This window comes from Callospermophilus lateralis, chromosome 5, assembly GCF_048772815.1.
Source record: "Callospermophilus lateralis isolate mCalLat2 chromosome 5, mCalLat2.hap1, whole genome shotgun sequence".
Lineage (NCBI taxonomy): Eukaryota > Metazoa > Chordata > Mammalia > Rodentia > Sciuridae > Callospermophilus > Callospermophilus lateralis.
This window is the reverse complement of record NC_135309.1, coordinates 73,811,420-73,883,345: the sequence shown is the minus strand read 5'-3', so window position 1 is coordinate 73,883,345 and position 71,926 is coordinate 73,811,420. Positions and strand designations below refer to the sequence as shown.

The following is a 71,926-nucleotide window of genomic DNA, read 5'->3' as shown; positions in this document are numbered from 1 at the left end:
AATTGTGGGCTAATTTTTCAAAGTTGTGGTAGGCACTGAGTCAGCACAGGAAGTGAAAGGCAGGACTTGCTCCTGGCACAATAGGTGAGCTGAAGCTTAGGAGCTTCTCTTTGCTCCCCTTGGGCATAGCTCCCCTAAGTCCCTAAGCTCTAGATCTCCTTCTGCCTCCCACCAGTCCTCTTTTGGGGAACAGAACCTGATGCTCTGTGGGCAGAGCATGAAGCCTCCATCACTCCTCCCTCTAGTGACTCATTCCCAAGACTCGGGGTGGCAGGAAGTGCCATGGCCCCAGAGCTGCAACTCCATCCGGATTCTGGCAACTTAGAGACATCCTATACTCTTCCCTCCTCCCTCCACCCCCGCCACCTCCCTTACTTCCAGCTCTGACTCTTGACATTTCTGCATAAGAGACACCCACCTCCACCAAAACTCTTCTTGTCTTTCTATTGCATCCTCCAGTCCCTCAATTCCAGCCCCCAGGGGCTGCTGGATGACACAGCCTGATCCCAAGAGAATCAGGTACAACTCAGACCTTGGAGGTCCTCTCCTGGGGAGGCTGATCAGTCAAGGTCTGTCTCTCCATTGCCAAGTCTCAGGCAAGTCTCATGATCTAGAAAGAACTCTGATTGACCCTTAAACAACAACAGAATTGCTTTACTACATGCAAAGCTCTTCATAGGCTGTATTTCCTTACAAAAATTCTATGAATCAGACACTATTATCAGTGGCATTTTGCAAATGAAAAAAGAGGGAACTGATTGGAAAGTAGCAGAGCTGGGACTCAAACCCGAGACTTACATCCTGAAACTTTGGGCACTAGGCACTCCAGCTTGTCTTGGGAACTTGTTGCTGTGCAGGTGTCTTTGAGCACACTCATGGGTATTCAGCACAGCTGCCCTGGAGACTATCCTGGTGTGCACAGGAGCTATCTAAAAGAAGGAAAAGAAGGAGCATTGCAGCCAAAAGGAAGCTACAGTCACCCAAGAGTGGGGATGACCCAGGTTTGCAGACAGAACTGACATCTATCAAATCAAAGAGGCACAGAGAAGGCCCACATGACAGAAGAAATAATAATACCCTTGAATTATGTAGCACTTTATAATTTCTCAAACACTGTACAAATATTTGATCCTCCAGATGACCTCCTGGAACCCAAGGAGACAGAAAGCATCTTTTATAAGCTGTCACGACCTGTCAAGCTCTCCCCCGAAACAGGGGAGGCAGGAGTAAGGCAAGGCAGTGAGTGGGTTAACGAAACTGAAGCCCCTGTGGGTAATTGATAGTTTTAATGGTGACTTTATCCTCAGACTCCATAGACATCATATTTCCATTGGATTACCACATTTACATAACAGTGCAGGGTGAGAGACCCTGATAAATCTTCTTGCATGGGGATGAATACAGTAGAAATGTACTTTTGTTGACAGCGATTTGTTTTACTACACTACTGCCCTTCAATTTAGGGAGGAAAGAGCAAAGTTATTGCTTTATGAGGGGAGGGAGGGAGGGGAGGGAAAGAAAGGGAGGAACAAAGATCAGAGAGCTGGAAAGAGAGGAATGAATTGAGGGGAAGAGACAGAAGGACAAGGAGAGCTATAGGCAAGGTAGGCAAAAGGAAGGGGTAGAAAGCAAGAAGAGAACTGTCTCCACAGCCAAGGTTTAGTGGTGGAAGGAACAGGATGGTCTGCAGATGTGTGACTGGCTGGTGAGAACGTCCCACTGTAGCAAGGATAAGAAAGATTCAGAGGTCTTTAGGGGGTGTGCCAAATTCTCAATTTTGTCATTGGTCAGGAAAGGTTGAGAGAATAAGGGCAGAGGGTCAAGGGCACAGGGCTCTTTTTAAGCCCACTGTTTTGAATTGAACGTGGGAGTGCTTTAACCACTGAGCTACAGCCACAGTCCTTTTTTCTATTTTTTTTTTTTTTTTTAATAGGATCTGACTAACTTGCCCAGGCTGGCTTCAATCTTGTGATCCTCCTGCCTCAGCCTCTAGAGTAGCTGAGATTATAGGCCTAGTTTAAGCCCACTTCTGAGATGGTATCAAAGGCCTCTTGGGATCTTGTCCCACCACATCCCTCCACTCCCTGCCAGCCTTTATCCAGAGAACAAGTGGACTCTAGGGGCATGAGGACTGAACTCTAAGAATCCCCAGACCTAAAGTTCTTCTGATAACAGAGGCTTGGGCTCTGCCACTAATTTAACTAAATGGTTTTCATCCTCTGAATTCTCAGCATTGATTCTCTATTGATGAAATGGGAATTTATTTTATTCATCCAACAAATATTTACAGATTATGCACCATATATTGCGCTATGGGGCTATCTGTACAACAGAAAACAAGATAGAACTTTCCTTGAAAGAGTATACAATCCAATGAAGGTAGCAAACTTCCTCAGAGAATCAGGCCCTTCCCACGCTAGGACAATAATGAGAGCTCACTCTGTGCCAGGCAGGCATCATGCTCTTGCTTATACATATTAACTCCTGGAGTTCTCCAGCACCCAGTGAGGGATGTCCCATCACCATGCCCACTGCACAGATAAGAACAATCTAGTGGGGACAGCCTCCTTGACACACCCCAAAGCTTAACTGTTTTCTTTTCTTCATTGCATGTACTCCTATCTAAAGTGGACTATTAACTTACACATTTGTTGTCTGTTCACAGCTTTATCTTCAGCACCTTGAACAGTCTCTGATCCCAAATAGTTCTTAAATACTTGTTGAGGGAAGGAAGGAAGGAAGGGATGAGAAGCTGGTAGAAAGTGAGGACCACCCTGCCACCATCACCCTGTGATGGTGAAGCAGGTGCTGCAGATGTTGCATCATGCCTTAGAAACTGAGGACAATTATTTCGGAAAAAGCGCATCTTCCCTCTTTTCAGCTGTTATTTATTTATTGATTGATTAGTTTACTTACTTGTTTTGTTGTTGTTGTTGTTTTAATACTGATGATTGAACCAGGGGAACTTAACCACTGAGCCACATCCCCAGCCCTTTTTTATATTTTGTTGTGGGACAGGGCCTTGCTAAATTGCTTGGGCCCTTGATAAGTTTTTGAGGAGGGCTTTGAAGTCCTCCTGCCTCAGCCTCCTGAGCTAGTGGGATTACAGGCATGCACCACTCTGTGTAGCCAGCTATTTTTTTTTTTTAAATTCCTCTCAGACAGTCTTCCCATTTCACTCCCCTGATTAATTCTATAGCCTCTATTTGTCCTCAATTTCTGTCTTACTCTCACTCTTATCCTTTTGGCTTCCCTGCTTCTTGGTTTCTCTTCATGAACCAGTCTTCTCCCTGCAGAGGATACTTTTCTCCCTCTGTAAAATGGGTCTATTTTCACGGGGTTTTTTGAATCAGTGCTAGTGAGCCTGATAGGGAGGAATCTCAGGTTCACAGCAATGACCTTCCACATCTTCACTCAAAGAAGTCTCACCAAAGCCTCAGCCACAGGAGCCCTAGGCCCCAACAGAGACCTATTTCCTCTACTTCCATATGGGCTCTTATAAATCAAAGGATTAAAAGCGTAATTTTCCCTCTGTCTTCAGAGTTTTGAGAGTTTCTCAATCCATTGCATAACAGGGCCCTGTTGTGGATTTAACTGTCAAGACCATGTCACTACAAGGCCAGTGGTATTCAGGAGTGATTGAAATGGGGGGGCCTCAAGATTCAGACAGCTGAGCCGGGGTTGTGGCTCAGTGGTAGAGCACTTGCTTAGCAGTATAAGGCACTGGGTTTGATCCTCAACACCTCTTAAAAATAAATCAAATAGGGCTGGGGATATATCTCAGTTGGTAGAGTACTTGCCTTGCATGCACAAGACCCTAGGTTTGATCCCCAGCACCACAAAAAAATAATAATAATAAATGAAATAAAGATATTGTGTCCATCTACAACTAAAAAAATATATTAAAAAAATAAAAAAGATTCAGACAGCTCTGAGTTTGAAACCTGGCTCTGCCACCTCATAGAAGAATAATTACTGGGGTTTTACTTTTTTCTTCTTCTTCTTCCTTCTTCTTTTTTCTTAGAGTGCTGAGGATCAAACCCAAGGCCTCACACATGCTAGGCAACTGCTCTACACTGAGCTACATATGCATACTTATGGTTGCTATTAAAATAGGCACAGAAACACACTGCCCTCTGTGGGGCCTCTGGGCTTTTGCGTATGCAGTTCTTTCTGCCTGAAAGTCTCTCTCTTTCTTTTCCATCTAGCTAATGTGAAAAGTGTCCTCTTTGGCACTTTTCCCAAAGTGCCAGAACCCTCAGAGTCCCATGCCAAACCAATTTTACTACTTTGCCAATCATGTTGGGATTGTTTCTTGCAGGAATGTTCAACCCACTGGACTTAGCTCCTCAAAGTCAAAAACCAAAAATTTTCTTCCTCTTATCTCCAGAGCCAAGCCACTTACTGAGCTTGTCCAGTGCGCTCATCTTACTCCTCTAAACTCTATTGCTCCTTAAGGCTTCGTTATATTGAGCAATTACTATGTACTAGGCACCCTAAATGTGTTATTTTACTTTTTTGCGGCACTGGGGATTGAACCCAGAAGTATTCTATCACTGAGCTATACCCCCAGCCCTTTTTGTTTTTTTATTTTGAGACAGAGTCTTGCTAAGTTCCTTAGGGCTTTGCTGAGGCTGAGCTTGGTCTCAAACTTTCAATTTTACCTCAGCATCTCAAGTTGCTGGGATTATGTCCTCATAATGGCCATAGATTAAATGAGACAGTAAGCATTACCTCTTCTCTAGATATAGGAAGAGCCACCTTCTGGAAGAAAACTGAATTCTTCCTCATCTGACACCCAACTTTCACCCTTGCCACCATACAACCACCAGGATGATCCTTTTTTTCCCCTCCTGATGTTGGGAGGAAAAGGGCCTCACCCGTGCTACACATAGATTCTACCACAAAGCTATATCCCCAGGGATAGACTGATCTCTTTAAAATTATGCCACTTCTCTGCTCACAATACTTTAATGATTCCCCGTTTCATTCAGCATTAGATAAAAAGTTCTTACCATGCCCTACAAGGCCTTACAGGTCTTCCTAGCCCTCAACCCACAAACTTCACTACCTCATGCCCTACCACTTTTTCTCACAAACCATACCAGCTTCCTGACTATCCCTCAATTATTGCTACTCACAGTTCTGCCCTAGGTCCTTTGCACTCCCTGTCCCCTTTGCCAACAAATCTTTACCTATGATATCCTGGAATTGTTCTTTTGCTTACTTCAAGTGTTTGTTCAAATGTCACTTCATTAAGGTGGCCAATGTGGTGATTTTAAAATATTCCCATGGGGCTGGGTCTGTGGCTGAGTGGTAGAGCACTTGCCTGGCATGTGTGAGGCACTGGATTCAATTCTCAGCACCACATATAAATAAATAAAAAATAAAGGTCATCGGCAACTAAAAATATATTTTTTAAAAATAAATAAATAAAAATATTCCCACAAATTAGTAAATATTCCTGTCTTCAAGAGCTAGAACTAATTCCCCTTTCCTTGACTATTGTCTAGACTTAGTATCTCCTCTCTCTCTCTCTCTCTCTCTCTCTCTCTCTCTCCCCCTCCTCTCCTCTCCCCTCTCCTTCTCTCTCTCTTTCTCTATACTGGTGATTGCATGCAGGGATGCTTTACCACTGAGGTACACCCCCAGCCCTTTTTATTTATTTTTTATTATTTTAATATTTATTTGTTAGTTATCGGCGGACACAACATCTTTCTTTGTACGTGGTACTGAGGATCGAACCCAGGCCGCACGCATGCCAGGCGAGCGCGCTACCGCTTGAGCCACATCCCCAGCCCCCTTTTTATTTTTATTTTTTTAATATTTATTTTTTAGTTGTCATTGGGCACAATACCTTTGTTTCACTTATTTTTATGTGGTGCTGAGGATTGAACCCAGGGTCTTGCACATGCAAGGCAAGCACTCTTCTGCTGAGCCACAACCCCAACCCCTTTTTTATTTTTTATTTTCAGAAAGGGTCTTACTAAGTTGCTGAGGTTGACCTCAAACTTGGAATCCTCGTGCCTCAGCCTTGCAAGTTTCCGGGATTACAGGTATGTGCCACTGTGCCTGGCTTAGTGACTCCTTTGTGAAGAACAGAATATAGTAGAGGTAACATGTCACTCCTAAGATGAAGTCATCAAAAGCATTATGATTACCCTAGGGTGATCGTGAGAAAACATCAGACTAACACAGACTAAGGAACATTCTTCAAAATAGATCAATAGTCTTCAAAATTGTCAAGGTCATGAAAAACAAAGACAGATTGGAAACTGCCATAGATTGAAGGAGACTAAGGAAACATAATGACTAAATAAAATGTGATATCCTGGATTGGATACTGGAACAGAAAAATGGTATTAGCAGAAGATGAAACCTATAAAAAGTCTGTAGTTACTAGTAGTACACCAGTGTTAATTCCTTAGTTTTAACAAATATACTATGATTATGTAAGATATTAACATTAGAGGCAGTTGGTGATTATATATCATTATATATACATGGACCTAGGGGAACTCTATACAAGTTTTCTACAAATCTAAAATTACCCCCAAACAGAAAGTTATAAAAAGTTCTGCAGCTCCCTACATGTTCTTTCTTTGGCCACATGCTGCTGTGTTGTGAGGACACTCAAACAGTTCTATCAGGAGGGCCACATGGTAGCAACTGAGGCTTCCAACCAACAGCCATGTGAGTGAATCATCTTGGAAATATCTGTCAGCCCTAAAGATCAAGAGAGACCCTGAGGTGAGGGCGTGGTGGCACACACGCCTGGAATCCCAGCAGCTCAGGAGCCTGAGAGAGGAGCATCTCCAGTTCAAAGCCAGTCTCAGAAACTTAGTGAGGCACTAAGTAATTCAGTCAGACCCTATCTCTATATAAAATACAAAATACAAAATAGGGTTGTGGCTCAGTGGCAGAGCGCTTGCCTGGCATGTATGAAGCACTGGATTCGATTCTCAGCACCATGTATCAATAAATACAATAAAGGTCCATTGACAACTGAAAATAAATAAATAAATAAATAGATAAATTCAGAATAGAGCTGGGGATGTGGCTCAGTGGTTGAGTGCCCCTGAGTTCAGTACCCGATACCAAAAAAAAAAAAAAAAAGAGAGAGAGACAGAGGGAGACTTTGAATCAGAACAACAAAGCTAAGCCACTCGGGGCTGGGGATGTGGCTCAAGTGGTAGCGCGCTCGCCTGGCATGCGTGTGGCCCGGGTTCGATCCTCAGCACCACGTACAAACAAAAGATGTTGTGTCCGCCGATAACTAAAAAATAAATATCAAAAATTTCTCTCTCTCTCTCTCTCCTCTCTCACTCTCTCTTTAAAAAAAAAAAAAAAAGCTAAGCCACTCCTGAATTTCTGATGCTCAGAAACTGTGAGTTAATAAATATTTATTTATTTATTTTTTAAAGAGAGAGTGAGAGAGAGACAGAGAGGGAGAGAGAGAATTTTAATATTTATTTGTTTTTTTAGTTCTCGGCGGACACAACATCTTTGTTTGTATGTGGTGCTGAGGATCGAACCCGGGCCGCACGCATGCCAGGCGAGCACACTACCGCTTGAGCCACATCCCCAGCCCAATAAATATTTATATTTTAGGTTTTAGAGTGATTTATTGTGCAGTGACAGGGAGAAAAGAGGAGATGAGGTAGATGTCCAGGGTTATGCTAGGGTTCCATTAAGACTTTTCCCTTTTTTCTTCTATAATCTTAGTCTCACTGACAAAAGAAGTAGCCCCATCAATCAGCCTGCCCCTCTGTCTCACCAAACCACTCTGTCAAATGTTGTTTATTTGAGCCATATTGGCTGTCTTCTGAACCTCTTTCTCCTTAGTTCCTTCCTAACACCTGCTCGAGGTCTCTGGAGACTTTCTCATATTTGGTATGAAGACAGGTTTGAGGGGCCACTTTCTCTCTAAAAGAACACTTTGGGCAATTTTTTTTCCCTTGGTACTGAGAATTGAACCCATGGTTGCTTTACCACTAAACTACAATTAATTGTAGTTTAATTAATTAATTTATTTATTATTTTTAGTACCAGGGATTGAACTTAGGGGTGTTTAACCACTGAGCCATATCCCTAGCGCCCCCCCCCCCTTTTTTTGAGACACGGTCTTGCTAAGTCATTTAGAGCTTCACTAAATTGCCAAGGCTGGCTTTCAACTCCTCCTGCCTCAGCCTCCTGCGCCACTGGGATTATAGATGTGTGCTGTGCCTGGCTTATTTTTTACTTTGAGACAGGATCTTTCAATTTGCTAAGGCTGGCCTCAAATTTGACATCCTTCTCCCTTACCTTCCTGCTGGAATTACAGGAATGTGCCACTTTGCCCAACTTTAAAGGCTTGGAATCTTGGTATGTTGAAGAACCTGATATGTTTTTGGAATCATAATGGTTGTATCATGTTTAGTCTGTAAATTGAGATTGAGAGCCATGGGAAATGAGGCAGGGCAGTAGGCAGGAACCAATCCTGGTTGATGCCTTAGTCTATTTTGTTGCTATAACAGAGAATCTCAGACTGGGTAATATATAAGGATTTATTTTTCATAGTTCTGGAGGCTGAGAAGTCCAAAGTCAAGGGGTGGCATCTGATAAGGGTCTTCTTAATAGGTCATGCCATGGCAGAAGATAGAAAGACAAAATAACATGGGTGATGGGTTGGGGCTGTAGCTCAATGATAGAGCACCTGCCTTGCACGTGTGAGGCCCTGGGTTCAATCCTCAGCACCACATAAAAATGAATAAATAAAGATATTGTGTCCATCTACAACTAAATAATATTTTTAAAAAATAACATGGGAGGGTAAGAGAACAAGAGGGGGTCAAATTTGCTTTTCCAACAAACCTTCTCCTACAGTAGACATTAATCCATTCATAAAAGGAAGAGTCCCCAAAACCTAATTGTGAAGTCCCACCTTGCCCGGTTCAGAGGCACACGCCTGTAATCCCAGCGGCTAGGGAGGTTGAGGAAGGAGGATTATGAGTTCGAAGCCAGCCTCAGCAATGCAGCAAGACCCTAAGCAACTCAATGAGACCCTGTCTCTAAATAAAATACAAAAAGGGCTGGGGATGTGGCTAAGGGGTTGAGTGCCCCTGGTTCAATCCCCAATACCAAAAAAGAGGTCCCACTTTAGTAGGCCCCACCTTCCAACACTTATTGCTTTGGAGATTAAGTCTCTAGCAAATGAACTTTGGGAATACACTCAAACCATAGTAGAGGATTTTGTAAGACTGGAAAACGCCGCACCACACAACACAGATTACCAAAGAGGTTTCCGCTTTATTACAAAAGGCTGTGTGTTTATATAGGTCTAAGAGAGGTAGCAGGGGCTGAGGTAGATAACAGGTCGCCCGTTTATTGGCAAGCTCTTCCATATGTCAGTTCCAAAGCCCAAGAAGTTAATTCTAATTGGGGCTAAGGCTTCCCACCAGCAGGGTTTGAACACTGGCACCAGTGGGAACGTTTCGCACCAGTGAAAGAAACAAAGAGGGGAAAGAGGGTCGTTAGACGCCATGTTGGGGTTTTTTTTCTGGGGTGCTGCGCCGTTATATGTTTTCCCAACAGATTTTGCCTCACAGACTATGGAAACCACTAAAGAATTCCCATACATTGAAACATTTCCCTTCCACTCAGCCCTCCTTTCTTACATCCCTTGCTATCTTTTCTGTCCTGCATCCCCTTCCTCATTTGTCTCATACCAATATCCTAGGAACACCAAAGATTTATTGAGATTTTTTACTATCTACATTTTCTGTCCATGTTACCTCATTTAAAGCTTTCAACATCATCAAGGGGAAAAAAATAGCTTCATTAAGTTATTTGCCCTAAGTCAGAAATCAAGGAAGAAGCAGAGTCCAATTTCTTAACCATTACTTTAACTGATTCACATTCTCTACCCTATTCTAAATCTTTCATTTGGAGAAAAAATTAAAGATATCTGCATGACACCTTTGATGTTTGTAGGCAAAAGAGATCAGAATGAGTACAGAGGCTAGACAATTCTAGAACAGGATTTCCAGATTCTGATGGGGCTGATCTCACCTAGCCTTGCTCCCTTCTGTGTGCTTGGCAAAGTCTCTTCCTGTTCTCCCTACTCCCTTTTTGTTTCTGGATCAGGAAAATTCATAATTATCCTCCATCTCAACTCTATATAACCTATCCCACTGACATCATCATTCACTCAGTCCATCTGTCTTGGCTTGACTTCTCTCTGAATGTCTCCAAGATGCCTCTCTGACCTCACCCCATCCATTTTCCATTAACCTTCCAGAGTAATCTTTCCAAAATGTAAACTTGATCTTATCACTGCCCTACTTGAAATCCTTAAAATCTTTCCATGTCCTAAAGGTAAATTCACATTCCTTAACATATTTTTAGGCTATTCTATACCACTCCCACTCAATTTTCTTCCTTTCTGCCTTCTGGTCCCACCTGTCATTCTACTGGTATTCTAGCCAGAATTTCTGACAAATTTGCTCAGTTCCTTGTAACTTGAGTGCTCTCCTTTGACAATATGATACCCCTTTGATCTGGAATTTTCTTTCCCCAACTATCTTCTACTGACCCTTCAGACCAGTCTTGGCCTAAACTCTCTTCACCAGAAAGCCTTTCAAAGACCTTAGACTAGGCATACTACCTCTGCTTTCTGCTCCCATTGCCCAGTATTTACCCCAACACAGCACTGATTTTGTTACTGCTGGTTTATTCCCTCTTATGTCTCTCACACCCAACCGAGAGCTTGCTGAGGGCAAAGGACATGTCTTATTCCCTTCTCTAACCCAGAAGCTAATGACTCCCCCTGAATAATTTTTAAATGAGTGAGTGAACAATGTCCTCTTTGTCTTCAAAGTACAGACTCAGGTGCCACTGCAGCTTCTACCACTATCTGCCTGTTACTGTTCCAGATAATAGGTGATTTGCTGGGTTTTCCTCTTTATGGATTTCAATTGCACTTGTACCCCTAATGCCTAATACCAAGTTCTGCATTCATCCTTCCACTGGCCCACGCATTTTTAAATAATTATTGAAAGTCTATTATGTGCTAGATACTGTGGATGCAGCTGTGAACAAGTAGACAGGACCCTGCCCTCCAACTCATTCCCATGGCATAAAATGGGTGCTCAGCAAGCAAGCATGAAGTTGAAGGGATCTCAGTCCTACTGGGAAGCCCCCAGGGTCTTTCCTATCTAGAAATACAAAACAGCAAAGCAGAGAGTACCAGAAGAGGGGGAGGAAAGTAGATTTTTTTTTTTTTTTTTTTTTTGGATACCAGGAATTGAACCCAGGGGCATTTAACCTCTGAATCACATTCCCATCCCTTTTTACATTTTATTTAGAGACAAGGTCTCTCTCTAAGTTGCTTAGGGCCTCCAGAAATTGCTGAAGATTAAAGTAGATTTCTTTTTTCTTTTTTTTTTTTTTTTAAGTTTATTTGAGCAGTCACCATTCATGAATCTGGTAGCACCAAATCATAGGCAGTCTAGACTCCACAAAGGCAGTGTAAGGGGAATCTTTTTATTTTTTAGTTATCATCGGACACAACATCTTTGTGGTGCTGAGGATCCAACCGGGCCGCACGCATGCCAGGCGAGCCCGCTACCTCTTGAGCCACATCCCCAGCCCCCTAAAGTAGATTTCTTTTGATGACTTCTGAACCTCCCTTTGTCCAGGCCCCCTTGAGACTAACAGCAGCAGGAAGGGAGAGTATGAGGCAGGGAGGAAAGGAGGGCTGAGTGAAGAGGGTCCCTAAAGACAAGCAATAGTGTTGTGACTCAGTGCCGGTGGCCACTTTGCTAGAGCAGTTTGGTAACCAACTTTATTTCCTGCACTGGAGTAGAAAAAAGAAATGGATCCACAGTGGGAAAGATTAAGAGATAGAGATATCAGAGGAAAAGTGAAGGAGAGAAAAAAGGACCATGGCGGGGGAAGGAGGAAAAGGACGGAAGAATCAAAAACCTAAGGAGAGGGGCTGGGGATGTGGCTCAAGCGGTAACGCACTCGCTTGGCATGCGCGGGGCGCGGGGTTTGATCCTCAGCACCACATAAAATAAAATAAAGATGTTGTGTCCACCAAAAACTGAAAAATAAATATTAAAAAATATTCATTTTCTCTCTCTCTCTCTCTTAAAAAAAAAAAAAAAAAAAAACTAAGGAGAGGGAGGGAGACTGAGGCACAGACAGAAGGCCTGCAGGACTGAGTCCTGTGTTCATTACTGGCAGGCAGCTCTAGGGTGTAACTCCTCCTTTGAGTCACTGTGGGGGAAAAAAAAAATTCAGTTTTGAACCAGTGGAATTCCCTAGATGCTTTCCAGGACCCACTGATTGCTCAAATCATTTCTGGTCCCATCTGGCCTTCTCAGGAGGCTTATTCCAGGGACTGCCAGCCCCTAAACCTGAATATACTCCCTGCAGACCCCTCATAACCAGCAAAGGAAATACACTCTGTCTTGAAACAGCAGCCATTGATTTTCATCTTTCTTAGAAAAGATCATAGAAAAGACACTGTTCACTCTGTGTTTCACTGGGGGTCTCAGGCCCTGCTTTCTGAGATACAGGCCTGAAAATATCTTAATTTGCAGTGCAGAGAAAAAATTTAATTGAGCTGAGATGTGGAAAGGCAGGGGGCCCTGCCCCAGGATCCCCAGAGGCCAAGCCAGAAGCCTGAGTTCCTTACAATGCTGTTGCTCTTGCCAGCAATCTCAGCAGCTCGCTCCTGAGGCTGTGATGCCATCTGCTGCTCATTTTAGGAAACTGGTCTGATCTGGTTGCAGAGCTGAGGTCCAGCCCTGGGAGGGAGTGGGGGTTGAGCAGGAAGCCCTCTGAGCCTCAGGAAGGCCTGTCTAATACTAGCCCTCAGGGATGAAGCAAAATCTCTGATCCCTGCCCTTAATCATTCTTCTTAGATTAGGCAGGATGCCTCTCTTTCACCAGAAGGTACTAGGGATTCTGGAGGGATAGGTGGGTCTGCTCTAGCCTTCATAAAAGTCTAGTGTCATCTCAAGGTTAAATTACCTAGAGGAGCCCAAACTGCCTTTGAAGTTCTATAGCTTTCCTCAAAGTGATTTTTTTTTTCTTTGCAGGTTTAACTAAGATTATTCCAAATTGACTTAATTTGGATGAATGAAATAATGAGGCCAGGCCTAGAGGAAGCAGAACTTTGAAGAAATAAGCATACTCATGCACAACTGACATAAGACCTGTAGATTCTCAGCAGCTTTCTGAAGGTACCCCTCTTGGTATTGTTTATCAAGAAGAAAGAAGCAGGTAAACCAAATCAGCAGTTTATTAATATTATGATTCTATCATGGCACCAAGCATGGTAGCACAGGCTTGTAATCCCAGCATCTTGAGAGGCTAAAACAGGAGGATTGTGAATTCAAAGCCAGCCTCAGCAACTTAGCAAGGCCTTAAGCAAGCCAGCGAGAACTGTCTCTAAATAGAATACAAAAAAGGAGGGGGGCTGGGGATGTGACTCAATAGTCAAGTACCCCTGGGTTCAATCCCCGTTACAAAAATAAAAAATAAAAATGATTGTTTTATCTCATGTCCTCTGCATTATTTCACTTGGTTTTCTTATAAATCTGGCATCTTGAGTTCACCCCTTCATTCTCTCTAACCTTATCTTTTATCCTGTCTCCTCAGTTCATCCTCACCCTTGGCTTAGTCCTGCCTTAGGCACTTTGCATTTGCTTTTTTTCTCCACTGGAACCCCCTTCCATCCGCAAACACAATCCTCCTGCCTCAGTCTGAGAATCTCTGTAGGTCATTCCCTTGTCTCCTTCAGGTCTTTATTCAAATGTCACCTTTTCAGTATAGCCTTTCTTAATCTCCTCTCTCTTAAATTGCCATATCTTCCTATTCTTTTCCCTACAGTATTTTTATTCTTATATTTTGTAATTATGTAACATATATAATAAAACATATTTTACATAGTTATCTTGTGATTTTTCTCTCCCCCCCTCCACTAGAATGTAAGAGCTCCATGAAGGCAAGAATTGGTGATTTTTGCCAATGTTGCTAACCATTCTTTCCCAAGCACCTGGAATAGAAATAAGTATATAGTGGATATGCAATATATATTTAGTTGAGTGGGAAAAATGAAGGTCAAAATTCATTTTAAATTTGTAATTGTAGTATGTCTTTTAGTTCCCATATTATATCTCATGTGCTATATTACATTAGGTCACATATATGTTATACTTTTTTGTGTGTGGAGGGGGGTTCTGGAAATGGAACCCAGGGACATTTAACCACTTAGCCACATCCCCAGCCCTTTTTATATTTTATTGAGAGACAGAGCCTTGCTAAGTTACTTAGGACCTTGCTAAGTTGCTGAGACTGGCTTTGAACTTGCAATCCTCCTGCTTAAACCTTCTGAGCTGCTGGGATTACAGGCATGCCACCATGCCCAGCTTATATATGTGTCATATTTAAATGCAGTTCAAGGCAGCACACAGACTAGCATCACAAATAAGAAAACCAAGCTTATTACTTGCTAGCTAACTATGTGACTATGACCAGGTCTCAGTTTTACTCATCTGTAAAGTGAGACTAATACAATTTCCCTGTCCTGTCATTGGGTATCATAGCAAATTGTAGGGATCAAAAGAGATAATGAGTGTTACAGCATTTAAGAAAAATTTAATACATGACATAAGTATTTTTGAAATGTGTTCCAAAGACCACTTGTCATAGGCTAAGCTATGTGAAGAAAAAAAAAGGTCAGAGAGGTTTGGGCAATGTGGATTCTAATATCCTAGCCCCTTGTGGATATTTACAACTCATATTAGCCTATGAAAGTTTCTAAAAACCCTGTGCCTAAAGGTCTTCCTCCAATGTACCTGACTATATGTTGAGAAATCTTGTTTTCTACAAATACAGAGTACTACTTGCATGATCAGAGTAGTGTTGTTATTTTAGATCAAGAAGGAATGCTTTAAGTTCTTGGAACAGATATCTTGCTGGGGTGAGTGAGAAGATCCAACAGCTGAAAGGGAAATTGGGAGGAGAGAGGAGGAGGAAACAGAAAAGGAGAAGGTATAAGAGAAGAGGGAAGGAAAACAAGAATGAGGAAAAGCAGAAGGAAGAAGAAAGAAAAATGATGGTGAGGGGAGAAAAGGATGACTAAATTAATCACCTTTGCAAATAACTTAATAGAACAAAAGCAACTTGAAATTTCCTATGGATGGGGGCAGAGACGGGAGAGGGAATCCTGGAATTCTAGTGCTGCCTGCTGAGCCCTGCTTATTCCTTTGAGAACTGCCTCTGCCTATTTCCGCAGTTGGAGCTCAGGCTTCCTTTTCAGCTTCAAGGAACCTCTGATTGAAGAGATTTCTTCTTTATCAAGGAGAAAGAAGCAGGTAAACCAAATCAGCAGTTTCTTAATTTAGTGTTCTTATTAAGTATCTGCAATGGCAGCTGCCATTTTTCCTTTTCTTGGAGCAATAAGCTTTATGGCAGCATTCAGCTCCCCAGGGCACACCTGGCTTAGAAAAGGCAGAGGAAGAGTAATACCTCCCACAAGGATACTCTTAGGCTAAACAGGTTAATTGTCAATTGTCAATCTCCAGGTAAGGCTGCTCTGGCCCTGTCCAACAGATGCTCTTAGGAAAGCAGTTCCATAGCTCTCTCAGGCATCTACTCACCCAGGCCTCAAAATGAGGAAGTTATTCTTCATTATATCTTTTTTTGTTTGTTTGTTTGTTTGTTACCAAGAATTGAAACCACTGAGCCACATCCACAGCCCTTTTTATATTTTATTTTGAGACAGGTTCTCACTATGTTGCTTAGGGCCTCACTAAATTGCTGAGGCTGGCTTTGAACTCACAACCTTCCTGCCTCAGCCTCTGAATCTGCTGAGATTACAGGCATGTGCCACCATGACCAGCTCTTCATTATATCTTGTTTCAGTCTTTTTCTCATAATTTCATTTTTTTAAATGCCTTTCTCTTTCCTCAAAACAAGGGACTGACCTGGCTATCATAATTAGCATGCAATTATAATAACCAATCAAGTAGCAACATCTCCCTCTCTCCTCTCTTCTCTCTCTCTTTTCTTTTTTCTCAACTGGGAATTAAACCCAGGATGCTCTAACCCTGAGCTAGATCCCCAGACCTTTTATTTTTTATTTTGAGGCAGGGTCTTGATAAATTGTTGGAGTCCTTGCTAAATTGCCAATGCTAGCCTTGAATTTGACATCCTCTACCTCAGCCTCCTGAGTTTCTGGAATTACAGGTTGTAGGCTAGCAACCTATCTCTTTGATCATGATTAGTGTAATACTATTTGAGAATCCTCATTTCCAGTTGGGAGACAAGGCTTTATTTATTTTAAAGCTAGCCAAATTTATCAGTGGGATCATTTATTTATTTTTAATTGTGGGATTCAAGGGTAAAAGAGGAGCCCAGTGCACACACCTGTGATCCCAGAAATTCTGGAGGCTGAGGCAGGAAGTTTGCAAGTTCAAGGCCAGCCTGGAAAACATGGAGAGATCCTGTCTCAAAATGAAATTAAAAAGAGCAGGGGCAGCGGGGACAGCTTAGTGTTAAAGTGTCCCTGGGTTAAATCCCCAGTACCATAAAAAAAAAAAAAGAAAAGAAAAGAAAAAGAAAAAAGGATAAGACAGGGAAATAATGGAAAGTTAGTGAGATACATTGGGTATCTCATTATATATGAGATATACCTGGCTCATTATATATGATGTTACATTTAATCCTCACAATAGCATTAAAAGGTGGAGATTTCTCTATTTTTAAATTTTAAAAAAATTTAAAAGATGGGGTCTTGCTATATTGCCCAGGTGATTGGCTTCTAAGTCCTGGGTTCAAGTGATCCTCCTGCCTCAGGCTTCTGAGTAGGGACTACAGGAACATATCATTGCATCTGGCTACTATTCCTATTTTATAGGCAAGGGAACTGAAATCCAGAAGTCACTTACCTACAAATCAAATAGCTTATGTGTATGGGACAGATAAATTGTTGGAGTCAGAATCATATATGACTCCCAAATCCATGTTTTCTCTACCTGGGGGCTTGCATACTTCACACAGAAACCTAGGTCTTTAGTTTTCTGACATCCCTTGTGAAATATTGGGTCTCTTCCCTAATAAACATGTTAATGTGTTCTTACATCCCCATTTACTGCATGATAAACTTAATATCAGAAAGATGTAAGATCCCCAGCCTTTAGTCTTCCTGGTTTTCCTGTGACCAAATCTGAATTCACTATACTTGAGGTCCACCTCCTCCATCACACTGTAATCTCCATAATGATAAGAATTAAGTCTGTTTTGTTCTTCACCAAGTCCCAGCATAGGGCCTAGTGCAGGGTAAATACTCAACATATGTTAAATGAATAAGTGAATGATGAAGTCAGAAACAGACTATAAAAAGCAAGATAAGATAAGAGATAAGAGGTCAGATGAAGTGCATGCACCTTTTAATCCTAGCAACTTGGGAGGCTGAGGTTGGAAGATTTCAAGTTCAAGGCCAACCTGGACAACTTAGTGAGATCCTGTTTGAAAATAAAAATTTAAATGGGCTGGGGATTAGCTTAGTGATAGAGTTCCCTAGGTTCTATCCCCAAATTGCCCCCCCTAAAATAGCAAGATAAGAGAAAACTGGGACAAAGAATTAAAAGGCCAATTTTTTAGTTTAAAGAAGAAGCAAGGATAAAGAGAGGTAGCCAGGAAGAGAAGAAGAGACAGCAAGATAAGAAAACTCAGCACAAACAAGCAAGATAAAAATAGCCTATCCCCACTGTCCTTTTAAAATTACTTTCTATATTTGAGCCTAAGTGACAAGTGAAATCTCCTCTGTAATTTCCCATGTGTTCAGTTTAATGAATTTCCGGCAAATGGTTTCAGTACTGGAGGGCCAATTTGGACATCGTGGGGGTAGGGTTGGTGAGAAAATGAGGGGTATGAAAATAGACTATCAAATTGAGTCTAGCAACCAAATGAAGGGGTGATTGGAGGCATGTGAGGAGGGAGTCAAGTCCTGGAATTTGTTCAACTCCAAGAAGGAGTGGAAATTGAACTTGCTGTAGCTGATGTAATCATGTTTTCCTACATGCGCCATATAGGGAGCCCAGAAGACCAGGGTTTCTTATGACTCTTCTTTGTATAAAGCTGCCAATTGTCTAAAGAATTGCATTTGTTTTTACAGAGAGAACTATAGTAGTAATTTAATTTTAAACATCAGAGAGAATAAAGAGACTGTGAATTTTTCAGGTCCCACATGCCTTCTACATGGTAGGTATGCCATAAGTATTGCACTTAGTCATTATGAGGGAAGTGAATTAGGGAGGGTAAGACTGAGAGTGCATGATGGACCCTTTTTTGCTTGTGCTGCTGGCCCAAATTTATAGACTGAGGAAGGAGTTCTCAGAGGCCACACTGTTCTCTGAGTGACCACACAGCTCACAATTTCAAGCAAAATCAGCCTGAGCAACTTAGTGACACCCTGACTCAAGAATAAAAAATTAAAAGGGTTGGGGAGGTAGTTTATTGGTAGAGTACCCCAGTACAACAAAACAAGAAAAAAAAAAGATAAAAAAAGAAACTCTAAACCCTTTAGCTATCACCTTGACCACTCTTAGCCCTAAGCAACCCTTAATCTACTTTCTGTCTCTATAGATTTTCCCATTTTGAACTTTCATGTTGTCTTAGTCCATTTTTTGTTGCTATAACAAAATACCTGAGAGGCTGGGGCTGTGACTCAGTGGTAGAATGCTCACTTAGCACATGTGAGGTATTGGGTTCAAGCCTCAGCACCACATAATTTTTTTTTTTTTAAAGTAAAGGTATTGTGTAATCTACAACTAAAATTTTTTAAAAATATTTATTTATTTATTTTAATTGTAATTGGACACAATACCTTTATTTATTTATTTTTATGTGGTGCTGAGGATCAAACCAAGGGCCCACATATACTAGGCAAGAATTCTATCGCTGAGCCACAACCCCAGCCCCTGACTAAAATTTTTTTTAAAAAATCCCTGGTGCTGGGAATTTTATAAAGAAAATAATATTATTTAGATCACATGACCCCCTTGAGGAGGGTAAATGACATCATAGAGTTTGTGTGTGAGAAGATGAGATCACATGTGAGAAAGGAAGCTAGAGATCAGAGAAGGGACAGTCTTGCTCTTTTTATAACAACCCACCATCACAAGAACTAATGGGGGTCCCTAATCCATTCTTAGGGAATTGCCCTCAGTAACCTAACCACTTTTCGCTAAGCTTCACCTTTTTCTTTTTTTTTCTCCCCAGTACTAGGGATTGAACCCAGGGGCACCTGACCACTGAGCCATATCCCCAGCCCTATTTTGTATTTTATTTTATTTTCACAGTATTTTTATTTCACATTTATGTGGTGCTGAGAATCACAGTATCTTTATTTCACATTTATGTGGTGCTGAGAATCAAACCCAGTGCCTCACACACGCTAGGTGAGCGCACTACCACTTCAGCCACATCCCCAGCCCTATTTTGTATTTTATTTAGAGACAGGGTCTCACTGAGTTGCTTAGCACCTCGCTTTTGCTAAAGCTGGCTTTGAACTCCAGATCCTCCTGCCTCAGCCGCCCAAACCGATGGGATTAGAGGCCTGTGCCACCACACTTGGCCTGCTCACTCTTCCTTCCTTCTTTCCTTCCTTTCTACCTGCCTTCCTTCCTTCCCTTCCCTCCCCTCCCTCCCTCCCTTCCTTCCTCCTTCCCTCCTTTCCTTTTCCTTCCTTCCTTCCTTTTTTTAAGTTTTGAGACAGGGTCTTGCTAAATTGCCGAGGCTACCCTCAAACTTGCAATCCTCCTGCCTCAGCCTCCCAAGTGACTGGGATTACAGGCACAGAGCACCAGGACTAGCCAAGGCCCCATTTCTTAAAGTTTCCACCACTTGAGTGCTGCCACATGGACCAAGCACATGAACCTTTGGGAGATAAACCATATCTAAACCATAGCACATATAAATAGAATCAAACAATACATCACTTTTTTTAAACTGGGTTCTTTAACTTAATGTAATGTTTTAAGATTTGTCCATGAACTTTTTTTTTCTTAAAGAGAGAGTGAGAGGGAGAGAGAGAGAGAGAGAGAATTTTAATATTTATTTATTTATTAGTATTTGGCGGTCACAACATCTTTGTATGTATGTGTTGCTGAGGATCGAACCCGGGCCGCACACATGCCAGGCGAGCGCGCTACCGCTTGAGCCACATCCCCAGCCCTGTTCATGAACTTTATAGCATGAATTAGTACTTCTTTTCTTTTTATGGTCAAATAATATTCTATTATATAGATATACTAAATTTTATTTATCTACTCATCAGTTAATGGATACTGGTTTTGTTGTTGCTGTTGTTGTTTGTACCAGAGATTGAACCCAGGGGCACTTAACCACTAAGCCAGGTCTCCAGACCATTTTTTTTAATTATTAATTTTTTTTTTGAACTTGCATTCTTCCTGCTTCAGACTCCCAAGCCACTGGGATTACAGATGTGTTCTACCGTGCCCAGCTGACATTGGATTTTTAAAAAACTTTTTGGGTATTATGAATACTGCTGCTGTGAAATTCATGTAGAGATTTTTTTTTAAGAGAGAGAGAGAGAATTTTTTTAATATTTATTTTTTAGTTTTCGGCGGACACAACATCTTTGTTTGTATGTGGTGCTGAGGATCGACCCTGGGCCGCACGCATGCCAGGCGAGCCCGCTACCTCTTGAGCCACATCCCCAGCCTTCATGTAGCGATTTTTATGTGGACTTATTTTCTTTTCCTTTGAGTATATACCTAGGAATCGTATCATTGGGTCAAAAAGTAACTCTATGGTTAATTATTTGAGGAACTGTTATCTTCCTTCCTTCCTTCCTTCCTTACTCCCTTCCTTCCTTGCTTGGGTCAAAAAGTAACTCTATGGTTAATTATTTGAGGAACTGTTATCTTCCTTCCTTCCTTCCTTCCTTCCTCCCTTCCTTCCTTCCTCCCTCCCAGAGCAGCAGTACTACTTTACATTCTTATCAGTAGCATATGAAGACTCTTATTTCTCCATATCCTTGCCAATCTAACGATGTTCTCTCCCACCCCTTGTATTGGGGATTGAACCCTAGAGTGCTCTACCATCTTATCCCCTGCTCTTTTTATTTTTTATTTTGATACAGGGTCTTGCTAAATTGCCCAGGCTGGCATTGAACTTGCATTCAACCAGACTCAGCCTCCTGAGTATCTGGGATTATAGTCCTATCCAGCCCAGCTCAAACGAAGCTTTTGAGAAATAACAAGAGCAACTGCAGAACCCTATCTAACTTGGATTGCTATTACATGTCAATAAAAAGAGCACAGGGATAAAGGAGTAGTACCCCTTTATTCTAAGCCATTATGATCAGTGATCTCTAGAATTTTCCCTGACCCCAGACCAAGTAAGCTGCCCCTGGTACATGCCCAAGGATGCCCATAGTCTTTGTCATTCTTCCCCACTAGACTATAAGCTTTAGGTGAAAAGGAATCCCTATTGCTCTGACTTTATCTGAAACATCTGAACAAGATCTGACACATGCCAGCTGCTCAGTAAATGCTGACTGACTGATGGAACACATTATTAAATAGTTCTCTACTGGTGTTTCCTGTTCAAGAAGGAAAGGAAAAAAATCAGTCCTAAGGGCAAAAGTTTTCAAGGAAGAAAGCAAAAAGAAGAGGATAGGTGGAAGAGAAATAATATAGATGAGAAACTTGGGTATCTGGTATCATTTGGGGCTACTTTTAGTTATGAGGTCAAACTCAGAGCAAATGGACTTGCCCTCATTTTTTGCCTTCCATCTGGACACACTGTTTTTCTAAAACCCCCCCCCTTATTTTTTGTTATTATTCCTAACAATTTTATCTTTGCAGGTATAGGAAACAAAAGTACAGAAAAATGTTGACATCACAGATAAAAGAATGCATAAATCAAGCCACCACTGTGAATTTGGAATTTAAAAGGAGGGAGGTCAAGAAGGTTGAGTTTGAAAGATTTTTTTAATTAAGAAAAGAAGAAATCAAAATCAAGGTTTTCCTCCACAGGACACTGAATTTCCTAGACCCAAAAAAGATTACCACATTTTCAATGTGGCTTGCCTCACAGCCTTACTCATAATGTCTGGCCTTTCTTCCACATAAGCCCTACCTTGTACCTGGACTAATCTGAGCCCAATCATTACCAGGTTGTTGGTCCCTTCTTCCCCAAGGGCCTTCAGATCTCCACTGTTCAATTACTTCCTGTCTCCTTTCTGAAATCACACATGTGCATGTTCTCTCTCCCTCTCTCTCTCTCTCTCTCACTCACACACACACACACCTCATCTTTCCTTTTCATGAATCCTCAGGGTAACTCTGCCTTCTCCACTTTGTGTGTTTAGAAGGAAAGATAGTAAAATATATGAGATGCCAATTCAATTTCTCCTTTAGCAGAGCTCCACAGGACAATTACCCACCCAATCTGCTTGGTTTTATAGCTCTCATAATCCTCCTTTATGAACACACTGTGACAGCTAGATGTGGCGGCATTGATTATGGAGCAGTCTTCAGCCACATTCCTCTTTAAGCGCAAAGCAGAGCTCCTGCCTACCAGCACAGCACTGGTCATGTGACTTTTTAAATTACTGGATTTATGTAAGCCTTTTCCTAACTAGTCTGTGTCCAACTCCATCAAAATTGAGGAGGATTTATGCTTGCCATTTGTCCATTTCTCCATGGTTCTTTGGCCCTGTAGCCTACAGTCTCTTGTTGAAATCAATTTGGGGTTCTGAGCTTTTTCAGTAGATGTCTGCAAGTGTTGGGTGCACAGAAAGCACTTCTTTTATTTCATTATGTAAGAACTGAGGAAATAGTAAAACATGTTGGCAGATGCCAAGGGCAGTGGCTGATTTCTAGGGACTAGCGTCACAATCGTGCTCAGTAGAGGATGCTTTTGAAGTGGAAGAAGGGGATCAGAAAGGGAGCAGCTCTAGGGCTGAGGTTGTAACTCAGAAGTACTGGGCTTGCCTAGCATGTGTGAGGCACGGGGTTCGATTCTCAGCACCACATATGAGTAAATAAATAAAATAAATGTCCATCAACAACTAGAACTATATATAAGAAAAAAAGAAAGAAAGAAAAGTCATCATAATGACTCCAAGTGGAGAAAGGAAATTTGGTGTTCAAAAGAAATCTTGGTATGGCGGCAGGCTGTCCAGATCAAGGACATGACATCTGTGGCTGATTTTATCACGCAAGCAGAGCAAGCCTGGCAGAGAAAGCCAGTGTTCTTCAGCAGCCCAGCTAAGGATCCTACTGCAGGGCACTAGGGATGTGGCTGCAGGGTTAGCCTATAGGAATGAAGGGCCTGTGTATTGGAAAACCTGGAGAGATCCCGAAGACCAGACCAAGGTGACCTGTGTAGGTGGGAGATCTATTAACCGAGTGACAGCCCTGCTGCAGCAAGTCAGTAAGAGGATCTTTGTAGAAGGTGCAAAAGCGCGAGCTACAGCGGCAGCAACCAAAATGTGCCAGGCACAGGAGTGAAATCAGTATCCCTAGCGCACTCGATGCGGGCAGGCAGCCAGCCTGGCCCCACTAAGACGTAGGTACCCTCTTTAGCAGCTCCCAACCCAGCTTCCCTTCTACCCATAAGACATGGATTGGGAGTCCAACAAATGTAGCCACGATTAGGATCTCAGTTCTTTCTCCCGCGGGGCCTCACCTCCACCACCACCCTCGCGTTTTTTGTTTTTTTTTAAATCGGCCTTTCCTGGGCGGGACTTCAAGCCCCGCCCCAACGTCCCGCCCTGCAGCCGCTCCGGGGCGGGGCTCCCTTCAGCCCTCGGCTGCCCTTTCCCCTGCGGCCTCTCTCCGGAGTAGCACCCGCTGCGGAGCTCCGGACACGTGCGGGTGAGTGAGGGCCGGGTGAGCAGCAGTCTGGGGGGTTTACTCGTCTGGGGCGAGATGGAGTGTGGGGAGGCTTCTGCCAGAGCTCGGGACGGAATTGGGGTTTGTTCCCTGGAGATCCCAGGCTTGGAGGGCTTTTTTGAAAAGACGCTGGGAAATCATAGCCTCAGAACCGTCCGCTATGTTCTGCCATCCCTCTTCTCACTGGAGAGTCGCCAGGAGCCTGACCCTGGAAGCCTCGCTCTCCCAGCGCCGCCATGGGCAGAGCTTGGGAAGATCGTGAGGAGCACGTGTCGGGTGGAACTGGGGCAGCCTCTAAAACCAGAGGCCCCGAAAGAGGCAGTCTAGTTGAGATTCGTGGTTTTTATTTGGTTTGGTATTGGGGATTGAAGCCGGGGCGCTTTACCAATGAGCTACATCCCCAGACCTTTTAAATTTTTTAAAAATTTTGAGACAGAGTTGCTTGGGCCTTGCTAAGTTGCTGAGGCTGGCCTCGAATTTGTAGTCCTTCTGTGTAAGCCCCCCCTTCCCCCATGACTGGCTTCCGCCACTGCGCCTACCTAGGTTCCTTTTCAGACCCCAACATTGAGTTTTCCATGCATTCCTGTTTCTCCCGAGGAGGTTAGATGTGAAATTGAGAATGGCTGGAAAAGAGGTATGGACTTACATAAACTCACTTTATAAAAACAAATTATAATGGCGAGCGTGTAGAAATATTTGTTAACGTCTTTGCAAACATCTATTTTATATGGTACTAGGCAATTGGGATTGAACCCAGGGATCCTTAACCACAGAGCCACATCCCCAGCTTTCCAATTTATTTTTATTTATTGAGAAATATTCTCACTAAATTGCTGAGTCTGCCTTGAACTTGGGATACTTCTGGCTCAGCCTCCCCACCAGTCTTTGGGATTACAGGCCTGGGCAGCACCATTGTTCCTAGCCAGCCTTTCTAGTTTTCACTGCTCATTCTTCCTGGACAACCTTCCCTTACTCATAATGTTAGGGTACAAACATTTGTGAATGGTAGGAACATGAGGTTAGGGAATAACTATAAAATGAGTCAACTGGCCAGGCATGGTGGTGCACAACTCTAATCCCAGCTCCTCAGGAGGATCTGGAGTTCAAAGACAGCCTCAGTAATGGCGAGGTGCTAAGCAACTCAGTGAGGTCCTGTCTCTAAATAGAATACAAAATAGGGCTGGGAATGTGAGTCAGTGGTTGAAAGTCTGATGTCATATTGCTGACCTTTTAAAAGTCAAGAGGTGGGCTGGGGATGTGCCTCGAGCGGTAGCGCACTTGCCTGGCATACGGGTTCGATCCTCAGCACCACATAAAAAGATGTTGTGTCCGCTGAAATCTAAAAAATAAATATTAACCCTTCCCCCCCTCTTTAAAAAAAATAAACAATGGGCTGGGGATGTGGCTCAAGCGGTAGCGCGCTCGCCTGGCATGCGTGGGGCCCAGGTTCGATCCTCAGCACCACATACAGACAAAGATGTTGTGTTCGCCAAATACTAAGAAATAAATATTAAAATTCTCTCTAAAAAATAAAAAGTCAAGAGGTGAACCTGGGCAGGATTCTCTGAGATCCCCAATAAAACTGGAGTGTAGGAGAGGCATACTGTCCCTCTCTGAGTGAATCCACTCTCCCTAGAGGGTGTCCTCTTTCCCTGTCCTTTCAATAAACTCACTTTTGATATATTGCTGAGCAATATATCTGAAATCTCTCTGACTTGAATTGGGGGTTTGAAGTGGGGTGGTCTTCGCACTACCTCAGTTTCTCAGAGGCCCCAGATCTCTAACAATCCTAGATCTCTCTCTTTTTTTTTTTTAAAGAGTGAGAGAAAATTTTTTTAGGTAGCAGACACAACATCTTTGTATGTGGTGCTGAGGATCGAACCCGGGCCGCACGCATGCCAGGTGAGCTCACTACCGCTTGAGCCACATCCCCAGCCCAATCCTAGATCTCTTCCTGAAAGGTAAGTTCTACATATCCTGTGGGTTTAACCTATATTCCATTTAAATCTATGTGCAGAGCACTGTTAATAATATCCCCATTCTCCAAATGAGGAGACTGAGGTTCAAAGTTACTTGCCCAGTGTGGTTTGGCATTAGGTGGAAGAGCCATGCTCTCTGACAATTGTTGACTGGGCCATTGTTTTGGTTGCTGTTGAACTGCTGTGGTATATTAGTAAATATGATTTGAGCCAGGCATAGTGGCACACACCTGTAATCCCAACAGCACTGGAAGCTGAAGAAGGAAGATTCCAAGTTTGAAGTCAGCTTCAGCAACTTAGATCCTGTGTAAAAATAAAAGGGCTGGGGGTGTAACTCAGTGGTAGAGCATTCCAGTTGCACACACAAAATAATAATTTTAAATAATGTGAAAACAAAGCTAACCAGGGATAGGCTGTTTTATTGTCCACTATTGTTTCTTTTGCTCTGGCCTCTTTAAGTTACAGGGCCTCTAATCTTTACACGTGTTCACTAACTGTTGGCTGACTATAACTTGGTTTGTTTTGATTGCAGAGTGGCCAGCTATGGACTTAAGGCAGATATGACCCCAGGTAATAATAATACCATTGTCCTCCTTTGGCCCCAGCTGTAGGCAGCTGCCTAGGTTGCCTTGTACCTAGGCAAGTGTTACACTGCTGGGAGAACAGCAGCCAATAGCTGGTTGGCATTCTGGTCTCGGTTCATGCTGACCCTGTACTGTTGACTACACCAGGATGTCAGCATAATTGTTTATACATCAAGGTTAAATCTGTAAGCATGATTTTTGCAGGGAGAAACCTGAAATCCAGACCTTCCTATGTAGGTACTGGTCTAACAGGTTTGGCTTGTATTAAGTTGCTTGACTCATACCTTGGAAATAAAATACAAGTAATTAAGCCAGGGAGGGATATGTAAATAGAGGGGGGAAGTCACATTTAATTTTTTAGTGCCTGTTAAGTATTCAAAAGTACTTGTGACCCCAGGTGAGTATAACACAATAGTCCTTTGGACCCAGCTGTAGGCTGTAACCTTGTACCTAAGCAAATGATGCAGGACAGAAGTCAATGGAAATTTTACTGATTTCACTGAAATCAAAGCAAAAACCCATGCATGAAAATATTGCCAGGCATGATGACACACCAGTAATTCAGCCACTTAGGTTCAGGCAGAAAGATAGTGAGTTCAGGCCAGTCTGAGCAAACTAGTGAGATCCCATCTCAAAAAGAAAAAAAAATTGAGGGGCTCTGGGAACTAGTAATAATTTATAGAGTTATAGAGTTGTTGTCCCTTTATAGAGTAGTTAAGTATTGAATCCCTTCAAAGTGTTTTCTCAGAAGAGATGCCTCTCCTAGGCAAACATCACATAGGGTGATTCTGGGATTGTCCAATAGAGCTGATTTAGTTACTGCTTCTGTGAAAAGTAACATCCTAATTTCCACATGAGGAACTGGTGAGGATGTTTGGGAGAGGGAAGCTAAGTTATCAAAGCTTGTTTTGTGACTAGAGACATGGGGGATGGTTAGCTTTATGGCTCTCATAGGCAGGAAAAGCAAATAATGGGAGATAAAAATAATTCTTAAGGTATAGACAACATGATAAATCATAAGTGGCAAGCAATATTGTTGGTTTTTTCAAAGTAAGAGGATGCCAGTGGCTTAGCTTGGAGTGGAGGGTCATTGATAACCAGTTTGCACAGCAGCTTGATGATATGACCACCTCAATGCACAAAATCACCAGCAAGCTGTCAGTATATCCTTAGCACCAACAGAACATCAGGAATAAACTCCTGTACCCTCACCCTGCACTTCCCATCTTAGTGCAGGCTTGAGTGTACATCTAGATTTGATTGGCCCAAAGTTAGCCCACGCATGCTCTTTTTCAAATATATACACCTAAACTTTATATATATATATATATATAATTTATTTATTTATTTATATGTAGTGCTGAGGGTTTAACCCAGGGCCTCACACATGCTGGGCGAGCGCTGTACCGCTGAGCCACAACCCCAGCCCATACGCCTAAATTTGATTGGTTTGGGAAACAACCAAAAAGGGAGAAACCTTATAAGGAAATTCAGGCAACTTTCAGGAAGATTATGACCCCATAGTACTCGGCCTGTGAGGAACCAGGGGAGGGAAACTGCATTTTAGGGAATAAAATGCTTGATGTAATTGTTCTAGGGGTGCATGGTCACCAGACACTGGATCTTGCAAGACTGCCATTAGAGCCTCACTTTTGTACCTCCTGTCTCTGAATCCATTCTTTGGCATTGGGCGGCAGGTGAGTGAATTTCTCATATTAGCAATTTTGAAATGTATAAGGCATTGTTATTATAGTCACTATTATATATAATAGATCATTAAATCTTACTTGCCTGCCTTTTTAGGATGACTTGAAATTGTGATATTCTTCAGCCTCCAGAAGAGAGGAAATAGTGAAGGGTGGACAGTGTACATGTGGAGTTTTCAGATACATATCCCTGTTCATTCTAGAGTTGTTTACCTCCTCTGTGCCAGGCATGGTGGCACAGTCTCCAAAGGCTGAGGCAAGAGGATTGCGAGTTTGAGGCTAGCCTTAGTGATTTAGCAAGTCCCTAAGCAACTTACTGTCTCAAATTAAAAATAAAAAGGGCTGCGGATATAACTCAGTGGTCAATAGCCCCTGGGTTCAATCTCCAGTACAGAAAGAAAGAGAAATAATTGGGATGAAATTCACTGTTTGCCCCCAATAAATTCAGTCTCCAAGCAATTAAAGTAGGATTTTGGTGGTTTGGGTGAAAATATATAGGACCTTGCAGATTCGCTGTGTCATTCCATCTGGGGTATTTACAGGGAGATTGTAAATTTTTTGAGGGAATTTTCAGCCCCTAGCACATGGCAGGAACTTCTTGAATGTTGGATAAAATACCCCAAAGCAGGCTGGGGTTATGGCTCAGAGGTAGAGCCTTTGCCTGGCATGTGCGAGGCTCTGGGTTCAATCCTAGCACCACATAGAAATAAATAAAGGCATTGTCTCCAGCTACAACTGAAAAGATGAATATTTTTTAAAAAAAAAAAAAGCATGGAAAATGCTTCCTTTCCTGCTTCTAGCTACTGCTGATATTGTAACTCTGTCTTCTATGAGGGTGGAGGCTGTAAGGATGAGAAATTTGTTTCAGAAACAATCCAGCGGTTGTCAGCTATCCAGGCTAGTGTGGTGCCTGTGATTGTGTTACACTGTTGGAAGAGCAAGCACTGTCTTTATTGAGGTTTGGCTCCAAGCACTGTTTTGGTGTTGTAGCTAAGTACCTTCAGGCAGTGTTCTGCACCTCTGAGAGTGGAATGACTCCTCCTGTGGAGTTGGTCCTAGTCTGGGTGCAAACAACTTTTTTTAGTTAGAAAAGTACCCTGGGGCTGGGAGTGTTAGCTCAGTGCTAGAGCACTTGCCTAACATGTGCAGGGCCTCAGCATCCAAGGGATAGTCTTAAAGGAAAACATGTCATCCTTTACCTTTGAATCCTAGATACTTTAACCTGAATCAGAATGAGAAACCTGTCTTCATCAAGACCTCAGACATCTGACAGCTTTGTGCACACCAAGACAAGTAATGTATATAGTCCTTTTTGTTATATATTTCAGCTCAGATGGGTGGAACAGCTTAAAATTATGGAGGGAATTGGGGTTGTGGCTCAGTGGTAGAGTACTTGCCTAGTATGTGTGAGGCACTGGGTAGAGACAAATGCTTAAAATCCAACTGTCATTTTTTTAGAGCTGTGCTGTACAATACATATGGCTAGTTAAGTTGTAAAAATGAAATAAACCAGTTTTTCAATCTCAGTATGTTTGACTAGTGACTACCATATAGGACAGCTAGCACATTTCACCAACACAAAAAGTTTATTGTATACTCTTAGAGCAGAGATCTGCAAACATCCTGAAATGGCCCAGATCATAAATATTTTAGGCTTGTGCAGCCATGTGGTCTTTGTAACTTCTTTGCAATTGTAGTGTGAAAGCAACCTTAGTATGTCAACAAAAAAACATGGCTGTGTTTCAGCAAATCTTATTTATGAGCACTGGACTTGGAATTTCATAAAAATCGAGTGTCACATTTTTCCATTCTTATTTTTGGGGGCCATTCAAAAACAGGTTACACCGGGTGTGGTGGCTTGGGGGACCTTGGCAGAATCACAAGTTGAAAGGCAGACTCAGCAACTTAGCAAGATTCTGTCTTAAAAAAAAAAATAACAGGGCTGGGGATGTGGCTCAAAGGCCCCTGGGTTCACTCCCTGGAACACCCCCACCCACCCTTAAAAAAATTAGGTTGTAGCCTAGACATGCACAGTTTCAGCTACTCAGGATACTGAGGCAAGAGGATTACAAATTCAAGATCAGTCTGGGCAACTTGGTGAGACTGCCTCAAAAAAATAAAAAGGGCTGAGGATATAGCTCAAGTGATAAAGTACCCTGGGTTTAATTCCTAGTACTACAGACAACAAAACCCTGTAGGCCGGGCTGGGGATGTGGCTCAAGCGGTAGCGCACTCGCCTGGCATGCGTGCGGCCCAGGTTCGATCCTGAGCACCACATACAAACAAAGATGTTGTGTCCACTAAAAATAAATAAATAAATAAATATTAAAATTAAAAAAAAAAACCCTGTAGACCGCAAGCTAGAATTGGCCTGTGGGATATGGTTTGGTGACCCTATTCTGTAGATTATTTGGGCCTTGAGTCAAATAGCTCATTAGTGACGGGTTCAGCTCTTAGAGGACAAAGGTAATTGAAGTAAATTATTTCTTGTTTCTTTTGATGGGAATTGTTTGCTGGGCATACTTTTATTCATAGTGGTTCTCTGTTTTTAATGCACATCTTGGGGGGATTTTAAGGAAGAAAATAGCAGTCTTCAGTTGCCAGCAGAGCCTTTGATCATGAACTTTGTCATAGGTAGTGAAATAGAAAAAGAAAAATTTTATGTCATTGGTAGCTCCATGGGATTTGGGTGGTTTTTGTTGTTGATGGGGGTGGGGATCCTGGGGATTGAACCTAGGGCTGTGCTTTGCCCCTGAGCTATTAGTCCTCTGGTAGGCCTTTAAATCTGGGGTCTCAATTCTTGACCACAGATAGGGCTACTCATGTACAGAGAAGAGGTTCCTAAGTCACCACTTAAAAAGGGATAATTTGGTGTTTGTGGACCTGTAATAATATTCCAAGAGGTTTTAATGACATAATCATGCACAGATTTCTTAATTGATAACAGTTGTTTCTCTCTTTTTTTTCCAGCAAATTTATGTCCTGTTGTCTTAAGAAGATGAAGTAAAACATTTGAATAGTTTTGGCGGGGGGCTGTTTTTGTTTTTTTAAATCCCTTTCTTTTCTCTTTTTATTTTCCCATGCTTCAATGGGCAGTGGAATTAGATTGCCAGGTTTATTGGTCTGTGAATATCCAAGCTGCTAACTGTTATAGGTAGCAATAAACACCAAGTACTGGCCAGGTTTTAGGTCCCAAACCTGTACCATATTAAGAGGTAAGTAGGGAACTATAATAAGTGTTATCTCAGACACCTATCATTATTTTATGTTCTTCTTCCTAAGTTCAAAGAAACTAATGAAAGTGGTTTTCTGGGGTTTTTTTACATTGAAATTTTGGATCTTGTCTCAAATTTCAATGGGGAAAACAAAGCCCAGAGGGGTAACTCTGTAAACCTCAAAGGGATGCAAAAAGGTGGCTGAGTACCTAGGAATTCACACAAAGGAAAACAACCAGCTAAGAGCAATTAATTAAGAACTTGAAAAGAGTGAGAATGACTCCTATGAATCTTATTGCTTAATTAGGGCTTTATGAGCAGCTCTAGTTAATGGACTTGTCAATATACACAATTTCACTGAATTAACAAATTAATTGTAATACTTAAAATTTCAGCTCAGCAACATGTTTCTACTAACTATTATTTAGGAGTATATATAAGCCAACTTGCTGGGTTATGTATTTGTCAATTCTGTAGCCTAAGGCCTGATTCAAAGGAACCCCTATTTATTTGGCCTTCCTTGTCCTTAAGTAAAGCTCCTTTGAGGCGTGAGAGTGTTCCCTGCTGCATGTTAAGGGTAACTTTACTACTCCTCAGGAAAGGGGTGACATCATAGACATGGAATGGAATTTATTTTAGAATACTTCCAGTGAAGCACATATCCATTTTCCCCTAAAAACATCTTACATTAGTGTGTTATGATTGTTGCAATGAATAGGCTAATATTGATTCATTAGTATTTAAGTCAATATTTTATTTAGGTTTTCTTAGTTTTTTTGTTTTGTGGTACTAGACATCAAATTCAGGACCCTGAGCAAGCTAAGCATGTATTCTTCCACTGAGTTATACCTACAGCTAAAGTCCTTTTGTTTTAGGATCCTAATATGTATGCCATATTACAGGGCCGGGGGTATAGCTCAATGGTAGCATGCTTGCCTAAAACATGTGAGGCACTGGATTCAATCCTTAGCACTACTTTTAAAAAAAGGTATTGTGTCCATCTACTACTAAAAAAATATTTTATTAAAGAATATCACATTACATTTAGGTTGTCATACTTCTCTTGGAAGTACAGTGTTTTCTAACATTCTTATGGGAAAATAATCTGTAAAATTAGTTACAACATTACAAACAGAATGAAATACATATCAATTGAGCAGATAAGGAAGTCCAAAATTAGACATTAAGATACTGTGAAGTTTTTAATTGTTCATGAACCTTTATTTTATTCATTTCTTTATATGCAGGGCTGAGAATTGAACCCAGTGCCTCACATATGTGAGGCAAGCACTCTACTATTGAGCCACGATCCCAGCCTTACTGCGGAGTTTAAAAAAAAAGAAATGCTGGGGTTGTGGCTGAGTGGTAGAGCGCTTGCCTGGCATTTGTGAGGAATAAGTTTAAAAACATGTCAATATGGTGACCAAGCCTTTAATTCATGAGACTTTGGGGTACATTATTATAAGTCCAAATTTTGGCACCAATCCCAATGTGATTAAAATATGATGTGAAAATTATGAAATTCTGGGGCCAGGGATGTAGCCTAGTGGACTGTATTCTTGGTGTGAACAAGGCCAGAGTTTAGCAGAGACCTTTTAAATACAGAAATTTTTGCCACCCTCTCTTAGAATAGCTCCTGTTATGATGTGACAGTTAACTTGCTAAAATAGGAGAAACACAAAGTAGCTTATGGCTATTAAAGAGCATGGCTCTAGAAAATACTTCATAAACACAAAGTATAAAGGAGGAAGGGACCCCTGTCCAAATGTCTCTATCAGGACATGCCTACATTGACCTGAAAACACTTATTTCTTAAAAATGCACAACACTAACACAATAGCCATAGGGGTCATTAACAGCCAGGAAACATGAGCCTACCAAACGAAGTATCCCCTGCTCCAGAGTAATGGAGATTTCTACAAGTTGTAAGCTTGAGATGATCCAAATTCTGGACCTGAAGAACACAGTGTCTATTTCTACCAACCTGTACTCCCCAGCACTTGGGACACTAAGGCAAGAGGATTGTGTGTGGCTAGCCTACAAAGGACTTGTCTTGAAAATGACAGGATGAAACTGGTAGAGTATGTTTAAATTCCTACCTAGGGGGAGTAAAAGCCTGAGACTTATCAGATACCAAACAAATGAATATATGCATTATGGGTGCTTTGGAAAAAGCAAAATGAAAGTCACAGGTTTTCATTATAGAATATAAAGTTCCCTAATTTGGAGAGGGAGATGAACTCCAAATAGATTAAATATTAAGAAATCATTACTGAGACAAATTATAATCAAGCACTTAGAAGGCAAAGCATTGCTGGGTGTTGTGTACACTTGTAATCACAGCAGCTCTGGAGACTGAAGCAAAAGGATTGCGGTTCTTGCCCAGCCTTAGCATTTTGACAAGACCCTCTCAAAAAGGTATGGAGGTGCTGGTCACATGGTATGCACCTATAACTCCAGTGGCTTGGGAAACTGAGGCAGAGGATTAGGAGTTCAAAGCCAGGTTCAGCAACTTTGGGAGACCCTGTCTGAATTTTTTTTTTTAATGTAAAAGGTCTGGGCATGTGGCCTAGTGCTTGAGTGCCTCTGGGTTCAATCCCTGGTACCAAAGGAAAAAAAGGCAGTCCAAGGGCATTCAAATCTATTGCAATAGAAGATTCTGAGGTTGGTATTCTGCCGAAGACAATATTGCATAAGCTCTGGTTTTGTCTCTGTGACCATTGCAAGTAGTTCTCCCCTCCCGACCCCTGTGCTGGGGGTCAAACCTTGTACATGTTAAGCATACATTATGGATTGGGGTTGTAGCTCAGTGGTAGAGCACGAGCCTCATACATAAAGTACATTTACAGTAGTATATATGTAGCTCATATATAAAGTACATGCTTATTAGCATGCACCAGGCCCTTCTCTGAGTCCAGCACCAAAAATAACATGTATGTACAAACATGTATTTCTCATGACTTCCTTTGTGTGTTTTAATGGATTTTGTCCTTCATATATGTATATTTTCTTCTCAGCTCAAATACAGATGTTGGCATTAAAAGTTTCATCATTTTGGGCTGGGGATATGGCTCAAGCAGTAGTGCGCTCGCCTGGCATGCCTGCAGCCCAGATTCAATCCTCAGCACCACATACAGATATGTTGTGTCCGCCAAAAACTAAAAAATAAATATTAAAAAAATTCTTTAAAAGTTTCATCATTTAGCTGTACCAAAGTTGTCATTTATACTGTTCATTCTCAACAGCAATTATTGTTTTTAAGGTCTCATTCTTCCTGGTACATACTACTTCCAGTCCCAAATAACCCAAATGTGAATAGAACTTGATCTAATAGTAACTCTGCTCGCTGCCAGGCTCCTTCAGTATACTTCATCAGACCAAGGTCCTCTAGGGCTTGCAATTTTATCTTTTTCATTATTGTATTCCCAACCTTGTAGAATGTTCTTCATGAAATAAGCATTTGGTGAATGAATTCCTGTTATCTTTGTTTTTCTGGGGTGTGGGACACCAACCTCGCAAGTGACTTGAGTTAACTCCCCCACTGGACGATGTGGTTACAGGCATCAGGCACCCATGCTGATAGACTCCTCCACCATATCTTTGTGCCTGGGCGTGGCTTCCTACAACCCCATGGGTGGAGCTATGCTCACTTGTTCCTTTGTAATATAACCCCTTTCCCTGTTTGGGGTAGAATTTTCCAAGGAAGTTCCTTGTGTGTGTCCCCTTCTTTATTTTATTTGTGCCCCTGCGTGTGGCCTACCTAGATGTCGGTCAACCTGCTGACAGTGGACATTAGGAAGATAGACTCAGCTCCCTAAAACCTGACCCCTTGCCTCATTTGAATAGCTTCTCCTCAATAAAAGGGGTCAGCGCATGTGTGCTCTCTGTCTCTCTTCCTGCGGACCCTTAAGGTCAGAGGAGCCATCACAGCGAAAACAAAGGAAAAGGTATTTGTATCTCGGGTGGTTATTTTGCGCAGCCCAGTTAGCCCAGTTCACCTGGAGTGACCCCTGCACCTTTTAGTCCCGAACAGAAATCCGGCACAGGGGTTTGTTGTTGTTGTTGTTTTGCTGATGAGCCTCTAAGCATTGGTAATTCCTTTGAATGTCCCACATCATTATGCAGTTCCTCAATAAATACTCAATTTAAAAAGTTTGACTTTTCTTCACACAATCACCAGATGGCATTGGAAGGTTATGCAAACATATGGGTAAATGTATATATGAACAGAGATTTGATAGGCAATCATGTTTCTGTCAGAGAACCAGGGCCTCTTGTTGAGGACCAGGGCTGGGGATGTGGCTCAAGCGGTAACGCGCTTGCCTGGCGTGCGCGGGGCGCTGGGTTCGATCCTTAGCATCACATAAAAATAAAATAAAGATGTTGGGTCCACCGAAAACTGAAAAATAAATATTAAAAAAAATTCTCTCTCTCTTCTCTAAAAAAAAAAAAAGGAAAAAAAAGAATTGAGGACCACATATCGGGAAGGCTTTAGCATGACATTTGGAATCAGGCTGAGGAAGTAGAAAGCATAGGTTTAAAGTGGAAGCAAGACCCCAAGATTGACTGAAGAATTAGGATCCTTGTCTTAAAAAAAAAAAACCTAGCTATATGATAGCCCCCAGCCCTTGATGAACCCTACTGAATGCTTCTCTATAGAAAATCTGCATACATATAAATGAGATTGCAGGTCCACTTTCCACAATGACTTTTTAAAATTTTTTCATTGCAACTCCAGCCCTCAACATATGAATTTGTCACAAAAATTGAAGTCACCTGGATATAGTGTCCATGTTTCTCATTCAGTAGTTTTTCCCTTCTTTCAAAACATTCTACCCTCATTGCTTTCCCCACTTTACTGGAAGCAACCCTCAATGTTACTAATGATGTCCATGTTGCTAAATCTTGTTTTAAGCTTTCATCTTGACCTCTTACTAGCATTTGACCCTGTTGATCACTGTCCTTGAAGGATTTTCATTTTCAAAGCAATACAATTTCTATGCTTTCCTCACTTTCCCCATATTTTTCATACATTTACACATAAACTTAAACCCTCCTGATTCCAAAATATACACTCTATTCAATAGATCTCCTATGCTGTACTTGGTTACAATTTCTCAAGACTTGGTCCTCAGGCCACTCATCACTGTATTCTGTAGCATATCCTTCAATTCCTGTTCATTTATATTGTCACAAATTTGTTGCTAACCCATAACTTTTTTACTTTTTATTTATTTATTTTTTTGTAGTTGTAGATGGACAACAAGCCTTTATTTATTTATTTATTTATTTTAACCTTCATTGTATTTATTTATTTTTATGTGGTGCTGAGGACTGAAACCAGGGCCTCCTATGTGCTAGGCTCTACTACTGAGCCACAACCCCAGCCCCTTGTTTTTTATTTTATTTATTTATTTTTTATTTTTTTAGTTGTAGTTGGACACAGTACCTTTATTTTTGTTTTTATTTTTATGTGTTGCTGAGGAGCAAATCCAGAGCCTTGCATATGCTAGGCGAGTGCTTTACCACTAAGCCACAACCTCAGCTCATTATTTGGTTATTTTTATGTGGTACTGAGGATTGAACCCAGGGCCTCACGTGCTGGGCAAGCTCTCTGCCACTGAGCCCCAGCCCTAGCGGCCCACCACCCCTTTTTTACTTTTTGAGACAGTCTTGCTATATGCTTAGAGCCTACTAAATTGCTGGGGTTGACCTCAAATTTGGTGATCATCCTGCTTCAGGCTTGCTGGGATTACAGGCCAGTGCTACCACCCCTAACCTGACACTGCATTTGTCACCCCAGGGAAATGACATTTCCAACTTTTTCAGCCTTATTTGTGCAATTTCTCCTAGTCTATGAAAGTATGTCTTTTACCACACATTGTTCCTTCTGCCTGGGAATTGCTTTCTTTCCATCACTTGGTTAACAACCTACTCGTCAGATATTAGCCCAAAGTTTGGTTTCCTAGGAAAATTTGCCATTCTTTAATTACTCAACTAGCTGCTTATAAACACTCATTTTTATGGTCCTCAATGAGGACAAATATCAGTTTTGCCTAAGTTTACTGATTCCTTGAGGTCTAACATAATGCAGGAGACACTCTCCAAGTTCTTCTATCATTTAATTAGATTTAGGTGAACTAATATTGTGAGCCAGGTGCTTGCAGCATATTTTGTCAATAGAGCAAATGTCCCTGGTCCAACAGGTTAACCTCATTTTTATGGGTATACTATTTTATCAAATGCCTGATTTAGTTTCCAGGAGTCTACTAGCTTTTTCACTGTTACTTAATTTATATATCCTTGTTATGTCTGTTTTCTCATCTATTAAATGGGATAACCCTAGCCTCCTCTCAGGGTAATTGTAAGGTTATTAATTACTTTTTTTTTTTTTTTTTTTTTGAGGGGGGCAGGTGCCCTGGATTAAACTCGGGCACTTAACCACTAAGCCACATGCCCAATCCTTCTTTTGTATTTTATTTAGAGACAGGGTCTCACTTAGTTGCTTGGGGCTCCCCAAGTTGCTGAGGCTGCCTTTGAATTCACAATCCTCCTACCTCAGCCTCTCCAGCCGTTGGGGTTACAGGCATGAGCCACTAAAAGGTTTTAAAAGGTTTCTTAAGTGTCGTTGCCCACTCCATAGTAAGCATTCCATAATTATTATCAGTTGTGCTGGAAAATTCACTGCTGTGAGAGTTCTGTGAGGAGGGTTAGGGAGAAGGGCAACCAGATCAGGTATCCTTAGATTCTGAGAACCAGATCTCAAATCTTAGGGATTTGGAATCAGGATCTCAGCCCCAACGCTGTTTGGCATTCAATCAAGTTCCCCAAATGGCGATGGCGGCCTTTGGGAGGAAGGGCTTGTCTCCCACCCAGTGACCCTTTGGCGTGGTATTTGTTGAGGTTAAAAACCAAATTTCCGTGAGCGGGGGCGCAGGCCTGTAATTCCAAAGGCTTGGGAGGCTGAGGAGGATCTCTGAGTTCAAAGCCAGCATTTGTAAAGGCAAGGCGCTAAGCAACTCGGGGAGACCCTGTCTCTAAATAAAGCACAAAATAGGGCTGGGGATGTGACTTTGTGAGTTCGGTCAACGGTACCCACCCCCTGCCCAAAAAAAAGCAAATTGTAGGTATCGGTTCCGGTTCTCCTCTGTGGTGCCATTTTCTAGCGTTTTCCTCCATTCCATTTCTCGCCAGGTAATTGGAAGACCGAAGTTTAAGATAGGGACTCCTGCGAATCGCTACTAACGGATACCCTACTTAAAGTTTTTAATATTTTTTTAGTTGTAGATAGACACCATACCTTTTTATTTTTATGTGGTGTTGAGGATCGAACACATTGCCTCGCATGTACTAAGCAAGGTCTCTGCCACTGAACTACAAACCCAGCCCTCTACTTAAATTCTACACTGTGCTATTTATGGATTGGATTTTAAAAATAATTTTTTTTTATAATGGGACTCGAACCGTAGTTTTTCCTCCATTTCCCGCCTCAGCTGAACAGGGACAGTTGGACTCGGGGATTAAGAAACAACGACCGCAGCTGAAGGCGCGAGCGGGATGCGCGCGCCGGAAAGGGGGAGGGGCTTAGCGCGCGCCGAATCGGGACCCGAGGCGGTGGGAACGAGCTCTCTCGCGAGAGTAGGTTAGTTCTTGGGCTGCAGCCGCTGCCGCCACCTCTTACCAGCGCCGTTGCTGCGGGGGATTGTGGGAGCCTCCGCGTCCCGCTCGCTGGGAGAGAGGTACCTCTCCTTTTCCCTCTCCCTTTCCCTAAGGTAGGCGTGAAGCGGGTAAGAGTCGGGGTGGGGTGGCCCGGGGCTCTTCGCGTCCGTCGGGAGGGGGCAGCGACGGCGACTAGGGCCGTGGGGAGCCGGCGGCGCGCCTTTCTTGCTCGCTCCCGCTCGCCGGCTCTGCCTCCCTCCGCGCTGCGTATGTGAGCCGCCTGATCGGCGGCCGCCATGTTAGGAGCGCAGTGGCGGCGCAACCAGTCTCCTCGGGCGTCGGAGGTGAGCGGTCCCAGAGGGAGACACGCGTTCAGCCAGGGTTTTGGGGTGCAGCGGGAGAGTCGGGGGTCCCGAGGTCTGCTGTTCGGCCGAGCTTTCCGCGTCCTCGTTTGTCTGTGGGCGGGGGCGGGACGACTAGCCCGTTACACGCGGGCCGCCGCGCTGATGATGAGGGAGGAGCGTTCAAGGCCTGAGGGACCGACTGTCCATTGGGGGCCAGCCGTTTGGGGAGTAGAGTTAAGATAGCAAAGTCCTTGGGTAGCGCCAGCCCCAAATGATGTGTTTGCCTTTTTTTTTCTCTGTAAATGTGTTCCAAAATGGAGGATTTCGTAGACTATGAAAGGCTTAGCTGTTTTAAGCGTTTCTTAATTTTCCCGGTGTCGCGCCGTTCCTCGCGCATCGCTGCTTAGCGTCCCCTAAAACTCCCTTGTTCCCCGTCCACACACGCGCGCGATTTTAGCCAGACATCTAGAACAATTCCTCCCCACCCCCACCCCATCGCGTAAAAATGGCCGAAAAATGAAACGTTAACGCTTGTTTTTCGTATTGCGTCGTGCATAAAGCCTTCTGCAGTACCCTGCGAGGCAGCCGATTTGCTCTTATTTAGTCAGTCACCTCACATCCCTTTGAATTAAAATACTGTTAGACCAGGTTCCTCTGGAGAGGATGGCGTGTTGTGGGACCTTCCGGTTTCCAGACAAAGGGTTTGGAGTACCGTGGTGTAGACGCCGCATTGTTGTTCTTTCCATTGCTAGCGCTGTGCCGTGTTCTGTGTTCTACATTTGTCGTAGATGAATATCCCTTAGGTGTTTACACTGCCCTGTGATTCTATCTTGTGGAACGGCCTCTTCTGTGGAATATTCCTATTGGATCAGTTACAGTTTTTCAGCCAGATATTTCCAGAACGGTTATGGAGATGGTTCTGAAATTTCTAGTCTTGTGTGCTGGAATAATGTGAGTCGTTGGTTTCGTAGGTAATATTCATGGAATTTTTGTTTTGTGTATTAAAGCTTTGGTAAGGGTTTTAAAGTAAGTAATTAAACATATCTTATGAGGGCAAAGATACTTTAGGCTGTTTCCATATTTATTCCAAAATAAAATTTCCCTTTAAAAGCTCATTATTTTACTAACGGCTCGTTAGTAGACTATCTACGCAGTCTATCGATATAATTTTGGTATTTGGACATCAAGAAGAGTGGTGGATGCATTTTTTGTTGTTGTTGTCGTTGTTCCCAAAAAGATCTGACATTGATTTTTGCTCTTAAATGGAATGTCTTTGCATGCTCGAAATTAAAGGCCATCGAAATACTACATGAAGATTTCTTCTGTTTGGTTATATAAGATTTGAAAAAGAGCCGGGCGCAATGGCGCACGTCTGTAATCTTGGCTACTCCGGAAGGCTGAGGCAGGAGGATCGCGAGTTCGAGGCAAGGCTGTGCAATTTAGGGAGACCCTGTATCAGAAGGAACATAAGAGACATAACCCAGTAGTGATAGAGCATTTGCCTAGCATGTGTTTCTACCCGAGTTCAATTCCCAGTGAATTGGGGGGAGGGGAGTTGGAAAAGATTCACCAGAAAAGTATTGTAGTTCACATCCCTAATTTGGTAGAAGAGAAGATTGAATTCTAGAGGTTTTATAGTTTATCTGTGCAAGTGCTGTCAGTGTGGACTACAAGCCTTTGGCCCTTAATTCAGGGGATTTAATAAATAGACTTAAAATAGAAAAGCTGTACACAGGAATTTATCCTAAGGAAACAGTGTGTCAAAGATTGGTGTCCATAAGTGTTAATGAAGTTATTAAACATGCTAAAAGTCTGCAAGATTTAGGCTGGAGGTGTAGCTTAGCAATGAGTGTTTGTCTAGCAGAAGGGAGGCCCTGGCTTCCATCCCAAGGAAGGAAAGGAAAGTTAAAAATAAGTTGCTACTTAAAATCTAAAAGATTCAGCTTTGAGGGATCTGCTAATTTTCTTGTGGAAATGGAATTCTATAGAGCCACTTAAAACAGTGTTTTAAGAGGAGAGAAATGAGAAAATGATGATGCTATATATAAAGTTTTAACTGGAAAGGAAATCATAAAACTGCTGGTTTCAAATTTGATTATTTAGATATATGTTTATATATTGTTTTGGTGATACTGGGGATGTAAACCTGGGGCCTCATGCAGGCTAGGCAAGCCCTCTACTATTGAGCTATAATCTCAACCTTTTTAAATTTTTTATTTATTTTTTAGTTGCAGTTGGACACAATATCTTTATTTTACTTATTTATATGTGGTGCTGAGGATTGAACCCAGGGCCTTGCATGTGCCAGGGGAGGGAGCACTCTACCTCTGAGCCACAACCCCAGCCTCCCCTTTTTAAGACAGGGTCTCCCTAAATTGAGCTCCAACTTGTGATCCTCTTGTTTTAGCCTCCCAAGTAGCTGGGATTACAGATTTGTGCCACTGTTCCTGTCTTATTGCAATCTCCCAAGAAATTACATTTACTTTATAATGAGAAAAAATAGGGATTTTTTTTTTATAAATACTAGTAGTGCTTAACAGATCAAAATCTGTTTTTTTATTTAGCATTTTGTGAATTTTTAAAAGTGAACTAGAAGGTCCTGGCTGTGCCTCAGTGACAGAGCTCTTGCCTAGCACACAGGAGGCACTGGGTTTGATCTCTGGCACCACATAAAAAAAAATAATGTATCCATTAAAAAAAAAAAGTGAACTACCTTGTTGAAGCCTAAAGATCAGAGCATAAAAACTAGTACTTGTTGTGTTAAGATCAAAAATTGAATAATGGGGGCTGAGGTTGTGGCTCAGCGGTAGAGTGCTTGCCCAGCTCGTCTGAGGCCCTGGGTTCGATCCTCAGCATGCACCACATAAAAACAACAAAATAAAGGTATTATGTACAACTAAAAAGTAAATATTTAAAAAATTGAATAATGGTTTCTTAGGTTTTCTTAGCTAAGAATATTTTTTTCTTTGTTCTTAATGCCATCTATAGTTAGAATTACGTAAAACTGTCTAGGTTCAAAAATGGGTGGCTGGCTTTAACATCCAGGGTAGACTGTACTAGGTTTGTTGGGTGGTGTGTAGTTTTATTTGTGTGTGTGTGTGTGTGTGTGTGTGTGTGTATTTTTTAATATACATACTTTTTAATTATTCCAAGACTAACACTGTAGGAAATAAAGTGCTACAGTTGATTATTCTTAGGTATGTAGTAGGCCTTCCTCATTGGAACATTAAAAGTAATACAGAGAGAACAAGCCTGTGGATTGATAAAATTTTAGATATATTGCCTTTAAGGAGTTTTTAAACATGATTCTAAAAATTTGGTATAACCTTGGGTTTTAATTTATTCTGTTCATTTCTATTGTAAACCTAGACTTTATATGATAAAGTGCTATACTGTCTTGGGCTGAGTGTAGTTTATTATTGGAGCAGGTCTATGACTGGAGTGCAGAGTGCCTGTGATGTAATATAGCTTTGGTAGTTTTTATTTGCATGCCAAGCCCTAATGTCCTCAGTATAGATAAGGCTCAAGACTGTTTATAACTTAAACAAAACAACACCTTTAAGAGGAGTATAAAAAGTTTTTGAAGCCATTCCAAAATTAAAAGATGGTTATAAAATACTTTTTTCTTTTGACAAGCTTTTTTAGATGGCCTATTTGGTATTCTCTACAGTTCTTCTAAACTGAGGCTATTGGTAGCATTTTCAAGCAGTAACAGGCTAACAGGAAAACAGTGTACTTATCGGGGGAGGTAGTTCTTTCTAGTTACTGTTGTTGGATAAGAGCAAAGAGGGAAAAAAAAATACCCGTGCCTAGGTGTCTTAGTGGACTGCAGTAATATGTAGCAGATATAGAAGAATGTAGTCATCTAGTTGATGCTAGGGTTTAAATAGGATCTTTGATTTGAAGTATCATTGTTGTTTTTATTATGTAGGGACTCATAACTTTTCAAATTAATCTGTGTTTTTTTCCTACTTATGAGTACATTAGTCACCCCACCCCCTCTTTGGTGCAGTAAGAAAGGAATCTATACCATATGTGAAAAATTAAAAGTCAAGTGTTGGATACCTAACTCAAGAAGTATCTTAGAGGGGCTGGGGTTGTGGCTCAGTGGTACAATGCTTGCCTAGAACAAGTTTTATTTTGTTTAGTTTTTAATTTTGGTGTGGTTGGGCATCAAACCCAGAGGCTCACACTTCTAGGCAAGCACTCTAACACTTTGCCATATCCCAGCCTTTGGTACCAGTTTTAGTACTTTACTGTGTCTGTATTTTGAAACAGTTTAGGGGGCTGGGTTTGTGGCTCCATGGAAGAGCACTTGCCTAGCTAGCTTGCATGAGGCATTGGGTTCAATCCCCAGCATCACATTAATAAATAAATAAATAAATAAATAAATAAATAAAGATATTGTGTCCATCTATAACTATCTTTAAAAACAAACACTTTAGGAATCCATCATCTGAAGAATTCATTATTATTTGTCCTTGTTATGTGTGCTTACTTAATGATAACTCTTGCAGTGGAAGTGTAGGTTTAACATGTGTGAAAAGCAAATGAGAGCCAGGTGCTGTAGCTCCATTCCTGTAATCCCAGCAGCTCTGGAGGCTGAGAAAGGAGGATTGCAAGTTCAAAGCCAGCCTCAGCAATTTAGCGAAGCTCTAAGCAACTCAGTGAGACACTGAGTATCTCACTGTATTCTAAATAAAATACAAAATAGGGCTGGGGATGTGGCTCTGGTCCAGTGTACCTGAGTTCAATCCCCGGGAAAAAAAGAAAAGAAACTGAGCATGGTGGAATGTTCCTGTAATCCCAGCTGTTTGGGACATTGAGGCAGGAGGATCTCAAATTCAAAGCTAGCCTCAGCAAGTTAAGGAGATCTTGTCTCAAAATAAAAATTAAAAGGGGCTGGGTATGGGCTAGGGATGTGACTCAAGCGGTAGCGCGCTTGCCTGGCATGTGTGCAGCCCGAGTTTGATCCTCAGCACCACATACAAACAAAGATGTTGTGTCCTCCAAGAACTGAAAAATAAATATTAAAAAAATTCTCTCTCTCTCTCTCTTTAAAAAAAAGGGGGGGGGGCTGGGGATGGGGCTGGGATTGTGACTCAGCACTTAGCATGTGGGAGGCCCTGGGTTTGACCCTTAGCACCACATTAAAGAATAAATAAATAAATAAAGTTATTGTGTACAACTACATCTAAATAAAAAGATATAGGTGTGTGTGTATGTGTTTTTTTAAAGGGCTGGGGATGTAGCTCAATTGGTTCAGTGCTAATCTGCATGCCCAAGGCCCTATAATCCTCACTGCTACCCACAAAAAATTTAAAATGTTGATATGTGAAATAGGGAGTTTAGTAGAAGAGAAAAATTGTGACTATTCATATGTCCCTGGGTCGATCCTTTTACCTCTAAAGTTTCTCAACTAAAGCTAAATAAATATAAATTTTGCCTTATGTCTCTTTGTAAAGGACCAAATTACAAAAAAAAAAAAAAAAAAAAAAAAAAAAGATGGTCACCACAGTGCCAGACACATTCTGAGTGATAATTTATTGATACTGGGAATTGGACCCAAGGACACTTTGCCACTGGACTACATCCCCAGCCCTGTTTTTATTTTGGGACAGGGTTTCACTAAATTGCTGAAACTGGCCTCAAGTTTGTGATCTTCCTGCTTCAGTCTCCCAAGTGGTTGGAATTACAGATGTGTGTTCCCATGCCCATCAGAGAGTGTAAAATTTCAAAGTGGGGCTAGAAATTATAAAATGGCAAGCGCTCTACCACTGAACTACAGTCCCAACTCCTAGTATTATATTTTTAATTAAAGAAGAAAATTAATTCAATAAACAATATCAACTCATGGAATAGGAGTGGTAAAATATTAACTGAAACATTTCTTTAGCATACATAAGAATGGTGTTCAGATTTGAATTTGTGGAGCTTACATTTTTAGGATAGTGTTGAGTTGTATCAAGAAATAGACTAAAATTTCAGGTTAATTCTATGGAGTTGTCCATAAGCCCATTTGCTAAGAATTTTGATACCATTTAGTAGTAGACTGCTTTTTTTTTTTTTTTTTTTTTTTTTTTTTTGGCCGTGCTGGAGATCAAATCCGGGGCCTCATGTATACTGGGCAAGTATTTACTTCACCCCACAGCCAGCAAACTGCATTTACAAAATAAAGTTATATAAGTAATGTTGGTTGCTGTTTGAGGCTTCCCCACACTGTTTTTTTTGGGGGGGGTAGGGTGCCCCCCTCCCTTTTTGGTACTGAGGACTTAACTAAGGGGCACTTCTCCACTGAGCCACATCCCCAGCCCAGCCTTGTTTTGTATTTTATTTAGAGACAGGGTCTCATCAAGTCAAGTACTTGGTGCCTCACTGTTGCTGAGGCTGGTGAACTTGTGATTCTTCTGTCTGAGCCTCCTGGCCCGCTGGGATTACAAGCCGGCGCCACTGCCTTGTGGTGCATTCCTTTTTGAACGTGAAAGGTTCTACTTTGGAGGGCATTTAGAACTTAGTGTAATTTATGAAAAGACAGTTTTGGTAATTACAGGGGAAAGCAAGCTCGGTAGCATACCTGTAATCCCAGGGACTAGAGAGGCTGAGGTAGGAAGATTGCAAGTTCAAGGCCACCCTCCATAACTTGGCAAGATCCTGTCTCTAAGTAAATAAATAAAATTGAGGATGTAGCTCATTGATAACACATCCCTGAATTCAATCCCTAGTTTTTCAGTAAATATCTTGAGGTTGTGCTGACTACCTATGGCCAGCAGGTTCCATGTAAAAAATAGCTTGTACATCTTTATGTTCAACATTGATCAAAGACGCCATGCATGCCTGTGATCCCAGTGACTTGGGAGGCTGAGACAGGAGGACTGGAAACTCAAAGCCAGCCCCCAGCAACTCGGCAAGACCCTGACTCAATTTAAAAAAAAAAAAAAAAACTAGGATATAGCTCAGTGGTTAAGTGCTCCTGGGCTTAATTCCCAATCCCTCTCCCCACTCCCCCCAAAAAAGATACTAGAAAAACTGCTTTGATGAATGGTTTGTAAACAGTGCTACAATGTCTGGTTTATCTTGTTGTTCCCCCCCCCCAATAAAAACATTTTTAAAAAATATTTTTTAGTTGTAGTTGGACCCAATTCCTTCATTTTATTTATTTTTATGTGGTGCTGAGGATCGAACCCAGAGCCGCATATGTTCGAGGCAAGTGCTCTACCACTGAGCCACAACCCCAGCCCCCTAATGAAAACATTTTTTAAAATATCTTTTTGGTTGTCAGTGGGCCTTTATATGTGGTGCTGAGAATCGAACCAAATACCTCACACATGCTAGGCAAAGTGCTCTACACTGAGCTACAACCCCAGAACCCTAATAAAAACATTTTTGAGAATTTGTTGGAATAAAAAAGTTCAACTTAAATTCACTTTATTAATATTACTCTATAATGTTCTTATGGAGTTGTATTTTAGATTGAAATTCAGTTTATCTTTAAAATATTAAGTTTGTTCTCATGGAATAATACTGTCATGGGATTTACATTGTCTTGCTCCCTTTTTTCTTGACATCTGTTTTGTATTGTCATCTTTATCCATATATAGATCCACTATTTTAGTATTAAGATGCTAAAGTGTAATTGATATGTCTGTAATTTAACAATATATTTTTCATAAAATAATGTCATTAAATTTTTTTTACACAGTCAGGTGTGGTATACACCTGTGATCCCCTCGACTTGGGAGGCTGAGGCAGGAGGATTGCAATTGCAAGTTTTGAGGCCAGTCTCAGCAACTTAGTGGAACCCTGACTCAAAAAATAAAAAGGGATGAGGATGTAGCTCAATTAAGGGAAGAGCTCTTTCAAAAGACTGTTTTTTCAGTAGTTAATTTGTCTATAATATGAAAGTCAGAGCTGCATTAATACTTCTGATACTTACAAACATTGAAGATATCTCTAAGTGGTTTTTAATTTTTTTATATTTTTATTTTCTTATTGTATTGTTTTGTACCTAGGATCAAACCCAGGGGTGTTTAACCACTGAGGTACATCCCCAGGCCTTTTATTTTTTGAGTTGGTTAAGGCCTCAGCCTTCTGAGTTTCTGGGCTTATAGCCATGGGCCACCACACCCAATTTGTTTGTTTTTGTTGGTTCAACTTGTTTTTGTTGAACCCAGGCTTCATACATGGTAGACAACTGCTCTACCAACTGAGCTACATCCCCAGCCCCCTGAAGGTATTGATTTAAAAAAAAAAAAAAAGTATACGTGAAGACTTAGTTTTATCAATACCAATATACATAGAATTTAAGCTGCATTCTATGTCATTTTTAAGACATTAAACTTTCATCCAAAGTTTACTTACTCTTGTCTTTATTAATTTTGTCTTAAAACTCAAGGACTTTACATAGTGGATCTCATGTAGAACTAGTTTCTTTGGTGTCTTTTCTCAGATTCACCTTTCTTGGTTTGCAAAAACATCTGGAACTCCGGCCACCTTTGACAGCATTTCTATCATTTTAATTTATTACATCTACTTTTAAAGATCTAATCTAAATCTTTTTTTATACTAACTCTGCCACTGTATTTGTACAGTTTATCCTTGCTTCAATCTGTCTTTGAAATTGGTCCCATACTAGATATGTAACTGTTATTTGATATTGTTAGTTTTTTCTGTAGTAAAGTTTAGCATATTGAACTACAAGTGCTTAGGTGTGTGGGTGATCAGACATAAAATTTTAATAAGCAATGCCTTGAAATAAAATTCTGTAGTAAGTAGCATCAGATTTACCTATGTATGTGGTTGTGATTATAAAACTGTTTTCCCTTCAGACATTTATTATGTACATCTTTTTAACTAATATTTAATGAGAATCACGTAAATGCTTTATATATTCTTATGTGACAATTTTTGAGAGATGTAATGATTTAAGAAAGAAAATGAAAACGGTTTCATCTAGAAATGCATCTTGGTGGACCATAATCACAATTAAAGTGTTTCAGGTGATTGGATTGTTCTTGTGAAAAGTTTGCAGAAATCTGTGTAACCAAGGTCTCATTTTCATTTTTACCTTTTTTGAACTCTAGAGGTGCAGTATCCCTGAGCATTAAATTAGCACTGATAGATGCTAACTTGGGGTGTTTTCCTTCTTTAAATCGCCTGTTTCCTATACCTGGGTTTTTTCTTGGGAGGTCTCATATCTACATTGACCAGAGTTGGCTCTCCTTACCTTATAAGAGTAGATATGAAGTAAGCATTGCCTTATCTAGGATGGTCAGTGAGAAGGCAATTCGTTGTATGGCTCAAGTTTGTGCAGAAATCCTTAAAACTGTAGGAAATGACTTATTGTTCTTTTTCACATCTGTCTTCACCTCAAATTGATTTTGTTGCATGAAGGTCTCAACTATTGTTTGGTCTTAGATCTTATATTAGGTACTTGACCTTTAAGCTTCATTTACTTGTTATTTTACTTGTTTCTTTCTGATAGCAATAATAGATCTCGTTTTCCAAAGCAGAATACAACTGATTCATCTCTGACTTGCTGAACTTGATTTTTTTATTTTTATTTTTATTTTTAAAAGTCTTCTGAAACTTAAACATCATGCTATAGGGTGCGTTTTTATTCTTCTAAAAGAAGAAACCCATCTATGTTTTGACTGAAATTTTGATGTGTTCAGACATCTAGCCCTTCAGTTTAAATGTTTTTAAACTCAGTATGAAATTCCCTTTTAATAGTTAAATTTTAGCATGAAAAACTACTTTTTAAGTATCTATATGCAGGCTCTACATACATCTGAAATCTGTTTAAGATATGTAATAAATTCCTTGTAAGTTTGAGATCTTAAATGGTTTTTTTAATCAACATGATGCGTAAGTTTTTTTTTCTTAAAAAAACGGCATCTACTTAAAGGGATTTATGACTAAAATTGCTTATTTTTCTACAGAGTTGTCTGCTGGTTCTCAGCTTGAAGAAGATTCTACAGTCCTTATTGATCCTTTTTCTTGGCGTTACCATTTTTTGAAGCAAAGTTAACCTAGCTTTCTAGTTTGAGCTTTCTTTTTGGCCATCTTTAAAAATTTTTTTTCAATCTATAAAATAGACAAGAGATAGTTCTACAATGTCCAAGTCATTCCAGCAGTCATCTCTCGGTAGGGACTCACAGGGTCATGGGCGTGACCTGTCTGCAGCAGGAATAGGCCTTCTTGCTGCTGCTACCCAGTCTTTAAGTATGCCAGCATCTCTTGGAAGGATGAACCAGGGTACTGCACGCCTTGCTAGTTTAATGAATCTTGGAATGAGTTCTTCATTGAATCAACAAGGAGCTCATAGTGCACTGTCTTCTGCTAGTACTTCTTCCCATAATTTGCAGTCTATATTTAACATTGGAAGTAGAGGTCCACTCCCTTTGTCTTCTCAACACCGTGGAGATGCAGACCAGGCCAGTAACATTTTGGCCAGCTTTGGTCTGTCTGCTAGAGACTTAGATGAACTGAGTCGTTATCCAGAGGACAAGATTACTCCTGAGAATTTGCCCCAAATCCTTCTACAGCTTAAAAGGAGGAGAACTGAAGAAGGCCCTACATTGAGTTATGGTAGAGATGGCAGATCTGCTACACGGGAGCCACCATACAGAGTACCTAGGGATGATTGGGAAGAAAAAAGGCACTTTAGAAGAGATAGTTTTGATGATCGTGGTCCTAGTCTCAACCCAGTGCTTGATTATGACCATGGAAGTCGTTCTCAAGAATCTGGTTATTATGACAGAATGGATTATGAAGATGACAGATTAAGAGATGGAGAAAGGTGTAGGGATGATTCCTTTTTTGGTGAGACCTCGCATAACTATCATAAATTTGACAGTGAGTATGAGAGAATGGGACGTGGTCCTGGCCCCTTACAAGAGAGATCTCTCTTTGAGAAAAAGAGGGGCGCTCCTCCAAGTAGCAATATTGAAGACTTCCATGGACTCTTACCGAAGGGTTATCCCCATCTGTGCTCTATATGTGATTTGCCAGTTCATTCTAATAAGGTGAGTTAATGCAACAGATGCTTCTAATTTCTTTTACATTGTAGTGCCTATTCTGTATTTATATCTTTTACTCTAATTCTATAGTCTGATGACCCCGAGTTGATCAAGAATTTTTATACTTTTGAGAACACTTACTTTATTTGGAAGGTAATTGTTTTTGAGCATTTTAAACCAGGGCTTTACATTAATAAAATCTGCCTAGATTACTTCTGGCCACAAAGCTGTCATCCACTGGAATTATCTTGTTGGTTTTTGGCATCAATATGTTCTTCTTAATCATATATTTAAGCAGGTTTTTTGTCTGCTTTGTTGAATTAAGAATTTTTTTCACAGTCAATGAGCTCTGCCATTTAGGATGCTAGATTTCAGCTCTCCATCTGTCTTGATTGCTGATTTGTATGTAGTAAAGATGTATTCTTGAACAATTCTCTTTTTTTCCTTATCTGTGGCTACAGGGAAAGAGTTAATGTAGAGCCCTGGTGTTTGTTTCCGTATGTTTCATATTTTAGATTAGTTCATTCTTCTTTTTTAATTTCCCTTTAACACAAACTCTCATACTATGACTGAAATTTTTCATCATTTTTTTTCTCCTTTTCCACAACTTTCTTAAACATACTTCAAAACTCACTTTTTATTATCCCATATTGCATCTGTCCCTTTAGAGACTTGAATAAATCAACTACTACAGTATCCTGCTCTGTGTTCCTCATAAGCAAATTCTTTTTCTGACTTAGGCTTATTAGACTTCTGGTATAGTCATTTGAAAAAAAAAAATCTAATTCTCCTTTACTTTAATTATCACATCTGGCAAAATGGGGACTTTTTCAAAAATGCCCTTTTAAATACGTTGTCCTTTCTCTTTGAACTTTTTCAGTGTTGTTCATTCTCACTGGGTTTTTTTCCCCCCAATGTATATTGCAGTTGACTTAAAGTCAACATTATATAGTACCCCACTAGCTTGATCTATAATCTGTGACCATCCATTTTTCCTGATGTGCTGTATAGTTTTCTGCTTAACTGGATTATTCAAGTTGCTGCCATAAAACTGATTTGATGGTTACTGTTACAGGGTTTTTCTTTACAGTAACATTGGAAGGCTCATTTTCTTTTCATATCTATTCCTTTGAAGTGCATTTTTTAGTGAGTATGGATTTTTGAGTAGACTTTAAAACTATATGGATAGAAAATTTGTTTTTAATATGCTGTTAAAAGAGTATTATCAGTCACCCCCTTTCCTGTTTGGATCTTAGCATTTTTGTCTTTAATTGTTAGTCCATACCAAAACAGGTTAACGTAAAGGCTAAATTTAGGTTCATAGATTTATTTTTGTTTAAGAAATAGAACCCCAAACTCAGCAAATTTTATTTGCTTTGTGTTTTTAGTGTTATCTTTTTCCAGTTTTGTTGGATGTACTAAATATATCATGGAATTTTAGTTTTCTGTACTAAACTTCAAGGTTTAGGTCCGATGTGAATTAATATAATGAAAAGCTACATTAACTTTGTTGACTCCAATTTTTTTTCTATATTACTTCTTGCTTTGTTTACAAAGATATAATAGTGGACATGGTCTTGGGACCAGTGTTCTCCAAAAAAGATCTCTGTATTTCAGGGAATGTAGTTATAGTGTCTTAAATGAAAGTGATCTGAAGGGACTTAAAAATTGTTGCCACTGGAGTCATAAAGTTGTTGGGATATCAAAAAAGGAAACATAAAAGGGAACTATAAGAGGACTTAACAAGATAAAAGTTTGCTTTTGTATATGATTATTATTTTTCTCCATATTTTGCTACTTTCTAGTTCCTGAAGAAGGCTAATAATTTAAATGGATCTAAATTAACAAAAGAACAGTTTTTAAATATTTGATGAAACTTTGGATTCAAGAGTAAGATACCCTACTCTAGAGCAAGAGGTACTTTTTAGCCTATAAAAAAATGCTTAGGTCCTATCTAGTTTTGATATTCTGTCAAAGTACTGAATATATTTAAGAACTATTTTAAAGGCCTTTAATTGTTTTAATTGTTCAATTTATAATATTTATTTTAATCAATTTTATGAAGTTTAAATATGGATTTTCTCAATGTTTTCTACTTGCCTAAACAAACGTATCTGATATTTTCTGTGCATCACTAAAAAAAAATTAAATACTCACTTTAGCAGTGGATCCTTGATTTTATAACTGACATGGAATGATGGTAGAGAAAATTCCTATGGTGGAAGTAGATTTTGAAAAATTTTTAAGCATTTAATCCTGCTCTCTGGTATTGCTGCATAACTTGGAAAATCTGTTATTTCCACTTAATAGTAATGTTAACTAGCCTACATGCTCAGAAGTTCTTCTTGCTATGAAATAAGAAACTTAAGTGAAAAACAGACTCTTAATTTGTCATCATGGCGTGTCTTTGTTTTTTATGTTTTGGTGTTACTTTAAGTGATGGTCTTACTTTTATTTCTTTCTAGGTCATTTTAGAGCATCAAGTTGCTTTTCTACACAATCTCAAACTTCCTTCAAGTTCCTTTCACTTAAGGAAAATTGCCCACTAAAGCCCTTTTGCTCTCTTGTCATTTGAGTTCATATTTTTCCTTTGTATTACTTTAGAAGCCCTTAAATTGTTCTATATTCTACCATTCTGGAAGTGTTTCCCAAATTATTCTTCATGTAACTTAAGATATCTCAAAGATATCAAGGTGAATGTAGTTTTTCTACAGAAATTTCTGAATTCTAAAAGTTATTTTTATTCTTTATTGATCTCAGATGTCTTAAGATTGCCTTAGTATAGATTCTAAAGATACAGGTTCAAAACAAAACAAAAAACCCTTTTACTCTCAGTTTGCACCTTAAACCGCACAGGAAGAGATCAGGTAACAAATGCAGATTTAGAAATGGGTGAATTTTGGCAGTACTTGACTGATTTTCTGATTTTTGACCTTTCCAGCATTTTGAAAGACCAACCACATTTTTTAAAAAATATTTTTTTAGTTATATTTTATTTTATTTATATGTGGTGCTGAGAATCGAACCCAGTGCCTCACAAATGCAAGGCAAGTGCATTGCCCCTCAGCCCCAGCCCCAAAACCAACTACATTTTTATGATGAAGTTTGAACCTTTAAGGAACCTGGGGGATTGGATAGAATTCTGTTCAGCTATGTACCTTTTCCATTTCCTTTGAATTAGAAACTTACCTAATAGGGTACCATTTATTTTTCTGTTGTTTTTTTTTTAATAAAATATAAATACTTTTCAGTTTAGAAAAAATTATTTAATCCCTCTTCTGAATTTTGTGAACTTCACCTATAACACCTCTTCCTTACAGCCATTTTTAAAGTGGCCTCCAGCAAATCAATGGTCTGTTGCTTTGCTTTGAGACATCTTACATATCCCGAATATCTGATTGTAGAGCTAGAGAAATCTTAAGTTCCTATTTATTAGCCATTATTTTTAAGACAATGTAAGTTTTTATAGTCGTGGGAATAGTAATTAGCAGCTCCCCATATTTTGTTTGGATACCATCATAGTTCTTTCACAGGGTTTAAGTTAATTCCCTTGGGGCATAGGAATGTACATAAACTGTGGTAATTAATGTAAATTACTCTTTAAAAGTTAAAGTTCCATTTATAAAATATTATGAAGTTTTTCATAACTCTGTATCTTAAAAGTCTGGTACCATGTTTTTGTTTAGCCGAGACCTCCTATCCTTCCTCGATTTAGGTATAAAAACACATTGCCTGAGTACATTTATATTCCCCTTATAACTGTGTAGATATAAAAGGTGTTACAGAAATTGCCTCATTGTGGGAATTTGGGAATAATAAGTTGTAAAATGAGATGGATTTATGAGCGGTACAATGATGATTCACCCTGTTTTCCTTGAGAGCACTTGCCATGTGCTTCCCAGTGTTCTGAAGCAGTTTGCCTTTTATTAACTCATTTTTCACAACATTCCTATGAGAATATTGTCACAATGAATTTCAATAGCTTTGGACTAAGAAATAACATCTAGTCACATGCAATTTAGGAGTGGAACCTAGACAATTTGGCAGCAGACATCAGTTTTTTGCCTCTCATAATGGCTAAAAAGGTAACTGAATTCCCGCCCCCCCCCCCCCAAGGACAGGAACATTTATTAAATACAAATTTAGAGCTTAGCGCAGTGGCGCACACCTGTAATCCCATCAGTTTGGGAGGCTGTTTTAAGAGGATTGCGAGTTCAAAGCCAGCTTCAGCAACTTGGCTAGACCATGTCTCAAAAAAAAAAAAAAAAGATTAGTAAACGAGCTAGGAATGTGGTTAAATGCACCACTGGTCAATCTCTGGTACCAAAAATAAAAATAAATTTAGTTCCTCTAATTTTAAAAAAGCCACAGAGGAGCAAATGTTAATAAAAACATAATGTTTCCCTGTTTAAAATTTGGACACAGACTTAAAATTGCTTTTCTATTTTTGGGAAATATGGTTACTTGATTTTTGGGTAAATGGGGAGCATTTTCTAGAGAATACATTTCTGTTAAATAATGTTACCTTTTTAAGGCAATGTAAATTATTGTGCATTTTTCACTACATGCATGCTTCAAAATCTGGGTGGAACTAAAGTTTTTATATTTAATTATTCACATTTATACATTTTCTAAAAAGTGTTTACAAACATGGATATTTTATCATTTAGAATGTTGTAAAGTAGCAGTTCTAATAGCGAATATTTCTGTTTGGTCTATAACAGAAGTTAATACGTTTAACTGATCTCAAGGTCACTGTACTTGATCTTTTTAAATTCTATATCTTTTCTGTGTCAGTATTCTTAAGTATGTTGACCAAGTTAATATTAATCCAGTTTTTCCAAGAATGTGCACAGCGTATTTGAGGGCAGGATCAAGTTTCAAGGACTCAATAATGGCTTTAAATTAAATCAGTGTGATTTAATGAATCGAGTGTTTGTATAGCCTATGAAACTGCATAGGCATTAACATCCTAGAGTTTGTATGGTTCAGATGAAAATATTTTAAGCTTTATTTTTGTTAATTCTACTAATTTACTTTGCTGCAGGAGTGGAGTCAACATATCAATGGAGCAAGTCACAGTCGCCGATGCCAGCTTCTTCTTGAAATGTAGGAGTTTGAAATACCTTTAAAGCATCCTATCCTGAATCAGAAACAACCTTTATTGGTTTTGGGTAGTTTACCATATTACTTGTAATAGCGACATAATTGATACTGTGTGGGCAATACTAATTACAGATAATATATCTAAATCTTTAATCTTGCATTGATTATTAGATGCATAATGGTGACACTTCATGGTTTGATTTTATTTCTAAGGTAAATACATATTGGGCATTTTTATACAAGTGGATTTTTTTGGGGGGGTGGTACTAGGTATTAAATATGGGAATCCTCAACCACTGAGCCACATTCCCAGCTATTTTTTGTATTTTATTTAGAGACAGGGTCTCATTATGTTGCCTCGATTTTGCTGAGGCTGGCTTTGAAATCTCCATCCTCCTGTCTCAGCCTCCTGACCTGCTGGGATTACAGGCGTGTGCCACCACGCCCAGCAACAGGTGGAATTTTTAATGAACTAAATGAAAGCCTTTGAAACTTAGAAGATTCATGATAGCATTTTAAAATAATAGTGAATATGTGCTCTAAAAATATAGATGATATGATTAATTAAAAGTTACTAGTTTATCATGCAAAATCCCTCATGGCTTTTTTTTTTTTTCTTTTCTTTCTTTTGAGACACCTTAGTTGCTAAGTTTAGGCTGCTATAGCAATGTGGAATTCGTAAAGAAACTGCCTAAAACAGCATCATGCCCATTGTTTACTGAAGCTGAAATTTTTATATATGCCTCGATCACTTGAGGCTGTTCTTTCTATTGTCATAACTCATATATGTTCTTGAGACTCACTATTAGGGAAGCAAAACCTGGCAATCTGTTCTTGTTTTTCTATATAACCCACAATTCTAATTCTTTGTTCAACATTTTTCTTCCTCTTAATTTAACAAATACAGGGATCATTTAGTTTCAATATACATTGCCTACATTTGCAAGCAATACGAGACAAGTTGATTCACATTGGTTTGGACTGTTTTGAAGTTCTTTTGAAATATATTACATACTTTAAAACTGTAATGTTTCTAACATTTAGACTCTCAGATAACTTTACTAATAAATTATCTCTATTTTAGAGGCCAAACAAGGTTACTTTGTGAAAAGGACAGTTTTATTTTAAAGTTAATTTTCTGGTCTTTTTAAAGCTACCCAGAATGGAATCCTGACAATGATACAGGACACACAATGTAAGTTAAAAAATTTTAAGCTATTGTTTGTACAGGAGATCAATGTAAGGAATCCAGGTTTAACTTTCAATATTTATAAATATTTTAGAATTTCATTGCTGAATTTTAGAGATTAAAAATCACTGTCTTAAGGAATTTTTATAAAACTGTGTAGTAACTTTTATTCTTTTATTGTTATGGATTTTCCCCTAGTTATATCATATATAAAGCCCTCAAATAAAGTTGTCATAGTTGTACAAAGGATACTTGTAAATCTTACTTCTGATGCACCTCTTTGTTTTTCATATTTTCTTCACATTACTAGGGGTGATCCATTCATGTTGCAGCAGTCTACAAACCCGGCACCAGGAATTTTGGGACCTCCACCCCCCTCCTTTCATCTTGGGGGACCAGCAGTTGGGCCAAGAGGAAATCTGGGTAATTATATGAAATGAAATTCATATTAACTTTTTTCATATTACTTTTTGGTCATAAAATTTAAGTTCGAATATTGTTCAAAAAAAATAACAGCATGAAAAAACAGCCAGGCATTTGTAATATTTGGGGGGTTGTTTGTTTTTAAATAGTACGGGGAATCAAACCCAGGGCCTTCTGCATGTGAGGCAAACATTCTGCTAGTGAACTATATTTGTGTCTCCAATGTTTTTTAATTTCTGATTGAAAATTATGTATACTTTTTCATTAAAATGGCTTGTTATAGAAAGTGTACTTAAGATAAACTTTCTTCCCACCTCCCCCAAAGGTGCTGGAAACGGAAATCTGCAAGGACCTAGACACATGCAAAAAGGCAGAGTGGTCAGTAATGTAGCCAAGTGCTTTTTATTTTATTTTCTGTTTGGGGGTGGGTTTGTAGTTTAACGTAAATACTTAACTAATTTAATTTTCATTGAGGTTCTTACTATAGGAAGAGTGTCGATAGTTTGAAAATCATTAGATTTTTAAATGACTGGTATACCACACAGTCTTAAAAAAAATCTCACCTTGAATTGGCATCTAAGGAACTTGCTACCCAGTTATGTATACAACATTATATTTAAAAGACAATAGAGACTGAAAACCTTGGTGATCATTATAACCACTTGGATTTAAGCAGAAAGAATTTATTACAGTGACATTTAAATTGCTATGAAGTTTTAAAATTCTGGAACGTTAAATACTTTTGTGGTTAATTAGACTATAAAATTCTAATGGATGATGTGTTTCATGTTACTTTAACTTCTTAAGTCTCCAGAACCTTGAGCTTGCTAAGTCTGTGCTCTATACCATTGTGCTACATTTAGAGACAGGGTCTCACTGAGTTGCTTAGTACCTCCTTTTGGCTTTGAACTCATGATCCTCCTGCTTCAGCCTTGCAAGCTGCTGGGATTATAAGCATGCACCACCACACCTGGCTGCTTGTTTTTTGCTTGGGTTTTTTGTTTCTGTTTTTTATATGTACTGGAGATTGAACCCAAGAGTTCTTAAGCACTGGGTCACTTCCAGGTTTTTATTCTGAGACAAGAGTCTTGCTAACTTGCTGGGGCTGGTTTTGAACTTGTAATCCTCTTGCCTCTGCCTCTACTTAAACTTCCCAAGTCTCTGGGATTACAGCAGTCTACCACTGCACCTGGCTCTTGTTGGCTTTTTAAAAACTTATAGCTGGGCACACCTGTAATCCCAGCAGCTCGGGAAGCTGAGGCAAGAGGATCACAAGTTCAAGCAACTTTATGTCTTGAGTGGTTAACCAGCCTTAGCAAGTTACCAAGGACCTAAGCAACTCATTGAGCCCTTGTCTCTAAATAAAATATGTAAAAAGGGCTGAGGATGTGGCTCTGTGCCTGGATTCAGTCCCCAGTATCATATATAATATATACACACACACACACACACACACACACACACACACACACACACACACACACATATATTGACTTGAGTTTTCTCCCCAATGAATAGGAAACTAGCCGAGTTGTTCACATCATGGATTTTCAGCGAGGGAAAAACTTGAGGTACCAACTGTTGCAGCTGGTGGAACCTTTTGGAGTCATTTCAAACCATCTAATTCTAAATAAAATTAATGAGGTATGAATTGAAATAAGTATTGTTTACTAATACCATTAAGGTATTTTCTGAATTGATATTGAATCAGAAAAGGAATGAAATCCATGTATATAAATCATGGACCGGGAGTGTAATAAAGGAAAAGCCAATAGTTGAATAGCTCAAATAATATTCTAGTAGTAATTGATTATTAGAAACTTTGTATGTTGTGATCTATAAGTAGTAGTGTTGTTATTATACTACTATAAAGGCAGTAAAAGTAAAATTCTTTGGAAAACTTTTTCAGACCTATGTCCTAAATGATGCTAAATCATTTTTCAGCAATGAGCATAATAAGTGATAGTTATTACCATGAATATAGTTTCGGGTAACTTTTAATAAAACAGCAAATTGTCAACACAAGTCTTTTGTTTACATTTCTTGAAAGTGCTTCCTATTCAGTGATGAAATGCAACATCTAGAAATGTTGGGGAAATATCATCTTATTGGGAAAAAAATCTTTTTTTTTTTTTTTTTTTTTTTTTTTAACAATTTTAGGCATTTATTGAAATGGCAACAACAGAAGATGCTCAGGCTGCAGTGGATTATTATACAACCACACCAGCATTAGTATTTGGCAAACCAGTGAGAGTTCATTTATCCCAGAAGTATAAAAGAATAAAGGTATCCTCTCCCCCCTCCCCTAATCCTCCAGGTTATATATAGGTAACCACTCAATACATCATTTTATTAACTTTGTCTATTTTAAATTGCTGTTTTAAAAAAATAGGATTGACCAACAGTTTCCTTTCCTTTTTTCCCCTTTTAAAGAAACCTGAAGGGAAGCCAGATCAGAAGTTTGATCAAAAGCAAGAGCTTGGACGTGTGATACACCTCAGCAATTTACCCCATTCTGGCTATTCTGATAGTGCTGTCCTTAAGCTTGCTGAGCCGTATGGGAAAATAAAGAATTATATATTGATGAGGATGAAAAGTCAGGTAATAAATTCATAAATTACTTTTTAAAATATTTCATTTGGCTGAGAATATAGCTTAGTGGTTGAGCCATTGTATAATGTTTAAGTTTCTAGATTGGACTCCCAGTACCAAAAAGAAAATACATATGTCTTCTTAGCTATATAATGACTGAGATTTTTTTCCCCATAGTAGGTATGCATACAAAGCATTGAATAAATTCTGATAATAAAAAGCTTTTAGTTTTTGTTTTGTTTTGTGTAGTCCTGGTTTTGAACCCAGGGAACTACCACTGAGCTACATCCCCTGTGCCCACAGCCCTTTTTATTTTTGAATTTTGAGATAGGGTCTTGCTAAGTTGACTGGGGCTGGCCTCAAAGTGTGATGCTCCTGCTTCAGTCTTCAGGTTTGCTGAGATTCTGTAATCCCAGCAAATTCAGGCTGCAGTTTGGCTTCTTGTTTTATGTTACCAAATTGATAACACCCACTTCTTTTTGTTGTTTGTTTTGGAGGTTTTTCTTTTATTGTTTGTTTTGGTACTAGAATTGAACTCAGGGGAACTCGGCCACTGAGCCACATCCTCAGCCCTATTTTATTTGTAGAGACAGGGTCTCACTGAGTTGCTTAGCACCTCTCTATTTCTCCTGTCTCATTGAGAGTGTTTTATAAGTATATTATAGGCTTTTCCAAATCTGAAATTAATGGCTAAATTGTCCCATGCTTGTATTCCAGAGATTTGATAGCCAGGGGCAATGACACATTCTATAATCCCAGTGGCTTGGGAGTCTAGAAGGAGAATTTTGAGTTCAAAGCCAGTCTTAGCAACTTAGTAATGCCCTGTCTCTAATATTCATCCATTCGCTTGCTTGCTTGCTTGCTTGTTTATTATTCGTTGTTGGCAGGCCTTTATATGGTACTGAGACTCGAACCCAGTGCCTCACACATGCAGGGCAAGTGTGCTTCCACTTAACCATAGCCCCAGCCGCTCTAATAAAATATTTTTTAAAAGGGCCGGGGATAGCCATGGCACAGTGTGGTGGCACACACCTGTAATCCCAGCAGCTGAGATGGGAGGATCGCAAGTTCAAAGCCACCCTTAGCAAGACAATAAGCAATTCAATGAGACCCTGTCTCTAAATAAAATACAAAATGGGACTAGGGATGTGGCTCAGTGGTCCAGTGCCCCTGTGTTCAATCCCCATTACCAAAAATAATAAAAGGACTGGGGATGTGGTGCCATGCATGATTTTTATTATCTGTGTTAATATCTACTAAGTTGATTTATTTATTTATTTTTTGCAGAAAGACAGCATAAAAATGGTTTTATGTTTGTTTGGTTTTGGTACTAGGGATTGAACCCAGGGGCACTTAACCACTGAGCCACATCCCCAGCCCTTTTTGTGTTTTACTTAGAGACAAGGTCTCACTGAGTTGCTTAGTGCTTCGACTCTGCTGAAGCTGGCTTTCAACTCATGATCCTCTTTTCTCAGCCTCCCAAGCCACTGCACCCAGTTTAAAAATGGTTTTGTTTGATGCTATAGTGACTTTAGGGACTTAATAAACCTGATAGGTTGTCCACTGCCTTTTTTCATTGTGGCTCAGTTTTTTTTAAAGTGTTGCTATGTTAATGATTAAGTTTTCCTAATGAGAATAGAACAAATATTACTGTACAATTCTGAGAATTGATATCCTTAATGAGTTTTCTTTATTTTAGGCCTTTATTGAGATGGAGACCAGAGAAGATGCAATGGCAATGGTTGACCATTGTCTGAAAAAAGCCCTTTGGTTTCAGGGGAGATGTGTTAAGGTTGACCTTTCTGAGAAATATAAAAAACTAGTACTGAGGGTATGTACTGCTTGATTTCTCATCATGAAAAAACTTAATTATTAAGTGACAGACTCTGGCTGTATTGCACAATCTGGCCCCCCTAACTTCTGGACTCATGTAGTCCTTATGCCCCAACCTTAGTCCCAAGAAAGTGGACTACTTGTGCACGTTATTGTGCCCAGCTAGCTGATACCACAGCATTCTTGTTCAGATTTTTATAAGAATTGATTATTGAAAGACAACACCCTTTTTTCTGGTTTTCTCTAGTGGCAGAAGTGTCTTTATAACTAAAATTTTGATTGAACAGCTTGTTACCAGAATGTTTATTATACACTCTGTTTGGTGATTTTGATGAACTGAGTATCCTGTTTGAGTTCTTGGGCATGGTAACAGGGATTGAATTGAGTTAATTATGTAAGGATGGCCACCAAATGTTAATAGATGACCATATATTCTATAAATGAGTATATGTTGATGCAGTTATTTCACATCTGCAAAATGTTTCTTCTCTTTTTAGATTCCCAACCGAGGTATTGACTTACTGAAAAAAGACAAATCCCGGTAATTTCATTTTTTATATTTTTATATGCATTAGTATGTTAAATTTTTATTTTTCCAACCCCCCCAAAATTCATTGTGGTGCATCTTTTTAATTTCAGAAAAAGATCTTATTCTCCAGATGGCAAAGAATCTCCAAGTGATAAGAAATCTAAAACTGATGGTTCTCAGAAGACTGAAAGTACAACTGAAGGTAAAGAACAAGAAGAGAAGTCAGGTGAAGATGGCGAGAAAGATACAAAGGATGACCAGACAGAACAGGAACCTAATATGCTTCTGGAATCTGAAGATGAGCTACTTGTAGATGAAGAAGAAGCAGCCGCACTTCTAGAAAGTGGCAGTTCTGTGGGAGATGAGACTGATCTTGCTAATTTAGGTGATGTGACTTCTGATGGGAAAAAGGAACCTTCAGATAAAGCTGTAAAAAAAGATGCAAATGCAAGTGCTTCAGCAGCAGCAAAGAAAAAGCTTAAAAAGGTAAATAAGAGATTTTATATTGAATTGTTTTTATAGAATAATATATATAATTTTTTCAGATTATTTACTGAAGCAGGGCCCAATAATGAGAAGTATGTTACTAGTATCAGAAAAACAAAACAAAAAGATATAAAAGTAAAATCTCTGCAATAAATAAATAGAACATTTTATTGTAGTTCTAACAAAGCAGCAGCTAATTTGAAAAGAGAACTTCTTAGTAATGAGGCATAACTTACATATTCTTCTGTATTATAGTGGTCATATAAAAGTACTCGTAGGACATCCTTAGAGTTCAGCTTATATTAAAAAAAGATGGGGTTTGAGTTTGCAGTAGGTTAACTGATCAAACATAATTTAAAGAATTTATCCTATTTGAGAAATGTGGGCTTAGTAGGTACTTTGATTTAAAAACAATTTTTACTAGAAAATAAGTTATATATAAGGATATAAATATAAAAATTTATTACATGCTAAAAAGTAAAATGATCCCCAGTACCACAACCCTGGCATGTTGAGGTAAAATGTGATAAAATGATGACATGGTGAAATGAGGGTTAAGATAGGTGTGGTGTGGTATCATGCCTGTAATTCCTGGCACTTGGGAATGAGGCTGGGGCAGAAGGATCTTTAGTTTGAAGCTAGCCTAGGCAACATTGAGTTTCCCATCTCAAAAAAAGAAAAGAAATACTGCCAGAGGCTGAGGCAGGAGAGTTGCAAGTTCATAGTCCTAACAACTTGGCAAGACCCTGTATCAAAATAAAAAATAAAAAAGGATGGGGAGGGCTGGGGATGTGGCTCAAGTGGTAACGCGCTCACCTGACATGCTTGTGGCCCGGGTTCGATTCTCAGCACCACGTACAAACAAAGATGTGTCCGCCGATAACTAAAAAATAAATATCAAAAAAAAATTCTCTCTCTCTCTCTCTCTCTCTCTCTCTCTGTCTCCTCTCTCACTCTCTCTTTAAAAAAAAAAAGAAAAAAAAAAGGATGGGGATGTGGCTCAGTGCTTAAGCACTCACAGGTTCAATTCCCCAGTACCAAAAATGAAAGAAGACTTAATATTTCCTTTTAACCTGAAAGTTTTAATGGCTTGGTCTCACAGCTTATATATTAGTTTATTATTCTGCCTGAAGTATATGGTCATTGTGTAATAATGTTTACCCTTGTAGAAAGTTAATGATTGAGCACTAATAAATGCCATAAATTTTTCTAAGCTCTTTATATATGTGCATTTAAATCTTCACAGTAAACATGTAGTAGGTACCATTATTAAACCCCTTTCCATAAATCAGGGTTTTTGTTTTTATGGTTCTGGGGATTGAATCCCTGGTACCTCATGAACACTAGCTAAACACTCTCATTGAGCTACACTATCCAGCCCTTTTCCATTTCTGAATTTAGGGAATTGAATTCTGGAGAAGTTCAATAACTTGTCATAGTTTGTACTGCTTCTAAATAGTAGATCCAAAATTTAAACCTAAATAGTCATGCAGTAGAACTTGTTTTCTTAATGATTACACTGTATCAAACTTGAGGGGTTTTCTCAACAAAAGTTATATTGCAAGGTATTGTCTTGCAGAGAATGTTACTCAACTGCTTTTATCAAATCCATTCTGTGACACATGTCTTAGCCGCATAATAGTCTCGGAAAGTGTGGAAATGAATAGTCTTATATCAGTTACTTTCTTTGTATGAGTCAGGCCTTTCATTAGTTTTTGTTTTTGGTGCTGGGGATGAAATCCAGGACTTGGCACATCTATTGATGAAGTACTCACTGCCACTGAGTTACATCCCCAGCCCTGTTCTTTATTATTTTCCAGTACTTACAGTCAAGTCCAAGGATTCTCACATGCTAGGCAAGAGCACTACCATTAAACCCCATCCCAGCCCCATTATTTAAATTTGAAACAAACTAAATTGTCATAAAAATCATCAGTGTCAAGAACAATGGTGCAATCCCAACAACTCCAGAGGCTGAGGTAGGAGAATCCCAAGTTTGAGGCCAGCCTTGGCAGCTTAGCAGAACCCCTCAAAATAAAAAATAAATCTCAAATAAGCTGCGGGGAGGCATAATGGCACACTCCTATAATCCCAGCAGCTCAGAAGACTTGAGACAGCATCTTGAGTTCGAATCCAGTCTCAGAAAAAGCGGGGTGCTAAGAATTTCAGGCCCTGTCTCTACATAAAATACAGAATAGTGGCTCAGTAGTTGAGTGCTCCTGAGTTTAATCTAACCTGGTATCCCATCCCCAATAAAAAGCTGCAGATATGACTCATTGATAAAGTGTCCCTGAGTTAGTTTGATCCCCAGTACCACAAAAAAAAAGTTACACGTGATTTGGGGGGAGTGAAAGGAAAAGGTTAGCATTTTTGAGAGAATTGAATAAAGACAAAAGACGCGCTATCCCTTTCCGTTCAAGTAAAACAAATGGAAGGGATGCTGCAGGATAATTGTTGCAGAGTAAATTTGTCTTTCTTAACAGCGTCGTTTCCCAGGGAGTATGGAAGGTTTTGTCACTCTAGATGAGGTTGGTGATGAGGAAGATTCGGAACTTCAGAAACTTCGTAAATCGGGCATGGCATTTAAATCTGGTGACAAAAATGATGATGGTTTGGTTGAAATTAAGGTGGACAAGATCGAGGAACTTGATCAAGAAAATGAAGCAGCGTTGGAAAATGGAATAAAAAATGAGGAAAATACAGAACCAGGTGCTGAATCTGCTGAGACTGCTGATGACCCCAACAAAGATACAAGTGAAAATGCAGATGGCCAAAGTGAAGAAAACAAGGAAGACTATACAATCCCAGATGAGTACAGAATTGGACCATACCAACCCAACGTTCCTGTTGGTGAGCTTTAAGGCTTTGTTATTCTCTCCTATCCCCCTTACTAAAATAATATGTAAATTTTGCTTTTATGTAATATAAGCTTTGATAGTATGTTAAACTAGCTTGTTATGGGTTTTTTGATTTATTTATTCCAGTGGGGAATAGTTCGTACACCTAAGTAATAACATTCTCTTTTCTTCTTCCACATGTCTCTTGATTTTGTATTATGTTATTATTCCACAGTCTCTCTGCTCATAGTTTTCAGAAAATTACTCATTGCTTTTTGTTTAGTGTTTCTGTGTTATATTTCTGTCTTTTAGTTTTTAAGAGTACAGTTAGGTGGGATCTTGAACTATTAATATTGTGGCTTTGGGTTTATTTTGTTTATAGCTTAGGACATATGGAACTTCCCACAGTTATGTTGTCTGATTCAAGTTATATTGATAGGAGGAACAATTTGAGACTACTCAATTTACTTAATTTGTAAGAATGTATGTTTGCGTTTCTAGGTATAGACTATGTGATACCTAAAACAGGGTTTTACTGTAAGCTGTGTTCACTCTTTTATACAAATGAAGAAGTTGCAAAGAATACTCATTGCAGCAGCCTTCCTCATTATCAGAAATTAAAGGTAAGGCGGAATCTAAAAGAGGAGAGCTCTTTGGTGAAAACTAACAAATTATTTAAGTTACAGAATTAAAATGAGATGAGTAAAATAAATGTGTTGTGTTTCTGGACCCAGTGCAGTGCTTTAGGCTGAAGATATTTTCTTTCAATTGATGGGCTTTAAGCAGTTTAACGGATTCTAGAAACATCTATTGAGTCTCTTTTCATAGTTAACTCCAATTAAATAAAGAAAATTTAGTAATATCTAGCTATATTATAAATTATCTGATATAATTAAAAACACCCAAATGTGCTGGGCCTTTTGCCACATACCTATACTCCCAGGGAGGCAGGAGAGGATCACAAGTTCAAAGCCAGCCTTAGCAACTTAAGGAGACCTTATCTCAAAATTTAAAAGAAGACAACAGACCGATGTGGCTCAGTGGTTTTAATACCCTTGATTTCATCCTTGGTACCCAAAAATAAACAAACACGGGCTGGGGATGTGGCACAAGCAGTAGGGCACTCACCTGGCATGGGTGCGGCCCGGGTTCGATCCTCAGCACCACATACAAAGAAAGATGTTGTGTCTGCCGAGAACTGAAAAATAAATAAATATTAAAAAAAAAAAAAAAAAAAAAAAGAGATGGCTGGGGGAATGTGGTAAGTACATCTCTGATGCCAGAACTAAGATGTCCACTTGCTGAAAGTAAACTGAAAAATAAATATTAAAAATTAAAATCAAAAAACACCACACACATGGTGGGTAATATGTGTAGATGCTAGAGGTCTAAATTCCAAGTGAGATAATGTAAGGCTTTATCAACTTTGTACAATGCCATGTCCCTATGTAATTTTTTTACCAACATTATTTCCCAGTAATGACACTCTTCCATTTTTTTTTTAATATTTATTCTTAAGTTTTAGGTGGACACAATGTCTTCATTTTACATTTATGTGGTGCTGAGGATCAAACCTAATGCCTCTTGCATGCCAAACGAGCACTTTCCCACTGAGCCACAACCCCACCCTACTCTTCAGTTATTTTTAAGTTGTAGATGTACAGTACCTTTTTATTTTTATGTGGTGCTGAGGATCAAGGCCCAGTGCCTTTCTCATACAAGGTGAGCACTCTAACTCTGAGCTACAACCCCAGCCCTCAACATGTTGAGTGTCCCTAATATGGAAATCCAGCATCAAACTTTTGAGAACCAACATGATGCTATAAGTATAAAATTCCACTCCTGACCTCATGTAGTAGATCATTGTCAAAGGTACTCTAAAAATATTATATAAAAGTACTTTCAGGAGCTGGAGCTAGAGCTCAGCGAGAGAACACTTGGGTAGCATGAATGAATCTCTGGATTTAATTTCCAGCACCACACAGTAAAAAGAAAAGAAACTGCCTTCGGGCTATGTGCATAAGATATTCATAAAATAAAATATAAATTAATTTTTTATTTAGACTTGGGTCTTGTACAGTGCACAATATCTCCTTTCGCTTTTGCACACATTCAGAAATCTGAAGTTCAAAATACTTGTAATCCCTAGGACCTGTCCAGGTAAGGGACATTCAACCTGTACAGCAGTCAGTTATCAAAAACATTTTCTATGTTGACTAGATGGATAATTATTTAGAAGTAATTATTGTTCCTGCCTACATCACTTTTGTTTCTTTTTAATATAACTATTTTTTAATTTATATTTAATGTGGTGCTAGGCTCTTGCTAGGCAAGTGCTTTACCATTGAGCTACAACTCAAGCCTGAATATAACTATTCTTTCTACCTATATGTCTCTTACAATTATGGATATGACAAAAGTATGGTGTTTATTCTCAGCAGTAACTGCAGTTGTTTGTGCATGTATGTGTATAGTGGGGATTTAACCCAGGACCCTCCTGCACATTAAAAGCATGTACCATACCACTGAACCTAGTGTAATATTTTTGCTTTCTTTGATTTTAAGCTGTTCAGGGTTAGAAAACTAAGTGGAAGCACTCTTTCCCTGCATGTGTGAGGCACTGGGTTCGAGTCTCAGCACCACATAAAGACCTGCCAACAACAAACAAACAAGCGAATGGATGAATATTAGAGACAGGGCATTACTAAATTGCTAAGGCTGGCTTTGAACTTAAACTTCTCCTCCTAGACTCCCAAGCCACTGGGATTTTGTTTTTTATTAAATTAGTATAGGAATAGTATGAAAGTGGTTTCTAGGTGCTCATATTTGGTCTGTTGGAGGTGGCTCATTTCATTATTTCCTTCTATTAAAAAGAAACTTTGTCAGGGCTGGGGTTGTGGCTCAGTTGTAGAGTGCTTGCCTTGCATGTGTGAGGCACTGGGTTTGATCCTCAGCACCACATTAAATAAATAAATAAATGAAATGTACAAGTAGAATATTCACAAGGGCTGGAGGATGTGGCTCAGTGGTAAAGCAACCCTTGGTTCAATCCCTAATACCAAAAAAAAAAAAAAGAAAGAAAGAAAAAAATTGTCAACTATTAGGAAATATAGTACCTTGCTAATATATGATAAATTGATAATTGGGTGTTTTGTGGGGGTTATTGGTGTTCATTCTCTCTTTAAGGATATAATAGCTTATAAGCCTCCCATCAATTTACAGTAACCAGAGTTGACACATTTTGACAAAAGAAGTAAAGAAACTTTTGGTATTTTATTTATTAAAGGAAAGCCACACATCATGGCTTTCATCTTTTTTTTTTTATTTTAGAGAATTTTTTAATATTTATTTTTTTTTAGTTTTCGACGGACACAACATCTTTGTATTATGTGGTGCTGAGGATCGAACTCAGGCCGCACACATGGCAGGCGAGCACCCTACCTCTTGAGCCACATCCCCAGCCCAACTGGGGATTAGATTTTTAAATTATTTCTGTGCTTGAATTGGTGTCTTTAGTAGAGCTCATGTCTAGGAACTCTAGATTAGAAGTCTCAAGTTTAGTGGTGGCTCATCAAGCTATATTTGTGGCCCAGGTGCCTACTCTTGAAAATAAAATTTTATTGGAACACAGGCATGATTATTAAGTATTGTTTGTGACTGCTTTAGTTGAGCACTAGTTACAACAAAGACCTGATGCTCCACAAGCCTTATATATTTATTACCATTCCTTTGAAAACATTTGTTAACAATTAAGACCATTGAATAAATGCATGCAATTTTAATTAATCTATGTTCTTGAAGTAGCACCAATTCTATGTGACTATATTTTCATCTATAATAGTTAGGGTTAATTGCATAATTGAAGTGTCCATTTTCCACATTTTTATCATTTTTTTTCCCCATGCCTTATTTGTGGTGTCCTCTGAACCAGTTGAGTTTTGTATACTTGAGAATAAACTCATTCTTGAAGTATTAATAAATTTCTAGTTTAAATTTTACTCGGGTCCCTAAGCTTGGATGGAATTTTTAGAATTAATGTATGTTAATGTTTTTCTTCATGCCTTAATTTCTATAATTTTTTTTCTTCTCAGAAATTTCTGAATAAATTGGCAGAAGAACGCAGGCAGAAGAAGGAGGCTTAATATGTTCAAGAAGCTTAATTTCAAAGAAAACAATGGTTCTTTGTTTTTAATGTTAACCTTTTTTAAATACAATACTGATAGTTAGAAGAAAACTATTGTACTCTTTTGTTTTAGTGGAAAAATAATAGATGTCTGTTCATGTGTTAAGTGTTATAGCAAAAAAAAAAATACACATACGGTTAAGTTAATGAAGAATAGTTTTTGTTTCATCAGAATGGCAACAGACAGAAGTACTTTGTAGAGACTGACTCCATAAGCTACGTTAAGACAACTTGCACCACTAAGTAAAAGATAACATAGAACCGTTCAGAGAAATGAAATTTAGTCGTTCCAAGCTTCAAAGAAATGTCAATTTTTGATTCCATTCAATAAAGAACAAAAACAATTGTATTTTTATTACTTTCATCTGAAACATTCCACATTTTAATCTGAGCCTTGCAGACTTTTCATTTGGAGTTTGAAGCTGTTTTGGTTGCATTCATTTTTAGAGAACTTCATGTGAAATTGGCAATTCAAATGCAGGTGCAGTTTTCTTTTAATGTCATGCTGTTGTTTAGGTAATAAGAAATATTAAGTAATTGGCTTTAGATTTTGTAATTTTTCCCTGAGTTCCTGCTAGGTTTTGTATTCTAGTAGTCAATGTATTTTCAGTGAAATGTAAAAATATTCCCGTTCTCTTTGACCAGTATTAATTTCTTGAGATCTACTGCTTGTCACTTGAATCCTATAGCTGTCATACATCGCTGGTATAAGCAATATTTGATTTTTGAAGTGTGTAGACCATCTCTTCATATTTTCAAGATGTAATTTCAACATTTCTGCATTTTAAAGTTTGGCCATAATTCTAGACGCACGCTTCTAATTCATGTACCTGCACATGTGACCTTTGTGAACAGAAATTTGCATGTATAATCTGTGTTTACTTGTAACTCTGGTTATTTACTGCTTATATCTGTGGATTCAAGTTACTGAAGTGAATACCAATAAAAAAAATCCTAGGCCATGTTCATTGGTTATACATGTTTGGAATGTTAACCAATATATTTGTCAGTTGTGATTTTTATTCACTGTTACACTTTTGTGCATGCTTTAACAAATTATTACTTTTTTAATCTAGAGTGAGTGTTCTAAAGACTGCTACTAAAGATCTGAATTTTAAACTTTTTGGTACTGGTGGATTTCTTGTTCCTGTTACATAACTAAAATGTATTTTGGGATTTTTTTTTTTTTTTTTTTTTTTTTTTTTTTTTTTTTAAGAGGGATGATTTAAAGCATTAAGGGTGAAGAAATTGCAAAGTTTGTTTAGTCATGTCCGTACCTTTATAGAATTGGGACATGAAGTAACAAGAATTACTTCTGCTAGCCTTTCAGTATAGTTACGTAGGAATTCTTGGTGTTGAATTATCTGTTGTCTAAAAATTTTTTTAATTTTTAAAAATAAAATCTGTAGTGATTATTTGAAACTCCTAGCTGAATTATATTAAACGATGTTTCAAATAGTTGGGTAAAATTTTATGGTTTCCAGGTGGATGCAGCAGCACATGCTTGAAAATCCCAAATCCTGGTAACTTGGGAGGCAGAAGTATGAGGAGTTTGAGGTCAGCCTCAAAAATTGGTGACTTAGTGAAAGCCTAAAGTTTTTCTCATGATTTAAAAAAAAAAAAAAAAAAAAAGGACTGGGGAAATATGTAGTTCAGTGGTAAAGTACTCCTGGGTTCAATCTCCAGTTCCCATTCACCCCCATTTATTTATTTTTAATTTTTTTTAAACATTTATTTTTTAGGTGTAGATGGACACAATACAATGCCTTTATTTTTATGTGGTGCTGAGGATTGAACCCGGCTCCCACCCATGCTGGGCAAGGGCTCTACTGCTGAGCCACAATCCCAGCGCCCCTCCCTTTAAATTCTTATTTACTTTTTTACAGTATCCTTGGTTGAAGGGTAGATTACTATTTTAATGTAACATGCACAAAAAGTCCTTGCCAGTTCACTTCAATTTAAATTTTATCTTTTACTAATTACCCTCTTGTTTTATTCCATTTTTAACTAACAGCAGCTGAAGAAAGCGTTATGTACAACATTGTAGATTTTGTTAGATTTAAAGATTTTTTATTTTTTTTTTCTGATAGCATTTAGAATTCCTAAATTTTCATAATTAAGCTGCTAGTAATGTACATTTCTAATATCTATTTATCAGATCAGACTGGCACATGTCCTCTTAAATCTTCTGATTGTGCAGTTTAAGAAGTTTCCCTGTCATGATTTCAGTCTTATTTGGAAATGGGATGAAAGCTTTTAGAAATACCCTGGGTTTAGCAAAGCACAGTGGCACATGCCTGTGGTCACAGTGACCAAGGA

The 71,926-nt window shown here is 39.4% G+C and overlaps 1 protein-coding gene, 1 long non-coding RNA gene and 1 other non-coding gene across 11 annotated transcripts; all 3 read left to right on the top strand.

The window, feature by feature from the left end:
* The first annotated feature begins 23,824 nt into the window (after positions 1-23,824).
* On the top strand, positions 23,825-34,591 carry LOC143399842 (uncharacterized). 4 transcript variants are annotated; one of them, XR_013091440.2, is made up of 6 exons: positions 23,825-23,906; positions 25,743-25,826; positions 26,436-26,473; positions 28,085-28,184; positions 29,406-29,486; positions 31,164-34,591. It is a non-coding gene; the product is annotated as an uncharacterized LOC143399842 (long non-coding RNA). The 4 variants fall into 4 exon arrangements; XR_013091438.2 differs by having other exon boundaries at positions 25,743-25,885; XR_013091441.2 differs by having other exon boundaries at positions 23,860-23,906; positions 25,764-25,885.
* Positions 29,068-29,268, top strand: LOC143400561 (small nucleolar RNA SNORA74). The gene has a single exon (XR_013091477.1). It is a non-coding gene; the product is annotated as a small nucleolar RNA SNORA74 (small nucleolar RNA).
* A 4,473-nt stretch (positions 34,592-39,064) lies between the features above and the next one.
* Matr3 (matrin 3) lies at positions 39,065-70,730 on the top strand. 6 transcript variants are annotated; one of them, XM_076856881.1, is made up of 15 exons: positions 39,065-39,147; positions 49,350-50,435; positions 55,477-55,538; positions 56,689-56,730; positions 57,035-57,147; positions 57,473-57,525; positions 58,666-58,791; positions 59,308-59,433; positions 59,581-59,748; positions 61,439-61,570; positions 62,070-62,113; positions 62,212-62,587; positions 65,071-65,437; positions 65,926-66,047; positions 69,516-70,730. In XM_076856881.1, the coding sequence occupies exons 2-15, from the start codon at positions 49,524-49,526 to the stop codon at positions 69,564-69,566; spliced, it is 2,694 nt and encodes an 897-aa protein (XP_076712996.1). In that variant the 5' UTR covers positions 39,065-39,147; positions 49,350-49,523; the 3' UTR covers positions 69,567-70,730. The 6 variants fall into 6 exon arrangements, with proteins under 6 accessions (XP_076712996.1, XP_076712998.1, XP_076712995.1 ...); XM_076856883.1 differs by having other exon boundaries at positions 39,071-39,180; positions 65,215-65,437; XM_076856880.1 differs by having other exon boundaries at positions 39,071-39,180.
* Positions 70,731-71,926: the final 1,196 nt, after the last annotated feature.

Excerpts from the sequence above, each read along its gene's own strand:
- Matr3 (XM_076856881.1), top strand. The coding sequence starts at position 49,524 with ATGTCCAAGTCATTCCAGCAGTCATCTCTCGGTAGGGACTCACAGGGT. Across the intron at positions 61,571-62,069 it reads ATAAAAAACTAGTACTGAGG|ATTCCCAACCGAGGTATTGA; the intron begins GTATGTACTGCT and ends TTCTCTTTTTAG. Across the intron at positions 66,048-69,515 it reads CTCATTATCAGAAATTAAAG|AAATTTCTGAATAAATTGGC; the intron begins GTAAGGCGGAAT and ends TTTTCTTCTCAG.